The sequence below is a fragment of the Nicotiana tabacum genome, chromosome 9 (assembly GCF_000715075.1).
Source record: "Nicotiana tabacum cultivar K326 chromosome 9, ASM71507v2, whole genome shotgun sequence".
In the NCBI taxonomy this organism is placed as follows: domain Eukaryota; kingdom Viridiplantae; phylum Streptophyta; class Magnoliopsida; order Solanales; family Solanaceae; genus Nicotiana; species Nicotiana tabacum.
The window spans coordinates 7,113,794-7,185,882 of record NC_134088.1 but is presented as its reverse complement, the minus strand read 5'-3'; the positions used below and the strand labels follow the sequence as shown (position 1 = coordinate 7,185,882).

Genomic DNA, 72,089 nt, shown 5'->3' with positions numbered 1-72,089 from the left:
GGGGGCAAAACACCTTCCCGATCGAGTTAACCCTTGTGCTTCGCATACGTCTTCCACAACCTCCTTCCCCTTATGTGTCACCGTCACTTGACTGTAGTTCCACGGCACAACCTTCTCACTTGTCATCGGCAACTGTATGACTGGCTTGATAGCAACTGGTCCCACATGGACCCCTTTTACTACCAACCTTGGTTTGTTTGCTACTCCCTGCAACACTGCGCTGACTGACTCTGGCCTCTTCGCAGTAATAGATGACCCTTTCCCTGCTATCACAAAGGGCTTGTCATATACCTCTCCCGACTGTACCACTGCCTTTCCACTGGTCGACTCTTCATTAGTACTGACGCGAATCATCATTACCGTTTGTGAGGGTGTTTTTGGTTTCCCTCCCTCGTGCACTAATTCGATCATGTGAGCTTCATGGTGCACCGGCAACGGATTTTCATTGATGTTGGGTGCCCCTGGTGCCTGAACCTTGATCCTATTTGTGTCAATAAGATCTTGTATGGCAGTCTTCAACCTCCAACATTTCTCAGTATCATGCCCGAGAGCACCCGAACAGTATTTGTAACTCACTGAATGGTTCAGATTTTCGGGGAGGGGACTTGGAAATTTGGCTTCAACTGGACTTAGTAGGCCTATCTGCTTCAACTTGTGAAACAGAGTAGTATAAGTTTCTCCCAACGGGGTGAATGTTCTTGGCTTCTGCATCCTTTCATTCCTGAAAGCTTGATTTCCGCGGAAGCTCGGTCCTGAAGGATTCCTGTAGGTCCTCGGTGGCGGATACGTGTTTTATGAAGGTGAATGTGTGTTTTGTGGAGGTGGAGATGTATATTGGGGAGCCGGTGCACGCCATTGCGGACGAGCCGGAGGCTAGGTGTAAGTTTGGGCGTGATGGACGGAAAAATGTTGTTCTTGTGGTGGGTAGTAGGGTTGTGGCAGGCTATATGGGTAGTTTGGCCTATGGGGTCGGGGTTGGTTGTAGTGTGGTTTGCCGGACCTAGACCAACTGCTTGCCTCAATCATGGCAATTTCTTCTTTCTTCCTCCTTCCCAGCGCACCTCCCGTGCCGCTCTGAATAGCCTGGGTCGTTGCCTTGAGCGCTGAGTAATTTAGGATTTTGTCAGACCTCAGACCTTCCTCTATCATGACCCCTATCTTTACTACTTCATTGAAGGATTTTCCAACCGTCGTCACCAAGTGACCAAAGTAAGTTGGATCCAGTGTTTGTAAGAAATAGTCCACCATTTCTCCCTTTCTCATGGGAGAATCAACTCTGGCTGCTTGCTCTCTCCAGTGAAAACCGAACTCACAAAAGCTTTCCCCAGGCTTCTTTCCGGTCCTCAGCAATGTGAGACGGTCAGGGACTATCTCGAGATTGTATTGAAGGTGACCCGCGAAAGCTTGCACCAGATCATCCCAAGTGTACCATCTGCTGGAATCTTGCCTGGTATACCATTCCAGTGCCGATCAAGTTAAGCTTTGACCGAAATAAGCTATCAATAGCTCATCTTTGCCGTCTGCCCCTCTCATTTTGCTACAAAAGCCCCGCAAATGTGCCATGGGATCACCGTGCCCTTCATATAAATCAAACTTAGGCATCTTGAACCCAGCCGGGAGTTGGACATCCGGGAAAAGGCATAGATCCTTGTAGGCCACGCTGACCTGGTTGCCCAATCCGTGCAGGTTCCTGAAGGATTACTCCAGGCTTTTGAACTTCCTCATTACCTCATCTTGTTCCGGGACCTTAACCGGCTTTTCAATCTCTGTCGGTACCTCCAAGTGAGGATTGTAAGTATGGGGTTCTGGTGCATGGAATGTGGGCTCAGGGGGATAGTATTGCGTATCGTGAGCCTAAAACAATGGCTCGCTGGTTGATCTTTGCAGGGTGGCTGATGTGGGTCCCACAAAAGTGGGAACGTTTGGTATTGGGAGAGGTTGATGGGGTGGTGGAGTTTGGGAATCATGGGGGCTTCTCTCCTGAAGACAACGGTGATTCGGGAGGCTGGTTGAGGGGCTGGAGTGAAGGTATTCCGGCATGGGCCCCAGCGGTTCAGGGCTCTTTTGTGCTTTGGCTAGAGCTAACTGCATTGCATTCATCTCTAGTCTCATCCTTTCTATCTTTTCCATCGCTTCTTTTAACAACTGGCTCAACGGCCTTTCTTCCTCGGTACTATTTTCTGAAGTAGTCATGCTCGTTGTTACCGGTCCTTTGGATCTGGTTTGGTAAGGGTGTGTTGCCAGAATGCTTTAACAACTAACTGTCTGGATGTGGAAAATAACAAACTTGTTAGCGTTAGAGTTTAACAGATTTGATAATAGCACACTGTGGATGCAATGCTCCTAGGCAATAAACCATTTCTAACATGCTTTGCTTCAAACACATGCGTCATCCCGGCTTGCTTATTTGCCCTTTTAAAGTACTTTGGGAACCCCTGTATTTTATCTTTATATTTTTCTTTTTCTCTTTTTTTTTCTTTTTAATGGCGGTCGAATCTTATGTGGATTGCCTACGTATCACGTCCCCGCATGAATCAGACCGGGCGTAGTTCTGCCACAAAGTAGAGACACACACCAATTCTTTTGGAATCAATTAATTCATCACCAAAATTTGCTATTACAAATTACTTCAAACAAAGAACAACAATAGTACAGATTCCAAAGTTCTTAACCCGACTTGATTAAAAGAAAAGAAAACAACATATGGGAAGACACCAAAGCCAATTAAGCAAGACTCGAACAAAAGATTAAAATTCCAACTTAGGGGCCCGCGAGGCATCATTCGGCCTTTCCGCGGTCCTTGGTGTAAGGTCTCTCTGCAAGCTCTTCAACTCATTCATCATCCGGTGGACGCAGCCCATGATGGAAACAAGGAGGGTTTTCCGAGGTATTTGCTCACATGCTAGGCATCTCATGTAGATGTAGTGCCCAATCTCATCAATCCTTCCTCGAATGATGTCCCTTTCAACGAACAATTGCTCTATTCGCCGGTTTTTTAATCCCAGTGCTTGAGCATTGTCGGCAAGTCAATCCTGGAACATCTCCATTTGTCTTTCCATTCTGGTCATTGTATCGTAACAGCGTCTTCTGTCGGCTTGGGCATCTCGTACTTGTTTGAAGATTCGCTCCTGAAGAGTGGAGTTCGTTTTCCTTAATATCCCGATGCTCATTTCATAATCCCTTATGACTTGTTGCAGACGCTGCCTCCGGGCAATTATACCTTTTGCCCATCTGACTTTTATTCTTGCTATGCAAGCTTCCGATCTCTCTAATTCTTCTCGGCTTTTGCCGACTTGATCCCTCAACTCTGCTATCAACCTTTCGTTGGAGCGATGTTTTTGCCGGTCGCTATTACTCTTACTGACTTGGCGAATGTGGGCTTTTAGTGTCTGGTTTTCTTTGGCTAATTTGTTCTTTTCACCCCACTCGGAGGCGACTTGTATGTTGTTCTCAAATATAAGCCTTTCAACTTGTTGCTTTAGTTTTCCGATTTCAGCCCGATAGCCCTCCTCCCTTTTTAACCAGCCCCACTGTGCATGCGACGATTCCGCAAAGTCTTGGACGTGAGCTCTCTTAGTTGGTCTCTGGTGCTCAAGCTCTCTTCTGTACCACGTGAGGTATTTTGGTGACACTTCTCCCTTGGCCCGATCTTGTACACAAGTATCTACTTTCAGGGTTTGACATTCATTCCAGATTCTCCGAACGACTGCTTCAGGGAACTGCCCACCAGGCCCGATTTCGACTACCTGGCCGCTGAGATCCTCTTCCTTTGGGACTATTTGGTATCGCCCTAACTGTCTCAACACTCTGCATGGCGCGTAGGGCTGGATACTTTGGAGACCCATCAACAACAAATGAGATTCGGTGGCTGACATGTGTATGATTTCATCTATGGGTAGCCACCCAAATGCCCATTCTATCTGGTTTGCTGAAACAGAGTGCAGTAGCGTGACCCATTCGGTGACCCCTTCTAGTAGGCTGAACCCGTCGACCCTGGTGGGAAACTCTTCTATACAAGTCTTTTGTGATGACCCATATTTCAGAAACTGAGGGCGATGACATAGATGCTCTATCATCCACATTTGCAGTAGTATATTACATCCCTCAAAGAAACCTCCTCCGGTTTTGCAAACAGTGAGTGCGCGGAAAATGTCTGCTATTATCATTGGTGCCAGAGTGCTGTTGTCTTGCTTGAGCAAAGTGCTGACGACCCCAGCGATTTGTATGTTAATTTTCCCGTCCTTTCTAGGGAACACCAGAAAACCCAGAAAGGATATCATAAAAGCAATACATCTATGCCTCTCCCATTTCAACCGGCTTTCCCCACTGCAAATCTTACTCTCGGGATTGTTGAATCCTCTAAGATGACCGTACCTATCGTACAGAAATGCCATACTACAAAACCCTTTTGCTAACTCCGGGTTGTGTACCGTTCTGCGGATCTTTACGGTGTCTAAGAACTTGTGTATGGTCACAGTCCTTGGTGCAATGAGATACTGTTCTTTCATAGGGATTTTAGGACATCCAATGTACCCTGCCAGCTCTTCCAGCGTCGGGTGAGCTCAAAGTCCGAGAAGTGAAATACATTGTATGCCGAGTCCTAGAATGAAATTAAAGCCCTGATAATGTTCCCTCACGGATCGATGTCCAGCAATCCAACCAAATTTCCCAAGTATATTTTGACTGTATCTCGCCCTGATTCTTCTAAGTCGTTTCACCACATGTGTAGGCCCAAAGGAACTTTGTTTATAATGGCCTCAGATGAACTCTTACTCGTGCTCATTCTGCACATTTATTAAGGTGATTTTAGACGAAAGCAAAAATCTTTATTTTGACTCCACAACATTTTTCCGTTTTTTTCCTTAATTTGGGGAAAGCAAAACTGACTTTCCCGATACGGCCTTTCATCTCTTCAGGGGTGAAGATTTTAAGGCCGTGGTACTTTAACCGGTCAAAAGGTAAGAAAAATGGCCAAAGGCGGCTGTTTGTGCGAAGCCAAACTTCCGTCGCCCCTTTCGGGAACATTCGGCTATTCCCGCAAAATGGCCTCACCCGCCCCTTTTTTTGAAAGAAGCAATATATGTATATATATACATGTGTATATATATATATATATATATATATATATATATACATATATATATATATATATTTTATTATATATCATTATTGGCAAAAGCGGGGAGTTGGACCCGATAAGGGTTGCCTACGTATCCCACATCCGGTGAGAATCAAACCGACGTAGTTCGGGTAAGAAAATTATCTAAATCACGGATCCCATTCTCTTTCTCAAAAATCAAAATTATTTGGACATTGGTCTTTCCCAAAATTATTATATCATTTTTTCATTTTCCCGTTATCACCCACCGGTCAACATGCAAATTCGAAGCAAATTAAATGCGCTAACAGACAAGATGCCACAAGATGGTCTTTTTGTTCCAGGTTGCTATTCCTAGACGGGCCCAACCCCTGTGTTGAGCCCCCTAAGTCCGATGCAACATGATGCAAATAAGCGTTTTCCTACTAGGGATCCGGCATGAAGTTATGTTTTACTAAGTTTCAAACTGGGCTTTGTTCTAGACCTGGCTTACCCGAGCGGACAACTCGAGTCGAGGAGGGGGCTACGTACCGGGGACCCGCGGGGTCGTCCGACTTTGTAACTTATCCGAGCCTCTTTCTACTTGGGCATGACACTAATAGAATAGGGAGTCTCGACCAGCGAGCTTCTCCCCGGAGGTAAGAAGAGAAGGGTTTCGGCACAATTTATATACAGTTCAGATAATATCAAAGCGGTAAAAGAATCATTTAACACATTAGGTATATATCATGTAGCAGAATCAGATAAAACCAAATATAACAATTTATCTAAGCTCGAATTTCTAACCCTGAACCAGAGATTCTGGGTCAACATCCCCAGCAGAGTCGCCAGAGCTGTCACACCTCCTTTTTCCGCCCCCGCGGGGGCGTAGGGGTTTTTTTCCAGTTAAAGGACAATCGAAACGGGATTTGTTTGTTTATTTCAGAGTTGCCACTTGGGAGATTTTAGGGTGTCCCAAGTCACCAATTTAATCCCGAATCGAGGAAAAGAATGACTCCACATTACAGTCTGCGTACCAGAAATCCGGATAAGGAATTCTGTTAACCCGGGAGAAGGTGTTAGGCATTCCCGAGTTCCGTGGTTCTAGCACGGTCGCTCAACTGTCATATTCGGCTTGATTATCTGATTTTATACAAGTATGAACTTATGTGCAAAATTTAACTTTTAACCGCTTTTATCATTTACTGTTATTTTTATCACGAATTGCAACATCGTGGAAACATATCTCAAACCACGTCACAATCAATGTACCCGTGATTATTGACACATCTCGACTCTGTTGAGATTTGGATTTGGGTCACATAAATGTGCACCCGAGTTTAAGAAAATTAAATTATTAAAGGCGCGCCTAAAGTGACTAGCGTATCATTTACTTTGGGTAGGGCCATGGAATTTTGCTAAACGGTCCATCCCGAAGTCTAAGAAATTTTAAAATCAAATATTTACTGAGGGCCCCGCAATTTTGTATTTTTCATTCGGCGAGGATCATCTCATTCTTATTTTTCTTTAAAAGGAATTTGCAACGTCATGGACACGCATCTCGAACCACGTCACAATAAATGTACTCGTGATTAGAGACGCATTTCGATTCTGTTGAGATTTGGATTTGGGTCACATAAATGTGCACCCGAGTTTAAGAAGGTGAGATTTATTAAAGCGCGTCCTAAAGAGACTAACGTATTGGTATTTTGGGAAAAACCGTGAAATTTGCTAAACGGCCCGTCCCGAAGGCTAAAGAATTAAAGCAATACATTTTGTGAGGGCCCCGCAATCTACGCGTTTTATTTGGCGAGGCTCGTCTCATTTTTATTTTAAAAGGATATCCTAAAATGACTACATTTTCTCTATTAAATCCGTCTCTGGAATAAAACAATCGGGAAGTACTTTTCAATTACCTGCTCGCAAAATGTGATAACCAGCTGATTGGATCGGAAAAGTAGACATGCATATGGCAACCTTGTTCATCGATGGGCAAACGTATGAGGTTCAGTTAATTATTCCATACACGCTTAACACTTAAAGGCGAAAAGACTGAAACTGACCCTATCTAACTTAGGTGATACCACTACATGTTTCAGGCGACATTTATCCAATAACATGACCTACGCGATTTTTATCTTTTTGCGATAATCCAAACTGCCTAGCATGCCTTTGAAATATACATTATCTACTGATGAACCAAGGTGAAACAAACGCGATTACTGCATTATCATTCTTAACCGACCCTATGTGAAACCATTGTTGGCCGAACATCACTACTACACCACCAGTTTCTTCTTGATTAACATACACCGACAAATTACTGGACCAAACTCTTATAGACTGAAACCTGTTCCATTACACAGTTTGGAGGTCAAACTTTACATGTCGGGTATACAGAATGTTCTAAACTGCAAACAGCAAAAAAAAATCACTACACTAAGTTCAGACTGCAATTCTTCTTATACTCTTATTCATGCTCCAAGTTCATCATTACACCAGTGAAGTTAGAATGTGTACCTGGATGTTGGACAATAAGAACGAGAAGAAGAAGAATGATATCAGCAGCAATCAAACAGACACCAGTAATACAGCAGTAGCACAGCAGCAACAAACAGCAATAAGCAAACGAACAACAGTAACACAACAACAACAAACAGATTTAAACCCAACAACAGCTCAGATTATACCACGCAGCTACACCAAATGCAACAGAAAAATCCCAGACTGGAACCCAAACGCCCAACAGCACAAGATGACCAAATTTTGAATTGGCAACAAAAGATGGACCAAACAAACTTTCAGAAAATTTCTGGCAACTCTCAATGCAATAGTAACGGAGGTGAACACTAATTTCAATAATAAAAGCAAAGCAGATTTTTTCTTCTTTCAATTTCTCTCTCGACCCTTAATGATATTCCAACCTTTCTTGTTTTTTTTTTAGGATTATCAGATTTTTCTCTCAAAAAAATGCCCCCCCCCCTCTAGTAAAAAAAATGAGCTCATTTATAGGCCCAAAGGACCTTCACAGGACAGCCTCGTATCCAGACTTCCTCTCCATACCCTTCAACTTCCCATGCCTAAGCATCTTCTTGATACAAGTCATTTGGTTCCCCATGCTTGGCCTATTGTTCTAATCAAGAGTCATAGATTCATTAAAGTATTCATTTTTAACTCCCATGCTCTTATGTTTTGTCCCCACTAATACTAGATTAATAGTATTTTTGACTAACCATTTGACAGCCCATTAATCCTAAACATTTAATCAGTCTTTGTCAAACCAAAATTACCCAACAAACCCCTGATCATTACTTCCTTGCCCCGCCTTTTCATTCTGTTGAATCTGCCAGTTATAACCATGTGAAACCTAGTTCGAACCCCCACAACTAACAAACAATAACCTAAAATTAGTTCACCACAACCATTCAACAAAAGTCAGACAGTAAGAGTTAAGTTGTTGCCATTTAATACTGCAAAACAAATGACAATACGTGTCGAGTCGACTTTGCGAGTTATAACGTATACTAATTAGTCGCTAATCAACTAGAATCAAAACAGGACACCTGAGTGATTCAGGCATTTTCGAAGAGAAAAAGAAGAAAAACAAAATGGAACTTACGAAACTTAATTATTCGACGACGTTACTCAGATCGACTATACAAACTATTATATGAACAATCAATCGACAAACAACATAGACTAAACAGGCCACCAAATTATTTCAATACTCTGGACATTTAACAGGGAGTTCACGAAACTTAACTATTCGACGACATTAGTCGAAGCGAATAGATATCTCATAACATACACTTAACACTGAAAATAGAAAAGAAATCGACCAAATAAAAGGGTCTTTGAAGATGGGGAGGATTGACAGAAAAATAATCAAAAATCCAAAACAAATCTACGGACATACGAATAACACACAAACAGAAGGAAAGAAAAGAAAATTACCCCGGAAGCTTACAGCAAAAACGAACCAGGCCTGAACCGGACTTGACTTCTTTGAGGACGAATGGACTTTAATTGAAGTGTTCCCTGACTGAGAACACCTCGATTAAGGTCTATTAGACCCCAATCTGTTGTTCATTTGGACGGACCCTCATGGATTCGATTTTTAGGGTTCTTGAGCTCAGATTTGGGGTTCGATGAGTTCTACCTAGATTCGACCGGAACCAAAGGCATCTGGGGTATGAGGGAGGCCAGGGGGTGTTGTGGTGTAAGTTTGGAGTCAGTTGGGTCAGATTTGTGTTTGGCTCAAACCTTCGAATGATTATTCGAGACGTTCTAGGAAGATTCGAGCCAAACCATCACCATATCGGGGTTGAGGGTGGTCTTGTGTCTTAAGGGTGTTAGTCTGGTGGTCATCGGCGTTGTTGTCGCTGGGTTTACATGAAAGGGGAGCTACGGCGGTTGCTAGGGTTTAGGGTGTTTGGGATTGTCTTTGGGAGATGATGAAACCGGGGGGGTGTTTGGATAGGGGGCGGGGTGACATGGTTGGGTTTATATATGACTTAGGGGTTTAGATCCTGGCCGTTGGATCAAGTGAGATCTATGGCCAGGATCTATTCACTAAAGAGGGACGACGTCGTTTGGGTGTGATGGTGGGTGAGACCGGATAGGGGAATGGACCGGGTCAGGTTAACGGATCTGGGGGGTGTGATCCTGGCCGTTGGATTGATCTAATCCAACGGCTCTAATAAAAAGGAGCGAAACGACGCCGTTTGAGGCGTCAGGGGGCTTGACCAAATTGGACCAGGCATGGGGCTGTTTTGGGCCTGAATTTGGGTCCACCTGGGGTGGCCCAATCCCTATTTTCCTTTGTTTCAAACATCTTCTTTCTTTTCTTTTAATTATCAACACTTAAACAAAAACCCTAAATAATTTATACAATCAAAATTACACATATATTACTTAATACCTATAATTAAAACTAAAATCACAAAATACACAGAAACACACATGCATTTTTCGTGAATTTCTTTTAACCAAATTATGGTTAATTAATTCCTAGATGTACCATTAATTCCAAAGTGCCTGCCACGCGTATTTTTGTATTTTCAACTATAACAAGGTGAGCATTTACGGACAGAACAATTATCAAAATGTCACGCGAATTCTCAAAATCGTACACAGACGGATTTTGTTTTATTTTTTGATTTCTTTTGGAGTAATTCCCGTGGAGCAAAATCACGTGCTCACAGTTATCAAACATTTTTTTATAATGTCTGAAGAGCTAAAAATAAGGGTTTCATTAAATTGGGAGGGGGAGGGGGAGGTTGTAATGGAGAATAACTCTATGAGATATAGTTCACCTCCACAGTGTCATGTTAAATTATCGCTTACAATGGAGTACGATAAATTGGTATCGTTGTTACGTAAAAAAATAAGTGTGAGAAAACGTTCGGTGAACCTTAAAGTAACTGGTATATTTCCGTATTCTGTGACTCCGCAGGGGTTTGCTTATTATTCTGAGTTTAACATCGAAGATGATGAAACTCTTAGAGATTTTTTGCGGATTCCGGATGAATACAGGGAATTTATTGTAATAAAATTGTTGGAAATGTACGTCAAGGTTGAAGACGTTCCCAATAATGAGAGTGTGCATAGTAGGGATAACCCTCAGTCATCGTGTGGTTGTTCTGGAGCAGTTTTTGCCGGACAGATTCCTGATGAAAGAGCTTGCCTTGATTTAAACTTGTCACCACCGGAGAATGAGCAGCCACAAAATAATTTTTCGACTTTATATAATCCACAAGACAACCGGTAAACTTCAATTTTCTACGCTTTAACGATGTTTATTTTAAGTCTTTTGAATTGGATTTGTATTAACACTCATATTTTTTTCATAGGGGTACCGTCCGGATATGAATTTTACAAGTTATGACCCCACTCCTAGTTGGAATATGCGTAGTTCTGGCGTGTTGGACCACGGTGGTCCATTAGGGTCATCACCAACAAGAAAATGTCCATCATGGAACTTCAACACAGTACGACTTGTAAGTAAAGTGATATAGTTATATGTAAATTATTTATCTAGTTGAGTAGCTTATCAATTTGTTCTTTTTGTGCAGTGAAAACGAGCAACTTGATGTTCCTAACCTCACACAGTTGCCCATAGACGACGTATTGACTCGTGATTTGGCAGATGCGCATAGTCAGGAAGATGATAGTGATTGTGACAACAATGCCGATGAGTCTGGAGATGACACACCCTTCCCTAATGAGGATGATGACGAGGAGGAAGTGGATGCCGAACCTGAGCTGATGAAGGAGCATGCTCCTCCACCTCCTGTTAGACCAAGAGTGTACGAGTCTCACGTGCCGTTTCATGAGCGGAATATTCCCTACCTTGATAATTTGCCAAGTATGCTGGACGTGGATGCCCTCACAAGGGATGATGACAAAATTCGGCCAGCAATGTGGGATGAGTCTAGACCAGCGGTGCTGGCAAAGGGCATGTATTTCCCTGATAAAGCTCGCCTAATCAGGGCTGTAAAAATCTACAGCGTAAGAGAGTGTCGTGGGATGACGGTAAGGGAGTCAACTACGGAGGTGTACAAGGATGTATGTCGTAGAGACTTTATGGGTTGTCACTGGATGTTGCGTGCCAGCAAGAAGAAATCAGGGTTGTGGAAAGTGTGTAAATATATTAGCACCCACAGATGTGAAATGGACACATTCAATGAGAATCACTTCAACATGGATGTAGACTTGATTTCTCTTGTCTTGATTCCATATTTGGAAGTGTCCATTAGGTTCAAGATTAAAGAGTGTATTATAGCCGTCCACCAGGAGTATGGTTGTACTATAACCAAAAGAAAGGCATATCTCGGGCGCAAACGTACCTTTGAACTTATTTATGGTGACTGGGATAAGTCTTTTTAATCTCTGCCCAGGTGCATGGCCGCACTACAACACTTTAACCCCGGGACTGTTGTTAAATGAAGGCGTGAATGGAGTCCGGACAGACCGGAATATATTTTCAACTATGTGCTCTGGTCATTTAAACCAACAATTGATGGTTTTGTGCATGGTCGTCTTGTAATTTCCATAGACGGTACTAATGTCTATGGAAAGTATGATATTAAGCTTTTGATTGCAGTTGCAGTAGACGCCAACGGACAAATATTTCCACTAGCTTTTGCCATTTGTGCCAACGAAAGCGAAGAGACGTGGACGTTTTTTTGAACCACTTGAAGCAGCACGTTGTCAAACAACTTTATTTGTCTAATATCTGATCGACATGGTGGTATTTTAAGTTCTGTAAGGCATTTGCCTGAATGGCAGGAATCCTATGCATACCACTGTTATTGTGTGAGGCACCTGAAGGCCAATTTCAAGAAGAAATATCACGACAAGGCCTTGCATGATTTAATGTGAATGACTGCAACTGAGCACCAGCAGTGCAAATTCACGAGGCTCATGGAAGTTATTCGGCAGCTAGATCCACGAGCCTATACTTGGTTGATGGGACATGAGCTTCACATGTGGACATTGTATGCTGATGGCGGCAGACGATGGGGAGCCTTGACTACAAATGTGTCGGAGTCATTCAACGGCTTGTTGAAGTCTGCCAGTGGATTGCTTGTCACTGCCATGGCCCGGATGACATTCAAACAGATTGCAGAGAGGTTTGTTGAAAGGCATCGAGTTGCATCGGTATTAATAGACAGGGGCGTTCAATTTATGCCAATACTGATGAGAAGATTTGAGAAGTACAAGAGGCGAGCACATTGGCATTTATTTTTACAGTACGATCACGACCGGGGTATTTTTGAAGTTAAGACCACGATCCGCGGACACTGCGGGAATAATCTACAGACGGTGAATGAAGCCAGCAGGTTGTGTTCATGTGGGAAATGGACCATCTACCACATGCCCTGCACACATGCCTTGAAGTGCTTTCAACAAGTTGGTTTAGGGGCGACCAACTATATTGATAGGCAATACAGTGTTGCTGCATACTTAGACACGTATAGTGGGCAGTTACAGCCATTGGGTGTTGAGCATTATTGGCCGCCGGAACCTTTTGAAATGGTGTGTAACAAGGACTATTTGCGCAAGCTGCAAGTGCAAAAGAGAACGCGTATACGGAACCAAATGGATGTTAGTGACACCGTTTATGCGTGTAAATGTGGCATATACTCGCAAACAGGGCATGACCGTCGTAAATGTCCTTCAGGTGGTGTGCGTGGCGGTGGTAATCCAGCTCCTGGTGCAAGTTCATCAAAATGTACCCAACTATCAAAGATACACCTAGTCTTTTCTTTTCGTATTGTTTTTTGTAATGCGTGTCTGTACAGGTGAAAAGTGTGCGTCTCCGGTCGCCACCACTCTATCAGCGCCGTGATGAGAGACCAGTCGAGCTGCAACCGCCCAATCTCAAAAATCCTAAGGAAGCCCGTAGCACGCAGGCGATGGACTACGCGGGGATGGAAATCTCTATGCCTCAAAAAGTCCCGCAAGTCGTCCGGTCTCCTGGCGCGGAGACTCTAATCTAATAGATGTCCTTCCCATACGTAGGCGGACCTATGGTCGCCCTGTAACACTAATATCTGATCTGAGGCTGGTCCAGGATGCACAGGTGGCAAGTCCATGTCGTCTACTGTAGTTTAAACAATATTAATTGTGTGTTTGTGTTACAATAATTAATATTTAATTATTTAATAGGACAAAGTATATCACTGTGGGTTCCAGGCTCGATATTTGGGGTCCAGTATCACCAAGCTATCCTGAATAATGTGTGTCAATTTTAATATTTTTAGAATTTTGTTTGTGTTATAATAATTAAATAATTAATTATTTAATTGGACAGAGTATATAACTATGGGTTCCAGACTTGATATTTGAGGCCCAGTAGCACTAAGCTAATCTTAATTATTGTGTGTGTCAATTTCAAATTTTTTAGAATTTTGTTAGTTTAATAAATTAAATAATTAATTATTTAATTGGACAAAGTAAATATCTATGGGTTTCATGCTCGATATTTGAGGCCCAATAGCACCAAGCTATCCTTAATTATTATGTGTGTCAATTTTCAAATTTTTTAGAATTTTGTTAGTTTAATAAATTAAATAATCAATTATTTAATTGGACAAAGTAAATATCTATGGGTTCCAGATTCGATATTTGAGGCCCAGTAGCACCAAGTTATCCTGAATTCTTATGTGTGTCAATTTTAATATTTTTAAAATTTTGTTAGTTTTATAAATTAAATAATTAATTTTTAATTGGACATGGTATATAACTATGAGTTCCACGCTCGATATTTAATTTGACAACATATATTAATTTGTTAGTTCTGTAAGTTTGTTTTATAAATTAAATAATTAATTTTGTAAAGTGTAATTAGATAGAGTTTATAGTTAGTAGATACTTAAACTACAGAGACTCTACGCTAAAAGACTCTATATTTTACTACGCTAAAAGGCTCTATATTTTACTACGCAAAAAGGCCACTATTCTTTAAGCAAATAAATAATGTAAACTAAATAAAAACAACAAACATATGAACATAACATTCACGAAATTATATATAAAATAGTAAAAGATATTTGTGAACAATTTTATTAACAATAAAAATTATTTCTCAACTTTTAACTATTTTTTTAAAACACTAATAATTTAATCCGGGTAAAAATAACATACAAATTTAATCGCAAACATAACACAAATCAACGTGGAAACACATTCAAGAAAACAAATATGCATATGCTCTACGAGTTTCGACATAAACTATATCGGAATACCTCGATTTATGTTTTTTGAAATGTCGGAAATTTGAAATTTTGAGCCCGAAAGAAGGAATCCACAACAATCGAAGGCTTGGGTTGTATGCGGGACCTACGCTCTTCACTTTTTGTGTGACATGTGGACCCAAGGAATTTTTTTTTAATCGGAGGAGGGGGTGTTTAAAATAGAACCAGTGGTTCTGTCGTGGGGAAGAAGACGTGCTTATATTTTTTTATAGGAAAACGCAGTATAATACTACGTTTTCCTAAACGTAGTACTATACTATATTTTCCTATAAAAAATAAATAAATTAGTAAATAAAACGTAGTATTGTACTGCATTTTACTTTAACGACTAACTTTCCGTTAAACTAAAACGTAGTATTATATTGCGTTTTAGTTAGAAATATAACTTTTTTTTAATTGTATAATGATATTTTGAGTCCAAAATACCATTATTTAAGTTTCGACCCCTGTCTGTACAGCGGTCACAAAGCCGTCCTCCTTGATTGGATGGTTCTCATACACCCTTAATCAAAAGTCTAGCAGAAGTTGTTACACCACGTTGGGAGCAGAAACTAACAATAGAAGTTGTTACACCACGTGGGAGCAGAAACTAACAATATATGCATTGAGAAAGATAAAAGATTAGAGCGCAGTTCCGCTATAATAGAAGCTCTGGACCTCCAAACTGCAGCATGTACAGCAATTTAAATCTTTTTAAATCTTAAGGTTTCTCCTTCCTACCAAAACACAAATTGTTTCAACGATATTTGGTGGTTGGAGCTAACAGCATATAAAATTCGTGCATACAACATCTTCGCTAACAAAACTTCCATCTATAAAGGTTTGAGTAAATAAGAGGATTAACTGACTAATTAACAAATAAGACATCCTTTTCAATGTTTTGGTACAAGAATCATATTGTCAACTAAAACATGCCGTAAATTGAGGATTGAATTGCCCTAAAATCCTCTTAAAATGTCTCCATACAGAAAAGACTAAAAAGAACAAATAGATTCGAGGAAACATGTGTTGGGTAGGTTACAGGAAGCAACTTTATACTATCACAGAAAAGACTAAAAAGAACAAATAGATTCGAGGAAACATGTGTTGGGTAGGTTACAGGAAGCAACTTTATACTATCAAAACCTGGAAGCAACAAACAATTTGGTCCGCAGTGTAATATATGCTCTCTCAAGGAACTGCAATACGACACTTCTAGTCAATCTTCACTGATGAGTAGATGAGCCTCGTGAACCAGAAGCACGCATAGAACCCAATTGTGCCAGTCAAGACAAAGAAAGCATATGATGCGATCAACATGTAGCCGAAGTACAGCATACCAGATACGGGCTTTGTGATCTCAAGCTTTGTGAAGAAATAGAATGCTGCATACAGGAATAGGTAGAGAGCCGATGACCCTGAAGTGAGGTATGATCTCCACCACCAAAGGTAGTCCTCGCTGCATAGCTGGAAATAGCAGAGCACAATGGTGATCTCGGCACAGGTGATGATAAGGATGACGAGCACAATGAAGAGGAAACCAAATATGTAATAGAACTGCTGCAACCAGATTGACGTGAGGATGAAGAATAGCTCGATGAATACAGCTCCAAATGGAAGTATGCCACCAATAAGGATAGAGAAAACTGGATTCATGTACCAGGCTTGCTCTGGTATCTGTCGAGGGATCTTATTTGTCTTCACAGGATCCTCAATAGCTGGCTTCTTAAAACCTACATAACTACCAACAAAAACAAGTGGCACTGCGATGCCAAACCACAAGAATACTAGTGCAAACATGGTTCCAAATGGCACTGCTCCAGATGATTTCTCTCCCCAAATTAGAGCATTCAACACGAAGAAGAGAACAAAAACAATGCCGGGGAACATGAGTGCTGTCTTAAGAGTAATTTTCTTCCACTCAGTTCCTTTGTACATCTTGTAAAGGCGGGCTGAAGCATACCCAGCAAACACACCCATGAATGCCCAGAGAAGCAACATTGCTGTCATCAATCCTCCCCGATTTGAAGGGGATAAGAATCCGAGGACAGCGAATGTCATTGTAACTACAGTCATTCCAAAGAACTGAACTCCAGTCCCAACATAAACACACAACAGATCAGAGTTAATTGGAGGCCTAAAAACATCCCCATGTACCAATTTCCATCCTGTTTCTTCTTGAGCCTCTTCTTGGGTCTCTAACTGATTGTACTTGGAGATGTCACGGTAGAGGGTTCGCAACATAATCATTGCTACCATGCCCGAGAGGAAAAGAACAATCATCAACGAGTTAACAATTGAAAACCAGTGGATCTGATCATCGGCCATTAAAAGATATGTATCCCATCTTGATGCCCACTTGATATCACTTTCCTGAGAGTTGGATACAATAATTACAGATTCATCACAACCGGCTCACTTGCATGTGTATTTTTTTATGTTGTAAAAAACCTTTTTTTATTGTTCTAAAGATATTCAACATTAAATAATAGGTGATGATAATGGCAAAAAGTAGGAAATAGAGTGCAAGAACAAAAAAATAGTATCACCATTCGCTAGTTAAGCTATTAAAAGACACGGGAGGTAATTTTGGGCATAGTCAGGCTAGTAGCAATAGGCACTTAATCCGTAGTAGGTGTTTCCGTAGTAGAGTCAAACACCGCCACTTAAAAAGATATAACATTATCTCCATGGTTAGATGTGTTTTACCTCAAATTCAACATCATATGTGAAGATGATTTCCTTCTTATCTTCAACCTCTTGGGGAGAATCAGAACTTGTAACAGTACGCTTGGCATGAGGATCACAAGTGGTCAATCGGTTTTTGCCATTCCATTCCCCATCGTATTCGTGTTTCACACTGAAAAAAAGCACAATTCTCAATTCAACATTCATTACAAAGAAACAATTAATTGAAGTCAAAACATATGAACTACACATTATTACCTGAATGGTCTCACTTCAAAACCTACAACTCTCGCAGCATCAGTTTGTGGATCCTTGTGAAACTTGACAGTGAATGTCAGATGATTATGGATAAAATGTTTCTCCTCCTTGCTCTGAAGAAACGAGAAAATGTAGGAGATAAGTTCACAATGCCTCCATATTTTCAAACCGAAACCACCAAAGCAAAAATTGAAATAATCTGATACATACTCCAGCATATTGTCCCTTTAGACCAACATGAAAACCATGCTGATAGACTGTAGTGTCCAGGTCAGGCCTTTTTATGGGCATAACAAGAGGAAGATTATCCAAAATCCTGTTAAAACGTCACATTGCATGTTAGACGCAATACTATACAACCAGAAAAGAGGAAACAAATTTAATATACAGAGATTTCACAGGACAATTCTCACATGTTGACCCGATATTCATCTTCAATCTTCTCCTTTAACTCTTTTGCAGTTTTTGCATTAAGAACAGCACGGCATACAACATTGCACATCTGTGGTTCTCTCATATGGAACTGCATAACAGATTGGTCCAGTCAATCAACTCTCCCTTATTCAAAGCATAAGATAAGGACTATCAACCCAGCGCACACCTCCACCCCCACCCCACCCCAAAAAAAAAGAAGAAAAAGGAACAAAAAGGAAAAAGAAACATATCTAAGAAAAGAAACTAACCTCATAAGGGGAATTCTCAATACGATCACCACGAAGAACTTCACCAAGATTCTCTGCACTGTCAACAATTTGTTCCGGTTTGCAGTAAGGAAGGGAATAATAGGAATAAGGAAGCTGTGTTTTTGTAGAGGTCAACTTGTTCACTTTCACCATCAGAGGGTCACCCTGCCCCAAAAGAAGAGAAAGGTTAAAAATCATCTTACCAGAAGTCGATACAGACAAAAAAACATTTTTGGCCAGATTGAACAAGAAAATTTAGCGGGCTGAGGAGCTTCTCAAATGTTGATAGAATCACTGTCTCACTTCAGGAAACTTGTATAAAACTTCTTTGGACAATCACAACATATATTTCATACAAATATAGCATCATACAGCATTCTGTCTTCCAAAATGTCTCTCTGACATTGCTCCTACCAACAATACGAACTATAAAAAAACTTCCTTTTTTCATAATATCAATCTATCAGAGGCATATTTTGCACTTTTCTTGAAGATTTGTCTTTGATAATTTGCGGACCACTTGACATATTCCAACAACAAAGCATACTAACTAGACATCTGCACCCACAACTAACACCCTCAACAAAGGCAACTTCTTATACACCTCAGTTCCAAGCTAGCTGAGATCAGCTATATGAATCCACAGAATACATTTAGCTCAATTTGAACCCACTTTTTTCCAATATTCAACTGACACTCTATGATTATGAAATTTGTGTTATCTTTTATTCAGTTGAATATTCAAGTATTTCCTAATCCTCTATGGATACAGCAAAAGTTGATATCTTTATATCAATCAAAGGCTAGAAGTAAAACAAATAAACACATTGAAAAGAAAATAGTGGCAAACTGGCAATCAGCCGAAAGCAAGACAGAGACAAAATACATGAAGCACCAATCGCACTGTATTAAAACCATAGGTCCATATGCAGACATACACAATCAAATGTATCTAGTCAAAATGCAACTGAATGTCCTTTGTCCATGAACTCTTGATTTCAACAAATGTTGGACGCTGGGATCAAGAATTTGTATACTATTTTCCAGAACTGAATGTTGATCACACTCACTTAAACCATAACTACAATCTTATGTCCGGAGCTTATGTGTTCCTCTCGTCTAAAGGGAAGTTAGATTCAACCAACTACAAACCCATTAAATCTAACAGAGGAAACAGTAGAATGTACAGTCCCTAAACGACCAAAACCAATAAAATCCATTTGATTCTTTTATAGATCTAACAGAAAATTTAATATATTTATCATCAAAATCGCTAATGTATACCAGATCCAACACAGAAGCCGCCAATTATCAAAATCAAAACCTCAAACACCAAATAGCACATCTACTACAATAGCTATTCATCCAAAACCCATCTCAATTAATAACCTACTCCTATCAGAAGTATCCGATTTACAAATAACCGCTATACATGTGTGCATTGAATAGCACAAAAATTAGCATCGAGATTCAACAATGAAAATCATTCTGTCTATCGTGCTAGCTCTAACCTCGAATTTTCACTACAGAATCATGTAATTACAACAAATCGCATACACAAAAACACACGCGCACACACAATTGGAGAGAACAGAGCTGAAAATTCACCTTCTGGAAATCCTGAGGAGCAACACCAGGGAGGTAAAAACAGTGAGCTTCGTAGGAGAAGAGACATATCAGCACCAAAACCGAGATCCATCGGTGAATCAACTGAGGTCTCGCGACCTCCATAGCTTTCTTTCACCGAGATCTAGATCCACACACACACACAGTGAATCCGAAAGCGTAGAGTACAAACTCCGCCTCTTTCTCTCTCTAGAAGCTTCTCTCTCTATATCCACACACACACAGAGTTGTTTGGAGCTTTGGGGAAATATATTAACACCACACGAGAAGAACGAGACACGAAGCTAATGGTGAAGACTGGGAAATGTGATTTGATTAAGGAATTACTGGTGATGGAATGTTCACCGTTGGATTGGACGCGTTTGTCGTGTGATCAACGGTTCAGATTGGATCTGAATGACTGCCGTCATCTATGGTAAAAAATATGACTGGGAATTTAATGAAGTAAATGGATTATTGTAAGTAGATCGTTAGATTTACTGTGGTAAATCCGAGTATGAGTTGCATTTACTGCCCCCCACCCCCCCACCCCCACCACCGCAAAACTTATAGCTCTATCTTTTACTTGGTTAGCAGTTTAGGTATCCTATTTTCCTAAATTATACACTTTTGCCCCTTTCTTAAGCAAATAGTACTCCCTTAATCCGTATGTTCATATTATCTGTGTTTTTTTTAAACATCACTTTCATCTTTTCTTGAGCCGAGAGTCTATCGAAAATAGTTTTTCTACTTTCTCAGAGTAAAGGTAGGGTCAACGTAGACACTATTTTCGCAAATCTCACTTGTGGGATTTCACTGAATTTATTATTGTTGTTGTTATACATCACATATCAAAGACATTTAATACTCCTTCTTGTATGTATCGAGTAATTTTTCTCACCAATATTTAGACAGAGAGAGAAATCAACTAATCCTTTAGTCCCATTTTAACTGTCACTTTAGCCCTTTTCACGCCCATTAAAAAAAATACATGACATAATTTACTAAATTATTATCTCTCGTAAATGTTTTTTTAAGATTTGAGCTATTATTAAAAAGAACTATAGCATGTATAATATTAAGGGTATAGTTGAAAACAACTAGCAACTTATTCTTGAGTTCCTTAAGTGATAAATTATTTTGGGATAATTTTTTTGAACTAAAGCGATATTAAAATGGGACAGATGGAGTTTTTTTAGCAAACATATTTCTCAAAGCTAGTTTTTTTAGCTTTTTAAGACTATTATATCTTAGGTCGCAATTCAAGTCCCATTAATAAATAATTACTACTCGTATTTGTTGCTCAAATCGTTTAAGTTATAGTGAATTCATGTCCCATTAATCAAAATGTTATGTCATGTAATAAAAATATTTGTATTAATATAAGTAGAAGTAGAGTGATGCTAACAATAGGATTAATATGATTCCTCAACCGATTAAAGTTAATGATATTATATGTGTTTTTATTTTCAGACACTACGAATGCTAATGTATTAACATCAATAGTCAAAGTTTAAAAAGTAAAAAAAAATAAAAAATAATACATTTTCTTTCAAAATGTAAGGAGACAAGGATCTTTGAGGAAACGAGGTGCCCATGCATTGAAACTTCAGAATAATATTAACCTATTTATGAGATTGGGAAAACACATGCAATGCATGTTAAATAAAGTGACTGAATCGGTGTTTGTTATTGGTTTTCTTTCTTTTTCCTTTTATTTCATTAAATAAAAATGACATTAAAAAAGAAAAGTTGATGATGCTTTACTTACCTCAGCTATGCTAACGCAACACTCGGAAATAGCTTATCTCCTAAAATTCGTCTCCTCACGGCTCAAATCTAACCAAAATTAATTTAATATCATCAAACAATGCAAGGAAAAATAATTACAATAGATAAAGCTTTGATCTTCACAAAATTCCCCAAAAGTCAACTTCGAGCCTGTCCGGTCAAAATTCGGGTCCAAGGGTAGATTCCGACTAGGGGTGGGTATCGGTCTGTTCGGTTCAGTTATGAATATTATCAGTTTTGCCTATCGGTTATCGGTTTACAAATATCATAACCCGATAATCAAACCGATAAGATATTAGTTATCGATTATCAATTATCGGTCATTATTGGTTCGATTATCGGTTTACCCGATAAGATAAAACAGTTGTATAAAATTATTTCACAATGTATAAAACTGTTTTGCTAAAACAGTTTTATAAGATTTTAAGAACTGTTTTGCTAAAACTCTTTTGAGAACTGTTCTATTTCACAAGAATTTAACTTCACTGCAACATCCAATAAAATAAAACACTAACCAAAGTTTCTATCTTTCATTCTTCAACCCAAAATCAAGCAACGTATAGGGTCTTTGAACATTGATATCTACTTTTTTACTCTAGTACATAATTATGTATATAGATTAAAAAGTTTATTAGTTATGAAATACAAATTTTATAACAACTGACACAAGATAACTTTGTAACAGCTCAACAATTAAAGCACACAACAAATCTCACTTCAGTTTTCAAACAAACTAAGAAAAATCCAGAGCAAGAATGCTTTCTAACAAACTAAGAAAAAGATGAAGATGAAGCAACTAAAAACTTACACGAAGAATCAAGATGAAGCTAAAGAATGCGGCTGAGAAATACGACTGAAGAGTGAAGTAAAGATGCGACTGAAGAATCTGATGGATCTAAAAAATGAAGTAAAGATGCGACTGAAGAGTGAAAGAAAGAAGTTGAGAAATGGATTGACGACGGCCTGAGTCTTGACGAGCTGACCGGGTGAGGGCGTGATGCGACTGACGTCGGCCTGAGTCTTGACGGGGGCTGACTGGGTAAGGGCGTGATGCGACTGACATCGGCCTGAGTCTTGACGGGGGCTGACTGGTGAGGGCGTAAGGCGGAGAAACTGAGAAAGAATAGGGAAATCAAAGAGTGAGTCAGTGAACTATGAATTATGAAACCCTAGTATGTATATACTTAAGGGTAAACTAGTAAATTAGTTAATCCTTATTGGGTTATCGGTTTTTCCCAATAACAGAATTGCCAAACCGAACCCGAACCGATAACCCAATAAAATCTTTTTTAACTCGTTACCGAATCGTTAACCCAATAATCCAATACCGATAACCCAATAAATAATTAACGGTTCGGGTTATCGGTTTTACTCAATATATGCCCACCCCTAATTCCGACTACCCGTAACCCCACGAGCCCATATATATGATTAGTTTTTAAATTCGAGTCTAATCGACTCTCAAAACTCAAATTCTCATTTTCAAAAACTTAGGCAAAATTAAAAATTAAAAGGAAGGCTTAGCTGTGTATTTAAACAATATCTAAGTAAATTATTCAAGTCTAGTTTTGTTTGGTACGATAAAATTTATTTTTTAAAAAATATTTTTGCATTTATGAAAAATATTTTTCTTAAAATATCTTCTGATATTCAGTTGATTAAGTAAAAAAAATTATTTTTTGAGAAGACATTTATCAAAGATTGATAATCAAAATATTAGCAAATTAGATAGTGCTTTGATGAAATTAATTTAACTATTAAAGATTGCTAGGTGTGTAATTGTTAGTTGGAATAATTTTAGAAACTTAAATTTTTGATTTCAAAAAAAAAATAAGTTCCATCCAGAAGTGAGGAAATAATTTTTTTATATTTTAGTGAAAATTATTTTTCTTTCTGACAAAATATTATAAAAATAATTATATTTTTCAAAAATAGTATACGTCATACCTAACCGTTTTTCATGAGAGTGACTTTGACTTGGACTTAAAAATATTAATTTTTGACACAAAGCAAATTGAATTACTAAGCAATGGACAAAACTCCAGCTGTGAGAGCTTTACTTAGCAGGAAATAATTAATGTAATGAGTGATGGCTTAGATTGGGACTGCCTACTTGTATTATATGACCAACAAAATCTCATTAGTACATTAATTAATCAATGCAAGTGTGTCGAATTAAATAAACTTACAACGACACAAATGGTATATACCATTAAAGGAATTTATTTCGAAATTATCTACGAAACTAAGAATTCTCTCAAAAGTAATCATATACAAGAAATCATGATAATATAGATATCCATATTATCCGCCGGATAACCCGTTTTTTATCCGTCTCAAATACGGATTAGGTCGGATAATTTATCCATTTTTTAAATTACCCGTTTTTGACCCGCTTATCCGACCTAACCCGCTTGTTTGCCACCCCTACCCTCAGTTTTGCTTTTTTTTTTTTTGATTTAAAAGATAAGCTATATTATATTAAACATTGCGTACAGAGGCGGGATGCATACCTTGCATCCTATTACAAGCATATGCACCTTCATTGGGTGCTATAATATTTTGTCCAACTATTTTACTACTACGCATAGGTCTATTACTATTAACATCCATATTTACAATATTGTAATCACTAGAGTTAGGTCTATCATTATCCAAAACAGGTCCCTGCACTACACTCTTTTCCCTCTCAAAAAGTGACCTTGCTAAAACTGGGCTGTCATAAAAAATATGTACCATTGATTGTAAGTCAAAATTGCAGCCCTCCTTTGCTAGCTTGTCCGCAACTCCATTCTGCTCTCCGTACGCATGCATTACTATAGGTTTACCCAACCTGTCCAGGAGGTACCTGCAATCAGAAATTAAATTATTAGGTATGTCTTTAGTGGAAGTGAGTAATCTTAGTAAATCCTTTGAGTCCACTTCTACTTCTAGTGGTAGTAGATTACGATCAAGAGCTAATTGGAGTCCTTGCATTAAAGCATATGTTTCTGTTGTAGTTGGTGACTCCGCTGTAATTGATGCTGCAAATCCTATTACTCATTCCGCATTTGCATTTCGTATTAAACCACCAATACCAGACTTATTATTATTATGGGCACGTCAGTATTTAGTTTATAGAAAGGAAATTTAGGAGGTTTCCATTTAAGATTTTGTTGTCTCTTTCTCCTAATAGTATGCTTGTTAGCAATAAGATATGTAAATTCAGCAGTTTGTTGAGTAGTTAACTTTGTAGAAGCTATTGATGTACTATGTTTATAACAATTATTATTATGGGCTAACCAAATATTCCATAAACTCAAAGACAAGTATGTGGTTGGATTTATCTTGTATGGAACATAAAAGGTTTTGAAAGTTATAAGCTTATGAATCCAATTAGAATCATTCGAATCTTGTGACAAGTAAATGATATAATCAATTATACCCAAAGTCTGCCAATATATTTTAGCACTAATGCATTCTAGAAACAGATGCTTAGTGTTTTCATCTTTCTCATGGCAATATTGACATGTAGTATCTTGAATGATGTTGCAATGTTTGAGATATTCCATAGTGGGTAGTCTTTCTTTAAAAAGCAACCATATGAATCCTTTGATTTTGGGTTGAACAGGTAGCCTCCAAATCCAGTCGTAATTTATATAATTTGTTATAGTAATATTATGTTGTGCATCTAATATATTATACATGGACTTAGTACTGAAAATACCTGTAGGAGTTAAACCCCAAAAAATTCTGTCAACTTTGTTACCATATTTTGAAATATAAACCGATTGAATTAGATGTCTAATGGTATTGGGTAGGTCAAAAGGAATTTAATTCCAATCCCATCTCTCATTATCAGTAAAGGATGAGATAGTCACGTTTTGATACTCCAAAGGTAAAGGTCCATAGATGTTGATCTAATAGTTGTACCGGGTGCAATCTATGGATCCTCCCATAGCCTAATGTGTGTGCCTCTTCCTATATTCCATTTTATGCCTAACTGGCATAGGTTCCAACCAGTGATGATGTTAGACCAAATATTGGAATTCTTTTTAGCATGAGAAGTATGTAGATATTTGGACAGTAACACCTTAGCCCACATAGTGTTTGGTGAATTAAATAATCTCCATGCTAAATTTGCTAATAAAGCATTGTACTTATATCTTAACTTTTGTATTCCTAATCCACCAGTATATTTTGGCTTCGTAATATCATCCCATTTAACAAGATTCAATTTCTTTTTCTCCAAAGTAGAACCTCATAGGAAATTTCGTTGATACTGATCTAGCTTATGGAGAATATTAGAAGGAATATGTATATATTGCATTATATGATTAGGAAGTTGATTTAATGTAGATTTTATTAAAGTGGCTCTTCCTACAAGTGTTAAGAATTTAGACTTCCAGCCTGCTAATTTATTCTTGAAATTATCAAGCAAGAATTGGAAATCAGCATTTCTAGGCTTTGCTTGGAACACGAGGAATCCTAAATATTTTCCGAAAGAGGTTCCTTCTTTCATACTAAATGAGTTTATTGTAAAAACCTTATCATTAGTACTACAATTCTTAGAGAAAATAACTTAGATTTATCAAAGTTAATCTTTTGCCCTGAGCATTCTAAGAAGTTATTGAACACATCAATAATTGCATGGGAACTTTTAGTAGTTATTTTAGAAAATAATATTATATTGTCTACGAAGAAAGATGTGATAGTAATGGACCCTTATTAGAAATCCGGATAGGTTGTCAATTTAAGTAGTCCACTGATTGTGATATATTTCTAGATAATAATTCCATACACATAATGAATAAATAGTGTGACAAAGGATCTCCTTGACAAATCCCTCTCGAAGGTGTAAAATATTGGGTACTCGAACCGTTGATTAAAATAGAGACTGATGTAGTTGTCACACAGGACATAATTAAAGATATCATTGGTTGAGGAATATTAAAGTAAACTAAAGCATGTCTTATAAAGGACCATTCTAATCTATCAAATGCTTTTTCTAAATCAAGCTTTAATAACATGGCAGGAGATTTCCCTTTCATTCTAGCAAGATAATTTAAGGCTTCTTGTACTATTATGGCATTATCACAAGCTCTTTTACCTTGTTGGAAGCTTGTTTGTGTTGGTCCTATAATATTTCCTATAATTGGTTTAAGCCTATTAACTATTATTTTAGTAATTAATTTATAGACCGTATTACAAAGGCTGATAGGCCTAAATTGTTGGCTTCGTGTAGAATGCTTTACCTTAGGTATAAGGCAAAAAAGAGTCTTATTAAGATCTACTGGGATAGTTTTAGAACTAAACAAATTTTGACAGAAAGAGGTGACTTTAGCACCTACCTCCCTCCAGTATTTTTGGTAAAAGATTGGATATAATCCATCCGATCCTGGAGATTTGTATGGTTTAAAACTATTCAAAGCTGTTAAAATATCTTCTTGCTGAAGTGGTAATTCCATCATAAGTAAATCATTTGAAGAAATATGACAATTATAAGAAATCCTTGTTATATCTTTTGAGATTAGATGATCAGTATGAAATAAATTAGTGTAGTAATTTAGTATTAGATTACGAATTTCAGTACTAGAGTCTACCCAATTCCCAACATTATCTTGTAAAGCAGTTATTTTATATGTCTATGAAGGGTAGATAGATGATAAAATCTAGTGTTAGCACCCCCTTCCTTCAACCAATTTATTCTAGATTTTAACTGCCAGAATTCCTCTTCTGAACGAAGAATGTGACTGTATTCCAAAGTTAATTGTGTTTCTAAATTATGCAAGAAAACACTAGTAGGATAATGTACTGAAGACTGTAAGCCTGCTAATCTAGCTAGTAATTTTCTTTTTCGTTCAAAAATGTTACCAAAGATATTGAAATTCCAACGTGTAGCTATTCTCTTAAAATTTTCAGTAGTAGCTAATAAAGGTACATCATTCATCCATGTTGCATGAACCAGTTTTTGAAATTGAGGATGAGATGTCCACATAGTCTCAAATCTAAAAATTCTATTATAAAGAGGTTGAGGAGGTTCCAAATTAATAAGCAAAGGGTAATGATCAGAGTGAGTACGAGGTAAATGTATAACTGTGGAGTTTGGAAATAAATTTAGCCAATCATAATTAGCCAAAAAACGATCAAGCATTTCTAATATGACACGTCCATTTCTTTGTTTATTAGTCCAGGTAAACCTACTGCCCTGGGAACCTAAATCAATAAGGCTACATCTATACATAAAATTAGCAAATTTATCTAACCTATTGTTATTAATTGGTAGACCCAAACTTTTCCTTAGCTTCTAAAATTTCATTAAAATCTCCCCTATTAGCCAAGGCATACCATTATTAACATGCAGGTTAATTAAACTATTCCAAAGCATATCACGTAATTGATAGAGTCTACTAGCGTAAATAGCAGATAAAATCCAAGTAGGTTTTGTAGGACTAACCTGGACAAGGCAATGTATTTCCTGTTCCCCAACTCTCTTTTCAGTTACATTGATGAGAATAGCATTCCAAAGAACCACTAATCCTCCTATGAGCCCATTTGCAGGAGATTGAGCCATGTTACTAAAGTTAAATTCTTCACGTAGCCTTTCATGGTCATGCATATGGGTTTCAAGTAAAATAGCAAGAGTAGGTCTATGGTTATCTAATAAAGACCTAAAATGTCTCCTAAACTCTGGATTGTGAAAACCCCTACAATTCCAAACTAGAAAATTCATGTAAGAATTAGGGTTCCTGGTTGGGACAATGGATTCTTAGTCACTAGAGGATCCAGACTCAGTGGAAGTTGAAGAAGTGTTGGTATGATCACCATAGTATACTTTCCTACGTCGGGATTGGTGGTTGGTCGAAAATTGAGGCTGCATGTAACCATTTTCGGTGGACACTTTAGAATAAACTTTTTTCGAACTGTTCTTTGAGGTTGTAAAACTGAATCCCTTTTAACCACCAAAATTCTGTTCTTGTCTCCCTCATCTCCGCAAGAATTGTTATCAATTCCTCTCTTGTCTCTCTGTCTAGTTCTTGTGGAGATGGAGGGGGAGAGTGGACTGGGCTGTTTGGTTGAGTAAGACTCTCTAAAGGACTGAGTGGACTGGAATAAGGGGAGAGTGGATTGAATATGTCCAGAGGCTGAAATCACGGGGCAAAAATCTGGCCCATGTGATGTGGTGGATAGAAGGGTAAGAGGCTTACAGTTTGCTCCCACGCTGGACTCATTTGTGCCATTTGGTGTGACCATGGCTGTTGGGTTGAACTTGAAGCCTGTTGGTCTATCGGAAGAGGAGTCTGAGTTGCATACCATTGGTTCAGATTGAAAGCCTCCATTCCCAACCTCATTCCTTCCGTCACTATTTCCGCTAAGTGAGTCGGATTTTGTATCAACAACACCACCTCTTGGTTGTTGAGTTGTAGGGTGAATATCAGTGCATAATCCTGCAACCCCATTTCTAGCCAAGATTGGAGAGGGAGATCAATTGTCATCAGCTGAGATGTGTAAACCAGAGGTGATGAGCTCTGAGGCAACTGAGGACCAGCCATTGTGAGATGAGGTAGATGGAAGAATTGACTCCTAGTTCGTATACTCCAAGTCATACCTATAAACGTTGGCCTCTGCATTATCTAAGGATGTTTGGTGTTTCTGTGATGCAGAAGTTATACCAGTAAAATGGTTTGGAGTTTGAGTTGAGTGAGGATACGTATTTGAATTTAGAGTAGATAGGATTGAAGAATGATCATGATGATCTTCACATGGTAAATCATCATATTGTTTGCCTTGGTTTTGGGGAAGTTTAGGTTGAGAAGGAACAAAATTTACTGTAGCATGCAAAGTTGATATTGTGCTATTAATTGCCTAGTCCGATGTGTCTATCTTAGGAAGAGTCCCTTCTGAGTTGTCTATGTTTAATAGGTTTTGTAAAGGCTTGGTTACATGGCATGTCTTGATTATGTGGCATGCACTCTTGGAAAGACGTGTGAGAATTAACTAAAGATGGTAATTGAGGAACTATAGAGTTAGGGTTAGGAATAAAGGGATTGCTTGATATGGTTGGCCACTTTTCATGCTTATAGAAATGGGTTTTGTATATTTGTTGTGTAGAAAGATACCCATTGTCCAAGTTATCAACTATTGGGCCTTTATGAGAAAGATTTTGGGGGAGTCTAACGGCCCAACATTAGAGAGCATATGAAATTGAATGTATAATTTCATATTGGGCTTATTCAGATTCCCTTGCCCTTGTAAAGTGACCCGGCCCAAAACAGGTAATGTAGGGTTAGCAGACTTACCTGGTAATGGCAGCACCGACTCTACCACTTCTGTAGCCGCCCTTACCGCTGCCTGTTCTCTTCCCAGTTGTGGTTGTTTGGGTGGTTGTAACTTCTTCTTGGCAAAAACCACCGTTTTCCACTCATTATCCTTCGAGAGAGTAGCAGTAGGTGTGTTAATCTTGTCCTGTTGTTTATTGAATTGGTTTTTCTCCATATGTAGACTAATTATCTCAGGACAATTAAGAACTGGATGACCAAATTTGCCACAGTGCGTACAAAGTAAAGGTGTCCTATGAATATGTGTGTTTTTAAAGGTTTCTCCAACGGTACTTCAATACATATACGGGCATACCTACCTCGTGTAGTAGTTGAGGTACAAGTATCAATCTTTAGTAGTCTTCCTAACTTTGATCCAATCCGACTGAGTATTTCTAAATCATAAAACTCGGCAGGTAACTCAGGCATGCGTACCCATATAGCTGAGTGTGTAAGTTGAGTGGACGATGCTTTAAACTTTGGCTCCTATCCTTGTACAGTTAGGAAATGACTGAGAATAAACCAAGGACCTCCATGCAAAGCTTTGATCATATTTTCCTCTTTTTGGAACTTAATGAGGAAAAAATCAGAACCCAAATCAATTGGAGGAAGTACCTCTGTAGGTTTCCATAAATTCATCAGCTTATCATACATGATTTGGTGTGTAATCCTTTTACCAAAAAGCTTCACTATAACAGAGTACTTCCAAGGTTCATATATACGAGACTTATCAGTTGAGGAAATTGGTATAAAAGAGTCATCGTCAGTGGTAGTATGAAGTAATTCATCTGTTAGATCTAGAGTGTTTAAGGAGTGTATTAGGTTGGTTGAGGAACAAGGCAAAAGATATTTCTCGCTTAGTAGTGTTTGTAGAAAAGAAGGTATTTGTGTTTGCAGGGTTACGTCGTCAATTTGCATGGATCCTAAATTTGGTGGTTCTGAAACTTGATTACACTAGTCTGTTTGTTTAAGGGAATCAGCCATGATATGTGGTGTTTATGAGGAAGTTTTAAGAAAACAGTAGATATGTTCTATAATGGTAACGGTTGTAAGCAATGTTTTTGCATGGTAGAGAGTTTTTTAACGTTCTCACTATTTTGTTCTTTGATGGCATAAGGTTGCCCCTCAGTTTTGCTATTTAGTCTAAAAGTAGAACTCTAATTCACACTTGGTGCCAAAAGAAAAAGGAATTCTGTCTTAGTTATTGACAAAATGACCCAAATAAGGTTGAAATCCTGTCTTAGTTGAGGAACTGGGGAACAAAGGCGGGGAGAAGAAGTTATTCCAACTCGCTAAGGTGAGAGAGAGGATGGCTCGGGATCTGGACCAGGTGAGGTGCATAAAGGATGAGGACGGCAAAGTTTTGGTGGGGGATGACCAGATTAAGAAGAGATGGCAGACCTACTTTCATAAACTTCTAATGAAGAAGGGGATCAGGATAGTGTACTAGGTGAATTGAGGAATGGAGACAACCACCAGGAATTAAGTTATTGTAGGGACATTGAGGTCGATGAGGTCATGGAAGCTTTGCATAAGATGAGGAGGGGCAGAGCTACCGGGCCAGACGAAATTTTGGTTGAACTTTGGAGGTGTGTGGGTAGAACAGGGTTGGAATGGCTTACTCGGTTGTTGAATGTTATACTCAAGACTAATAGGATGCCTGAAGAGTGGAGGTGGAGTACAATGGTTCCGTTGTATAAGAACAAAGGCGATATCCAGAGCTGTAACAACTATAGGGGTATCAAATTACTGAGTCATACCATGAAAGTCTGGGAGAGAGTGGTAGAGATGAGAGTGCGAAGGACGGTGTCTATTTCAGACAACCAGTTTGGGTTCATGCCGGGGCGATCTACCACAGAAGCTATCCACCTTATTAGGAGGATGGTGGAACAATACAGGGATAAGAAGAAGGACCTTCACATGGTGTTTATCGATCTAGAGAAAGCGTATGACAGGGTTCCTAGGGAGGTCTTATGGAGCTGCTTAGAGGTTAAAGGGGTCCCGGTAGCCTACATTAGGGTGATTAAAGACTCGGGTTAGGACAGTAGGAGGTGACTCTGACCATTTTCCGGTTGTTACAGGGTTGCACCAAGGGTCTGCGTTCAGCCCTTTCCTATTTGCCCTGGTGATGGATGCCATAACGCATCATATTCAAGGGGAGGTGCCATGGTGCATGCTATTTGCTGATGACATAGTCCTAATTGACGAGACAAGACGCGGCGTCAACGAGAGGCTAGAGGTTTGGAGACATGCCCTTGAGTCCAAAGGTTTCAGGTTGAGCAGGACGAAGACGGAATACCTCGAGTGTAAATTTGGGGCTGAGCCGACGGAAGCGGGAATGAAAGTGAGGCTTGACTCTCAAGTCATCCCTAAGAGGGGTAGTTTCAAGTACCTTGGGTCAGTTATTCAGGGGACTGGGGAGATCGACGAGGATGTCACACACCGTATAAGTGTGGGGTGGATGAAGTGGAGGTTAGCGACGGGAGTCCTGTGTGCCAAGAAAGTGCCAACGTTACTAAAAGGTAAGTTTTATAGAGCAGTGGTTAGGCCTGCCATGTTGTATGGGACCGAGTGTTGGCCGGTTAAGAACTCACACATCCAGAAGATGAAAGTAGCAGAGATGAGGATGTTGAGGTGGATGTGCGGGCATACAAGGATGGATAAGATTAGGAATGAAGATATTCGAGAGAAGGTGGGCGTGGCCCCCATGGAGGACAAGATGCGGGAAGTAAGACTCAGATGGTTCGGGCACATTCAGAGGAGGAGCACTGATGCACCGGTGAGGAGGTGTGAGCGACTGGCTGTAGTGGGCACGCGGAGAGGTAGAGGGAGACCTAAGAAGTATTGGGGAGAGGTGATCAGACAGGACATGGCGCGACTTAGGATTACTGAGGACATGGCCCTTGATAGGGAATTATGGAGGTCGAGCATTAAGGTTGTAGGATAAGGGGAAGTTGTAGATATTCCTACAACGCACTAGAGTAAGACTAGCCAGTTAGGAGTTAATTTTAGGATGCTACTGATGCAAGGATTTATCTATTGGATATTAGCATACCTTCCATCTTTCCCGTATTTCCTATAATTCTTACATTGCTGTTATTTTGTTATTTTATGTATTTTATGTTATTTTGTGTTATTTAAGTATGAGTTTATTAATTGTACTAATGTTTCGTCTCTTTTTGCTGTCTTGAGCCGAGGGTCTCCGGGAAACAGCCTCCCTGCCCCTCGGGGTAGGGGTAAGGTCTGCGTATATATTATCCTCCCCAGACCCCACCTGTAAAATTATACTGGGTTGTTGTTGTTGTTGTGTAAGGTTGACTATTGTTAATTTGGCAACCAGAAACTTTTAGCTTTTGTTAACTTCACTGAAATAAAAACATAACGAAGTATGTATACTATTGAAAGGAAAAAAACGTGACTAAGTATATTCTAATTACTAGTGAATTTGATCACGCTTCGCGCGGTCATAAAAAATATTTTTTGGAAGGTAAAATTAGTAAATTTCATTGATAAATGAAAAAAGAAATATACAAATTTTTTTAGTCGTTGATAAGTAAAATAAAAGTAAAAAGAAATTAATTCATTCATTTACACCATAAATGAGTAAGAAAGTAAAACTAATATGATAATAAAAATAAAAGCTTTACTAAAAAGGAAAATAAAAGGAGAAGATTATCGTATTCTTGTTTATACTCAATTGAATCTTCCCAATTGAAGTTTTGGAAAGCTTTACCTTGGAAGCGATGCACGGTATTTGACACCATATAATATCTTTGTTACATGGCTTTTGTTATATGTTCATCTATGTCATTTTCGAGCTAACAAATGCATACTTTGGAGTTTTACCCTGTCTTTTGACCGGATATGAATAATACTGGCTCTTAATAATTTACATTCTTTTGATATGTCCTTAAATTTTAAATACCCATCAGAGTGCTTAACTGCAACGTCACATGTATAGAAAAATATTATCAAATATTACCACTCATAAGTCCAAAGTGAAGAAATTTAAGAAAAAGAATGACAATTTAATTGCAATCTTTTGCTTGCACATAAACACATATGGACAACAGTGAATTTTGAGACTCAAAATTTTCTTTTTATTCTATTAATAAGGAATATGAAAAGTTGACATTGTAATACGTTGATTTAAGTTTTTTATTACAAGGAATGGGAAAGATTTGAGTAGAAATAGTTCTGAATTTTTATTATTTCATTTATTTTAGTTTTTATTCTTGTTGATGCATGAATTGTAGAACTATTTTGTAGATTCAAATCATAGTATTATCTGAAAAATATCCATGTGTTAAAGTAATACATATAGAAAGCAAAGGATGCAATGGAACTTCAGAGATTTGAGAGGCCTAAAGTATTTTCTGAGAAGTACAAGGAAACATCAAGGAAGCAGAAGCAAAAAAAAAATGAAAAAAACGAACTCCCTTATGTCAGTTCCAAAGTTCTCTTTGAACAATTATGAAATTCTGAACTTTAAAATAAAAGTATTTCAGGGATCTAAAACATGTTGAGTATTTAGTTGTCCAAAAAATAAAATTAAAGGATAGAATTCTAATATATCTTAGCGTAGATCTTTTTTGCTCCAATGACTTTGACATAGAGATGACCCAAACCATAGTAAGCAGAACAAATTTGTTGCAAGAGAAGTCATTTCAATGCCTTGTTAAAGTGCATTCTGACACCACCTCCTCTTGCATGTATATATTTCTCCTAAAATTTTGTTACTCTCCAAAATATAACTCCTTAGACATGGGAAAGAAAACGTTTTTTTCCTTTACAAATGTTTAATACACATTAAATGACAATATTAAGGATGCCATAAATATGATATGTTTAATATTCTACAGATTTTTTAGTCACCAAATAATGGATAAAAGCCAAAAAAAAATGAGAAAAAAGATAGAGGACTTTCTTGAGCTATAAGAGGTGCCACATCACCTTTTTAATTCATAGCTTTATATATATATATATATATATATATATATATATATATATATATATATATATATACTAAATTTGTCTAATTGTTGATTAAGACTTATCTGATCAGTGTAGGTTGTTGGAAATTCATATACAAAAAATAAAAAGAGAAGTTGGTATACCACCACAACAACAATAATAATAATATAAATACCGTAATTCTACAAGTGAGATCCGGAGAGGGAAGTGTGTATGCAGACCTTACTCCCAAGGGTGTATGTAGAGTTCAACTAACGGGCTCAATTGAACCCATAGCTTTCGATGCGGAGTAAGAATTTATAAGTAAAAATTCATTAAAATTGCAAAAATAATATATATGAACCCATAACTTTAAAAATATAATGAGTTTAATGCTAAAAATCTTAAAGGTTGAACCCATAAGGTTTAAATCCCGGATCCGCCTATACTTACTCCTACCTTTTACGGGTAGAGATATTATTTCCGATAGACGCTCGACTAAGGAAAGCAAAATAATAAGAGAAGAAGACATGTAAAGAGAAGTAGCAACAACAAAATAATAAGAAAATCGAAGCAGAAGAAACATCAAATAGTAATAAAAATCTAAGCAAAAGGAAATAATAGTACTACTAATACGAAAAGGCAATACGCTCGACTACCTACTACCCTTCAACTCTAATTATCAACTTCCACACCTTTCTGTCCAACATCATGTCCTCGATAAGTTGAAGATGCGCCATATTCTACCTAATCACCTAATCCCAAACTTCTTAGACCTACCTCTACTCCTCGTTGTGCATTCTTATTTTTTGTTCTTTCCATATAGTATACTGCAACGACCTAGTGCAATCCCACAAGTGGGGTCTGGGGAGGGTGAGATGTACGCCGCCTTACCCCTACCCTAGACGGGTATAGATGTTATTTTCGATAGACCCTTAGCTAAAGAAAAGATAAAATAAGCACTGGTATCAAGCAATGACAGTACTAGATATTTAGAAAACTGGGGCTAAGATACCAAGATACAAGATGAAAGAAGCACGGATAACAAATAATACAATACAAGATGTGTAGTAATAGCCATCTAAGGATAAAACAACACTATATTAACACTAATACTACGGAAACAAGAAGACAAAGGGAAACACTCGACTGCCTACTAACTTTCTAACCCTAATCCTCAACCTCCGCACCCTTTTATTGAGAGTCATGTTCTAGGTTAGCTCAAGATGCGTCATGTCCCACCTAATCACCTCTCCCCAAGATTGGGGCATCTGTGTTTCTCCTTTTAACATGTCCGAACCATCGAAGCTTCGCCTCTCGCATTTTATCTTCCACATGGGCTATTCCCACTTTGTCCCTAATAATTTCGTTTCTAATTTCTATCTAACTTAGTATGCCCACACATCCATCTCAACATCCTCATTTCATCAATTTTTATCTTCTAGACATGGGAGTTCTTGACTGGCCAATACTTTGCCCCATATAACATAGTCGGTCTAACCACTATTTTGTAGAACTTGCCTTTAAGTCTCAATGGCACATTCTTATCGCATAAGACACCGGAAGCGACCCTCCACTTTATCCCCAACACTCCGATACGATATCTGACATCCTCATCAATCTTCCCATCACTCTGAATCACAGACCCCAAATACTTAAAACTCTTTCTCTTAGGAATAACTTAAGCATCAAGCCTCACATCCACATTCGCTTTCGGGGTAACTCTGCTGAACGTGCACTCTAAGCATTTTGTCTTGATCCTGCTCAACTAGAAACCTTTAGACTCAAAGGTATGCCTCCAGATCTCCAACATCTCGTTAACACCACCTCGCGTCTCATCAATCAGAATTATATCATCTACAAACAACACACACCAAGGCCCTCTCCTTGGATGTGTCGCGTCAATGCATCCATCGCCAAGAAAAATAAAAACGGGCTAAGCGCTGATCCCTGATGCAACTTCATATCAACTGGAAAGTACTCCGAATTTCCTCCGCCATCCTTACCTGTGTCTTAACTCCCTCATGCATGTCTTGACCGCTCTTATATAGGCTACAAACACTCCCTTAGTATACTGCAATTTATGATTATAGTTCGATCCATTTTAGATAAAGGTGACATCATCCTAAACATTGAGATGTAGGGTATGTTTGGTACGAAGGAAAATATTTTTCATAGAAAATATTTTTCTAGAAAATATTTTTATGGAAAATAAGTGAGTTTACCACTTATTTTCCCTTGTTTGGTTGGTGAATAGAAAATTTTTTCCGAAAAATATTTCTAGTGTTTGGTTAGAGAGTAAAAAATATTATTTTAGAAAAATATTTTTTTATGTTACTCTCTTCAACCCCATTCCCCCAAGTCCCCATGTTTCCTTGCTCCCCTCTCTCCCTTAAATACCCAACATTTTTACGACTTTATTTTCTTCAAGAATTTAATTATTTTTATAAAAATTAACACAAACCCAAAGGAACTAATGTTGCTTTACTTTTTTACGCAAAAATAACGTTAAAATTTGTGCTCCATAGCTAAAAAGAAAATATTCTTTTTTTTTGTTGAAAAAAGTACTCTTTCTACAACATGAAAATATTTGTTGAAATAAAAAAAGATATTTTTTTTACATCATGAAAAGAAAATACTTTTTTTGTTGAAATGAAAGAAAATATTTTTTCTATGAAAAGAAAGTACTTTTTTTGTCGAAATGAAAAAAAAAACTTTTTATATCATGTAAACAAATATTTATTTGTTGAAATGCAAAAAAAAATCTATGTATAACATGAAAAGAAAGTAATATTAATAATTTTTTTATTTAGGATGAGAGTGGGTGGGTAGGCGTGGGGGTGGGGCGGGGTTGGGGGTGGGGTTGGGTTAGCGAGGGAGGGAATAGGGCGGGGAAAGTTGAGAAGGAGTTTTGGAAAATGTTTTCTCTTCTCTTGATAAAGAAAATATTTTCCTCCACTTTGAGGAAAATGAGTTCATAAGGAAAATATTTTCCAAAACATTTAATCCAACCAAACATGAAAAAACCGTAAAACACTTCATACCAAACACACCGGTAATCTCTAGATATTTTCACAAAAACATTGGATGATTACACTTCATAAAATAATTAATTCCCGAAATTTGATGGAAAACAATAATCCTAAATTTGATTTCAACTATATGATAGCTATTTTGTTTAGAAAAGGACAACCTAACATCATTTCGTAATATGTACCTATTAGTAAAATATTTTCTTGATAAAAGAAAATATTGCGTGCAAATCAATCCACATTCAAATATTCTACGTGAAGCTTTTTGTTTATTGAAGCAAGAAACCATAGACAACTAATTTTAATGCAAAACTTAAGTGAAGAGTAGACTGTTGAAAAGTCCTCATCACTTACTTTGCAGATCCAATCATAATATTTAATTGCAATTTAGAAATCATGGTGTTTACTTAAAGTCTTAAAACGGTCAATTAAAAAATAGGTTTAAAAAAAACTTAAAAAGTAAGTTATTGTCTTAGGATTTTTTGTGCAGAACTTAAAATCATAGTTCATTTTTTATCAAGTTTGAAGTGGTTAACCAAACCCAAAAAGATTACAAAAGAGGATTCAAGTTCAAATACAGTCAAATCTCTCTATAACAGTCTCGTTTGTTCCAAATATTTTTGAACGTTATAGCGAATTGCTGTTGTAGAAAATATATATTATAAAAGAACATGAAATTTGGTTCCGAAAAAACTTAGCTTTCATAGTGAAGTGTTGTTATATAAAAATGTAGTTATACAGAGGTCTGACTATACTGTTGCTCTTTTAGGCAGGTAGTTGTGTAACAATCTTATCTCTTATCTAGTTAAGACTTGAATAATTTGTAAGAAGATTTTTTCCTTTTTTTTTTTGTAATAACCAAGAAATCACCAAAATTCATGATTTAAAATTTTGTGATAAAATAGCATTTTTTCCTACTTTTTTCACTTAAATATCAAGCTCTTTTCTATGCCAAAAGTCGAACTCGTGACTCAGGCCTACACCACGTGTAGTTAAGCGCAAGTTACACATTTAGCTAGTCGGGCAAAAATAATAATATTTGTTAGGAAAATATACAAAAATACATGCCGATTATGTATAAATATGTTTAATATATAAATTTTTTTTTTTTAATTATTATTTTTAAAAGCGACTATACAGTGTAATTTTCCCTATAGTTTATCTGAAATAATTTATAACGGTAAAGTTTGGCCAAGCTATAATCTATGTTATACAGAATATAAATAACTTGCAGTAGAACTACTTAATTCAAGTATAATTTGGAGCAGATATAGGTAAAAATTAATTTTTCTTCTACTAATGTTTCGTAGTCTATAAACTTACATGTGTTGAAAATGTCCAACAATAAGGGATAAGGGGGTTTAAGTTATATGTCCTAACAGTATAAAAAATATATACAATCAAGTTACTTAAAAAGTAATTACACGCAAATTTCTATTATATACATTAATTGGTATCATATGTTAAACAATACTGTTACTACCGGTTGTTTCGTTTGCTTCGGTTCTATTATTTTTCTAGCTACTGTTATTTGTCATTACAATTGTGATCTCGCTTTTCTTAGTCGAGGGTATACAAGAAACAACCTCTTGACCTTCACAAGATAGGAATAAGACTCTGTACATACTACATACTACCTTCCCCAGACCCCACTTGTGGAAAACATTGAGTATGTTGTTGTTATGTTAAATAATATTGATACTGTAAAAAATCTGTCTTAATTAAGTCACAGAATCTACATATTTTACTGCATGAAACAAGTTACATCAGTCCACTGAACAGCTAGAAATTCAGTTAACATATTCCAACAGGAATTCAAAAACGAAGAAAATCACCCATCATCCATTAACTTAAAAGAAAGATTACAAATACATTATTCAACTTTGGGGCGGGCCGATGCACAAAGCATCCCGCATTCACGCAGGGTCCGCGGAAGGAGTACTTCCAAGGGGCGTGATACAGACAGCCTACCCTAATGCAAGTATTAGTGGCTTCTTCCATGGCTCGAACCCGTGACTTATAGATCACCGAAACAACTTTACTGATGCTCGGGGCTCCCCTTCAAATAAATCATTCTAACTTATCTCAGAGAACTGAACAGCAGGAGCTTTAAACAACTCTGATACAGTAAGGGAATGAATGACCCTATCTTCCAATTTGGTATCCCTTAGATCCCTATATAATCAAAGATAAACCAGCAACTAAACGAAAAAATCAATCAATAAATAACAATGCACAAAAGTGAAATGGAGAAAACTTTAGTAAGGAATAGTTTAGCTTCCGTTTTCAGGGGATGCTTCGATCAGCCTCACTGACCGAGGAAGCATGAACTCAGTGAATATAGGATAATGGGACGAAGGATAAAAGCCATCGATGTTGTCGTTCACCACCTCAAACGAGACGGGTATTAGAGATCTGCCTCTGAAAAGGATCCAGTCCACATGCAGATCCTGAGTTTGACGATCCCAGCACAGACAAAGTGCTCGGAATACTAACTTGAGGAACTCAAGAGGTCCCTGCTTCGTACCTGATAGAATCAAATGGTGATTTTCATAGGTCTCTCATGTATCGGAAATTAATATAGCAGTGGGAGGATAACAAAACCTTTGAATCCATGATACGTCCGTATAAGGGATACATTTTTCCTCACACGAGCATTGGGCCAAGCGTCTCTCATATCACCAACAACTCCATGCTCTCTGAGAAGTAGAACATGTCAGCTATTGATATATTTCTCCTTAATGTTCCATACCGTATTACAGTCCTAGCATTGTTAGCTCATATAAAGAACCAAGCAAGTAGGATCGTGATATCATTTCATACTATAGCTTTCCTGCTAGTTTATTTACTTTATTCTTCCGATACGCTAATAATCCATGGTCATAAAAATGAAAAAGTGAAGCTTTACACTGGATCTGTTACTTAAAAAAGAAAAAAATTATAAATAAAAAATAGTTGCCATTGCTCATATAAGAGGGAAAGCAACATTGATCTATAATGTCTTCCCCGATATATTCACATGACAGAGTATGATGAGGCTTAAAACTACATAATTTCCAGAATAATAAGAGATATATTGACAAGTCCTTGACCATTGTGCAGTAGTAAATAATTTCCTGAATTCTTTCCTAAATTAATCATGTTCAGAAGAGCAACCAATTTCACACGATAGTTCCAAATTAATATTTCAATAAATATATTCCATTTACTTTATCAGAAGAGACAACATTAAGCATTTGCATATTATGTTTGATAGATTAACCTAGCATTGCAAAAAATCCTACAAGTTCGTTAGTTAACCGTTGTCAAATTAAAACTTTTAGCAATATTTCCCTTGTTTGGGTAATTAAAATTTTAGGCGGGATTACGTGGTTTATAGGAAAACCGACCAGTTAAGTGGTCACTGCAAGCTCAAGGTCGTGAATAACTTGATACCAGTAATCAAGGTACTGTAATGATGATATAGAAGTATATAGTAGACATTAAATGGCAACGGCATTATTACCTAGATCTCCCAAGAAGAAAACGGCCCGTAGTGGATTCCTTTTGGGTGTTAAATCCTCCACAGTACACGACCGGTAAGCTAGGGGGTAAGGATGCAATATGCTGCCAGGTAAGCAAAGCACCTCGCCTTCGAGCACAAGGACTGAACTCATCCATTGTTGTATTAACAATCTGAAATGAAAAACCTGGTGGCTCAACTCCTTTAAGCTGGAATTGCCCACGTTGCAGTGAACAAAGCACTCAATATCCCATGCAGTCAAAGAACAAGTAACATGACAAGTAAAATTAAAAAGATCAAAAGGATATTGCCCACGTTGCAGTGCACGGTACTGTAGAACCCCAAGACATGCTTCCGGGCACCGAAGGTGATTCAGACAACCAAAATGTTCCCCCTTCTAAAAGCTCGACCTTCAATCAAAATCAGATGAACTAAGATAACATGTATAAAACAGTCCGCTTAACCCTTACATCGATTTACAGAAGGAAGAATGATTCTTTAAAGGGGAAAACCTTGTCCTTGTCATAAAAAATGGTACAGTGTTGATCAGAAGTGTCTTCCGCTCCTTTCCTTGAAATTCCAAACTGCTCATACCCTAGTTTGATAAAAGATAACACGATTAGCAAATAAGAGACCAACTATTGGCACCTTCACTAACACTCCAAAAGAAAAAAGAAAATCACAAATGCAGCTCCATAATGTACTTATCAATTAAATAAAACCAAGAATAAATTACACCTTTGTTATTCCTAAGACAACAGAATAATTCCCTTAGATTGAATATGAATAACGTATTGTAAAATGCATCATCCTATTTTCCGTGAATAAAGTAAGCAAGGTAAGATTACACATGATATTCAGTAATCATAGAAGAAGGATCGAAGGTACTTGAAAGTCTTCTTTATATGACCAGCAAAACCGTAGTTTCAACTTCAAAACCCACCTCTCTACTTTTCTCCACCTAAATACTAAACTTGCAACAGCCAAATTTCAAATTTGTGATGTTCGTGTATCACACATCCCCTGCTATACTACATTTTGCGGTTAAACAAAAGCCTTGGGGACAGAAGGTATTTGAAAGTCTTAAAGTTACTCTAGCCGCTATAGCTCATATCTATCAATTATTATACAGAAACATCACTTTAGGAGGCAATGAAGATAGTGCTTGAAGAAGATCCTTCATCTATTCCACATAAACAACATGACCATAAACATCAACTGGGAAAAAATTATGTAGCTTTAACTCCTGTTTTTCTTCTAACTTTATTGTTTTTCTCTCAATTTGCACAATAACATGTACGGACCACCTTGTTTCAATCCCTTTTCTCTCTCCCTACATTCCTCCTCATACTTTTAAGTCATAGATAGGCATGCTAGAGCCTAGAACTCGGGAAATAGGAGATACACGATCCTAATGCTTATTAGTCAATATCATTACCAGCCTCTCTTTGCCTGCTACTCTCTCCTGTCCAGAATTTGCAAACGCCGGGCCACCTAAAACCAACATCTTAACTAAGTTGACAGCCTTTGATTTTTCAAGTCTCAAAAACTGGATTTTTTTGGATAAATATCAACTAACACACCTCGACTGCAACTCAGAGGCTGAACTCATTTCTTTGGAATCTTCAGATAAAGAAACATACTGCCGGCTCAACATCTTCCAAGTGATATATACATTTAATGGCTTCCAGAAACAAAAATTCCTATCATTCATTAATCCCATAACTATCTCGGCTTATTTTTGTTTCAATTTTTTTTGAGAAGACTCCCCTTTCCTATCCACTAATGTACAACCAGAAGCAGTCTTTTGCTGGAAGGAGTTGTACATAGAATGCCCTACAAGCAAATTTCTTTTCTGCTTTCTGGCCACCTCATAAAATTGTGGATCACACTCTAAATTGTGAAAGGACTTTGAGAAAACAAAAAGGCAGTTCAAAGAGTTGGTTTAGTAATGAGAAAATACTACAAGGAGGATCTAAAGGAGATTTGAGCCGTATTTACTCAGAGAAGAAAGGGGCACATTTCTATAAATAATATTCATTATTATGGATATGTGATAGTATTAGTTCCATTGGTGTCAAAGTGAAGGTGCCAAACAAAATGAGGATGTAAAAGATAAACGAAAAGGACAGTGACCATGCTATCTTTCATAAGAAGTCAGCACGACAGCAAATAGTCTTAGCTCATCCGCACAGATCAAAAGGTGAGGAGATATACTTACCCTTGCTCCATGAACGTAATACGAGAATAAACAGAGGCCTGAATCTATTCAACAACACGTCTTTCCCAGAAAAAATCATTCTTAGACTTGTCAATAGGAAAAATTGTGAAACCAGTAAAATTTTACAAACTGAAGTTGAGGTGATATACTGCTGTAAGGCCTAAGTTTCGCAGGATGGAAGCGGGATGATTATCTGAAAAACTAGTTTACCAAGACATAGGATGCGCATATACCACTCTGCAGTTCATCCGATGTTAGTTTTTTCCAAAACACCATCTTCAGAAAAATGAGACGAATAATCGTCAGAAGAAGACGAGAGTCAAGTCAAAGAATATCCTATCGTGAGACAGCAAGAGCAGCTTTCTAAACACCATCATTGTTCTCTTTACCCAATCCCACACCACATTGAATACTACATCCTCATTTAATGTATGTGCTTGTAATGAAGAAAACAAGAATAGTATGAAATTTATGAGTTGCCAACCAGGCTTTCTTACCGACCTACTTATTTTTTAAGCTAGACTTCTAATTATCCAATACAAGCTCTTTCTTGATTAAGAAATGCTCAATCTCTTAGTCTCCGTATCATGTTTGAACAATAACAACTAAAGTCTGGTCTATATACGGATGCACATTCTTTACATGACATAAGCTCGAAGCAACAACCAGAGGAAAAGCCAGGATTTGAAGCTTATGAGTTCGAGATTCTAGTTGTTTTCAAATTACTGGATTCTAAATTAATAATTTGTACATGTTAAGTAGATTTTCTCAAAACAAATATGGGGTTTGGATCAAAGCTACTAGGTTCAGCCGAACCCGTAACACAAAGGCTAGCTCTGCCCTACAATGACACCTTGTCAAACTGACATCTGTCTCACACAACTATTTTGAACAATATTGCACAAACAAAAACAACCAGAAAAGCTACATTAGCTGCAACATTACCCCGAGTGTCATAGTTTTTGATTCTAAGGAGCAGAAGCATGTAGACACTTTGAAATAATTCTTCATAAAAGCAAAATAACAAATTCTTCACCTCAAAAGTGCAGTGATGATGAAGCTAGCTATATTCTAGCTACAATCAAACCTCTTTATAACAGCCTCGCTTCTTCTGAATATTTTTGAATGTTATAACAAAGTGCTGATATAGAAAACATATATTATAACATAATATGAAAATTGATTCCGAAAAAGATTGGCTTTTATAGTGAGTGTTGTTATATAGGTATGATGTCATAGAGAGCTAAAAATAAAAGATTTATCAAAAGTTACCTTGCAAGCACTGCTGAAGATAGTCCAACTGTGACTTCACACCTAAAGACAAACACAAGCAAAATATTACTAGTAAATAAACATTGATTAAACAAAAGACAATCCATTTTTCATAATACTTCCTTATATCTACACCAAAAGGAGAAAAATTGCAAAAAAAACACAAACCCCATAAACCAAAACACAAAATCAAAGCAACCCCAAATCACACATTTAAGCAAAAAACACAAAACCAATCAAGATCCACTTAAAAATTGAGGAAAAAGCAGTATTCAAACCTTGTTGGGTACAGAGAATCATAGGAGAATAACTAGTGATAACACTTATACACAAATCTTTCCTCTTTTCCCATGAATTCGGACTGTCTTCTGGCTGATCTTCAAGAAGATTAAAGGTCATTACACTTAAAGAAACACTCATTTTTCTTATAAAATCAGAACTTTTTTGTATATTCAAACACCCTTTATCTACATGGTCATGAATTAAATCTTCAAATACAAATTCAAGAACACAACAACAAAGTTAAAGATTGCTTCTTTTTTTTCTTCTCTCAAAGTTGTAAATTTTGAAGTGTGTAAGAAATGTAGCGTATTTTTTCTGAATAATGTACAGTTTGGAGTCAGAGCTGCGTGTAAAAAGAGAGCAGCAGAATCAATCAAAGACGTGTCTGAAACCCAAAAGAAAACAGTGGCCATTTTCAACGCTCGCACGTGCGATGTCAAAAGTGTGAAAACAGTGGCGGTTTTTTCTTTTAATTTAAAAAGTAAATTTTTCCGATTTCATTCCGGGAATTTAGAGCCCGTTTGGGCATAATTTATTTTTTTTTCCTTTTTTTCCAAAATATTTTTTTTTTGCGAAATCAACTTTGTTCATAAAATTTTCAATTTTAACTTGAAGATATATTTTGGAAATTTTTCAAAAATTTTAAAAACTCCAAAAAAATATTTTTCAAAATTTTCACTCAAATTACTCACAAAACTTTAAAAACAACTCAAACTAAAATTTATGTTCAAACACAACTTTAAATTTCAAACCATTTTCACTTTTTTTCCACCATTTTTCGGAATGTTATGATTCTTATGTCCAAACGCCTACTTAGTAGGTGTTTGAAGTATTTTGTTGAAATTGAATGTAAAGAAAAGTCGAAATTGAAAAAAATAAAAATGGAATCTGTCAATCAATATTTTAATACTTTATCAGTATTTTAATTTTTTTCCACATTTGGTGACATCTGCATTAGGGGCCGATTAAATTTGAATTCATGCTGAATACCACGTTAAGGGCTAAAACACTCCCTAACAAAATGGAATTTGTCATTAGTATTTTAAATGATAAAGTTCAATTTTTACCACTGAATTTGACACGGGCTACATTAATAATTCCGAGTGACTTTTTCATACTTGAAAATAATATGATACGTGCATAGATGTTCTTCTCCTACGGCTATGGATTTTTTTTCGAGGTTATTTTCATTAGAATATTTTAAAATGTGATAAAAAATTCAAATTTTACCAGCAAAATTGTGGTGGACAGGCAAGGATCACAAAATTTTTAATTAAAAATATCGGGTTCGATCCCTGAAATGAAATCGTCAATAGTAAGAAGCACTTTATCCAAAGTGAGATTGTCTCGACGAATTCGAATTAGTCAGACTCCAAAAGGGGTTTAAAGCACCAAGTGAGAATGCAAAGAGGATGTCAGTGGTCTTGGTGCAACAAAAGAGAGGGTACTTATAGAATATACAGTAATATTGATTGGGCATTGGGAAACTCTTACTGGTTCATGCAGTATGGCTATATAGAGGTAGTATATGAGAACTATGGGGTCTCTGATCATTTACCCATAGTATTATGTACTGAGATTATTAGAAACCACTTACCAAAGCCATTTAGGCTTCTTAATGTGCTTTTGCAAGAAGAGGAATTCAACAAGCTAGTGCAAGAGGCGTGAGATCAAAATATAACTGGATACACTATGTATTTAGATGGCAAAAGTTACAGAGACTGGGAAGCAGGGCAAAAGGAATGAATAGAGTCTATAATTCAGTAGACAAAAAGGTTGAAATGCTAAAAAATCAGCTGCAGGAAATTCAGAAGGGGATAGATAATGATCTATTCAACAATACCTTGATTTTGGAGGAGAAAGAACTATTGGTGCAAGTAGAAAAGTGGCAAGGTATACAAGAGAAAGTCTACATGCAGAAGTTTAGGGCAGTGTGGATTGCACATGAGAGTCAAACACAAAGTTTTTTCATGGATATTTGAAGGCAAGGCAAGCTAGAAACAGAATCTCTACTATCTGTAATGAGCTTGGACAAAAACTGACTGATCCTTTATTAGTTGAGCAAGAGTTCACATCTTTCTTTGAAGGTCTTCTAGGAACAAGGGCTTCTGAATTGCCCTGCCTTGATGTAAACATAGTTAGGAATGGTCCTTGCTTGAATAGAGAGCAACAATTGAACATGATCAAGAGTGTATCTGATACTGAGATCCTACAAGGGCTTAAAGAATTACCAAGTGACAAAGCACCTGACATTGATGGATTTCCAGTATAATTCTTCGAGAAATATTGGAATATAGTTTGAAAAGAGGCGATAAAGGCAGTCAAGGAGTTCTTTGAATTAGGAAAGCTGTCGAAGAGTGTATGCAGTGCAACTATTACATTAGTGCCAAAAATGGCTAGTCCTTCTTTTGTCAAAGAATTCCGGCCTATAGCATGTTGTACCACTATCTATAAACTCATTGCCAGAATTCTCATTTCAAGACTAAAAATAGTGGTGGACTTCATTGTTGGACCAACTCAGTCAGCATTCATAGAAGGAAGAAGTATTCTAGATAATGTTATCCTTGCTCATAAATTGGTGAAAGGGTATAGCAAAAAAGGGATTTCACCTAGATGCATTATCAAAGTGGATATAAGAAAGGTCTATGATTATGTTAAATGGTCATTCTTACAAATGGTACTGTTGGAGTATGGAATACCTACTAAGATAGTGCAGTGGTTTATGGAATGTGTAACTAATGCAAACTATTCTATACTGATTAATGGTGGCCTCACAAAAAGATCAAGCAAAGAAGGGATTGAGACAAGGGGATCCTATGTCCCCATACTTATTTGTCCTAGTGATGAAGTATTTGAGTATAACTTTAAAGACTCTCAAGGACATTCCTGATTTCAATTTCCATCCAAGATGTGCCAAAATGAATCTCACTCATATCTGTTTTGCAGATGATATGATCATGTATTGCAGGGCTGACAAGATCTCTATTCAACTACTACTAGACAAGTTCAACTATTTCTCAAAGGTGACAGGGCTCATGGCTAATTTAGATAAAAGCTCTATCTATGTAGCTGGAGTTACCCAGGGGTTTAAAGAAATGATAGGATCTGACTATCAATTCAAGCTGAAATCCTTGCCATTCAAGTATTTGGGAGTCCCTTTATCCTCAAGGAAGCTATCTATTCAGCAATATATGTCATTAGTGGAGAAGATTACAAACAAAATAAAGTGCTGGACATCAAAACTCCTATCATGCAGTGGCAGATTATAACTGATAAGAAGTGTTTTATTTGAAATACAGACCTACTGGGGCAGGTATTTTTGATACCTAAGAAGATTATATAACTAGTAAACTCTGTCTGTAGAATTTTTCTATGGACAGGAAGCTATAGTCTTTCAAAGAGAGCTTTGATTTCCTAGGACATAATATGCATGTATGTATCAGCTGGAGGTTTAAATGTTATAAACTTTGAATGGTAGAACAAAGCAGCACTATGTAAGCTAATGTAGGCAGTACATTCAAAGAAGGATGCTCTCTGGATCAGATGGATACACTCAGTGTATATAAAGAAGAAGGATTTCAATATTATGCAGACTCCTAACCAAGCTTGTTGGCTGGTAAGGAAGGTATTTGATATTAGATACTGGTACAAAAATATTGAATCCTTTGCAAATATTAACAAGTTTTGCAGAAGAGGAAAATTCAGTATTCAGAAGATGTACACTCTATCAAGACCTCAGTATCCAAAGGTTGGGTGGAAAGCCTTACTATTGGGTACAAGTATCCCTAGACACAACTTTATACTATGGCTAGCTCTAAATCACAGACTTAATACTGTGGATAGATTAGCCGCATGGGGCATACAGGTCGACTTTGGATGTGTTATATGTAAGATGGGAAAAATGAAACTATGGCTCACTTGTACTTTGAATGCCAATACTCAAGGAGCATATGGGACATTTCTGCTTAACTGGATAGGAGAGAATCATCAGATTGGTTCATGGGAAGAGGAAGTTAAATGGCTGAGTGCAAGAACAAAAAACAGTCGAGCTTATGGTAGTATTTTAGCATTTCTGTTTGCAGCACTAATATACCATACTTGGATAGAAAGGAACATGCGAAGATTCCAGGGAAAGGAGATTGATACGAAGAGGAAGATATGAGACATTTTCCTTCAATTACACATCAAAGGACAGCAAAAGGCAAAATGGAAGAAGTACTTAGAAAGAGTGAATAGTTTCCCTCTGTGGAGTCTAGTCTAGTAGAGGAACTATTAAGTTTGTAAATATTTTTTTTATAGTTATTTTGATGTTATTTTGAGTCTAACTCTTTAGTCCAAAAGAGTTACAGGTACTGTAAATATCATTACTGGTTAAATAAAATTTGATATTTGACCCAAAAAAAAAAAGAGAAAAATTCCAAAGAGATATATTTTTCTTTGGCGTCATATTGAGTTCTTTTTATTTTAATTTTTTATTTAGGATTTCTTATTAAGCATGTCGTGTTGTTAGCTAGACCAATTTCTACTTAATTATTGTATTTGTTTAACCCAATTTTTGATGTCAAGAAGAAATTTTGATTTGATTATCAAATTTGAGGAAGTTAATTAGGACGTTTTATAGGAGAAAAAATGTTTGAAACATATCACATTAGTGTGAAGAAAATAGAAGAAGTATTAGTGACGCCAAGTTGAATGGTCAAGTCATTAATAGAAAATTAGAATAAAGGGTAAAACAGATAAAACTATAATTATCGCAGGAGATAAAAACGTTGAAACATATCACATCAATGTGAAAAATCGGGAAAAAATAAAATTTTTTTTTTGGTGTATATGCTTACTCGTACACTTAGAAATTTATTCATCATACTCAATTTATTAGGCCGAACTAAATAGTTTTGGTCCAAACTCTATAATAATTACTGTTTTTAAAAATTTATTGAATATATAATAATTATCAATTTAGAATCCAGTAACTTTGAAGGAATAGATCCCGAACCTATTAGCTTCAAATTCTGACTCCGCCTAATTTTATTTTCTCATGAACAATTTACCTTTAGTTATGTTTACTGTACATGATTTCATTGAGTAATTTCTTTTTACTATCATTATTTAGTAGTTACTTCTATTCATTTGTTACTTTACTATTCTTTGAGCATTCACTTTGCTTCGTTACCTATCTTGGAATATTTACTTTGCCTCTAATATGAGCAATTTTGGTTAGAAATCCGTTATTAAATTCTGAAAAATAAATCAGTTACAAATTTATTCAAATTCGTTGCTAATATACTAACGGATTTGAGTCGTTGATAAAATTCGTTGGCAATTTGTTTTTTTTTTTTAATTTTCTATAGTGAAGTATCTTTTTCCTTGTTCTTTTTTTTTAATAAAAAAATACGTGTTGCTGATTATGTGTATTTTCCTTTAATTTACCTCTTTGGTTAATTAATGCTTGTTAATAATCAGATAAAAATAAAAAGACAGAAATTTATATGCATTTAAAGTTAGTTCATCATTTTTAGGGGGCAATTCCTAGAAAAAATTGTCGAGAAAAATAGATGAGATTGAGATTATTAGTTATTTTCATCATCCTCTTCCCTATAAATATGAACATATTATGCTGTTGAGTTTTTATCACGTATGAAGACTAGTCTATCAAAGGTTTTAATGGATAAATCTCCCATTTTCCGTTTTACAATTCTCCTAATATTTTCCAGCTTCTTTCTTATTTCATCACATAGTAAGTAAATATTATTTGCTATTTCTCCAATTAGTTGGTACTCCCTCCGAACAACTTTAATTGATTTTTTTGGCCTTTTTTTGTGGTCCACAATATTTGATTTTATCAGATATCAAGAAAGAATTAATTTTTTTTTTCTAAAGTTGATCTTGGAATAAAGAGCCTAGGAGTATTTGTTATATTTCTAATGAACAAATTAAGGTTAATATGGTCAATTTTAGTGGTAATTAATAGTAAAAGATGGATTCTTTAATATGTGTGAAAACAACCAAAAAATTAATTAAAGAGGACCAGATGGAGTATTATTTTCTTGAGAAAAGTACATAAACAACCATTCTTATGGGTACTATTTATGAATTGATCGGTACTTATTTATCCTGAAAATTTGAACTAATGTAATGACCCAACTGGTCGTTTTGAGCAATTGCGTCCGGTTCGGCAGTTTGAGGTCACGAGTGTCACACCTCCTTTTTCCGCCCCCGCGAGGGGTGAAGGAGTTTTTCCAATTAAAGGACAATCGAAACGGGATTTGTTTATTTATTTCAGTGTCGCCACTTGGGAGATTTAGGGTGTCCCAAGTCACCGGTTTAATCCCGAATCGAGGAAAAGAATGACTCTGTATTACAGTCCGCGAACCAGAAATCCGGATAAGGAATTCTGTTAACCCGGGAGAAGGTGTTAGATATTCCCGAGTTCCGTGGTTCTAGCACGGTCGCTCAACTGTCATATTCGGCTTGTTTATCTGATTTTATACAATTATGAGCTCATGTGCAAGTTTTAACTTTTAACCGCTTTCGTCATTATTATTATATTTTTTTTCAAGAATTGCAACATCATGGAAATACATCTCCAACCACGTCACATCAATGCACCCGTGGTTGTTGGCACATTTCAACTCTGTTGAGATTTGGATTTGGGTCACATAAATGTGCACCCGAGTTTTAAGAAAATTAAATTATTAAAAGGCGCACCTAAAGCGACTAGCGTATCATTTACTTTGGGTAGGGCCGTGAAATTTTGCTAAACGGTCCATCCCGAAGTCTAAGCAATTTTAAAGCAAATATTTACCGAGGGCCCCACAATTTTGTATTTTTATTCGGCGAGGCTCATCTCATTCTTATTTTTGAAGGAATTTGCAACGTCATGGACATGCATCTCGGACCACGTCACAATCAATGTACCCGTGATTAGAGACACATTTCGACTCAGTTGAGATTTGGATTTGGGTCACATAAATGTGCACCCGAGTTTAAGAAAGTAATTTAATTAAATCGCGCCTAAAGAATCTAACGCGTTATTATCTTTGGGGAGGGCAGTGAAATTCACTAAACGGTCCATCCTAAATTCTAAGTATTTATTATGACCAATTATTGAGGGCCTCGCAATTTGCATTTTTATTTGGCGAGGCTCGTCTCATTATTTTTTTTAAAAAAAAGATAATCTTAGAATGATTACATTTTCTATTTTTTGTTTTCTCTAAAATAACTGAAGAAAAGGTCCTAGTTTATTTACATACTTTCGAGTTATTATAGTTAAGTTTCGAAAGTGAGTCGTTTAAAGAGTTTACATGGGCAACGCATAGAATGTTCTACATACAGACAGTAAAAGAAAGAAAAGACTACATTAAACTACAACTTCAAATCTTTCTCATTTTTGCATTCATGCTTCGAGTAGATTACAAGATGAACCAGTGTATCAGTTTGTGTACCTGGTATTTGGAAAGCAAGGAAAGAAGATGAAGATCAGTAGAAGCAGCAGTAGTGTAAATACACAGCAACAGTAGGTTCAGCAACACAACAAAATCAGTGACGACCAGTAGAATAACCCAGTAACAGATTGAAAAATCAGCAATACCAAAATGCAATCGCAGTCAAAGCAGAAGAGAGACGGATACAAGATGTAGTAGTTTACTGATTTTTGAATAACACTCAAAGAAAGGCAAACGGAAATTATTCAAGTAAAAGTTCAAATTGTCTTTCTCTTTTGCTCTCAAATTCTGGTTTCTCAAAATTCAGTCAACTCTCTCAACCTTTTTCTTCTTCTAAAAGTCTCTTCCTTTTTTCTCTCTAAGTCCCCCTAAAAATGTTCTCTCCAAATCGTCTCTTTCTCTAAGTCCAAGTGACTCTTATTTATAGCAAGACTCTTGTCTTGAACCACTAACCCGAAATATTCTTTTAATTGCATGTCTTGCCCCCCACTACTTAATGTTTTTCTTATTTAATTCATTTGTTCCTCATGCCTACATGTTTTGTCCCCCACTATATTAAACTAAAGAATTATTCCCAACCCATTATGTCTCGTCCCCCATGCTTAACTTAAATAATTACATTATTTCCCCCCACTACATTATGTCTTGTCCCCCACTATATTAAACAATTATATCATCTCCCCACTAATTTATGTCTTGTCCCCCACAATGTACTATTTTAATATTGATAATGCCTAGTGGACAGAGCACTTAGATAAAATAATTGTTCCAATGTTCAATTCCAAAAATACCCCTCCGACCTTACTGAAATTACCATTTTACCCCTGAACGTACTACAATTTACCAATCTACCTCATCAGCTATAACCAATTCACCTAATCAATTCCAACTAAAATACAGCAAATATGACCCATTTCTAAATAGATTCAAACAACAAATCTCATGAACACAGATTGAATCATACAACATCAAATTAATGGGAATAAGTTAACCATATTGGGAACCAATCCTGGTTAACTTAGACAAAAATGAATGAGCAAGGAGACAACAATATTAACAACAAAGACACATGATTCAAACTAAATCAAAAAATTAAAAATCAAAACATAAACTCGCATTAAATCACTGGATTAAAAACGAACTTCAAACAAAAATGAACATGAATTAAATCTATATTAAACAACAAACATGACGGATTCAAATGATTTAAACTAACACTCTTCTATACTAAATCCTTTTAAAATTAATAAAACAGACTAAAGACATAATTAATTGAACTTCAACTTAAATCTAAAAACATTAAAATTACTAACAAGAAAAATGAAACAAACTGAAGAAAAATAAGAAAAACGATAAACACGAATTGGTTAAAACAACTAACCGGATCGGAACCACGAACAACGATTGACCAACGACGAACTCGAATGGACCTCACCCCTGACAGAACTTTTGGGCGATTTTTGAACGTTTTCAGTTGGGTTTCAGCGTGTGTGTGTTTGTGTGTGTTTTCTGGTCAGTTATGGTGATGAGGGAGGGTCGTTTGGACGTTGCAGGTGGTCGTTTGGATACGAGGGTGGCGACTGGGTGGTCACCTGGTATGGCGTTGCTGGTTCGCCGCTGGGCATGAAGAGATGGCAGTGGAACAACAGCAACCATTACTGCTGGACATGGGGGCTCGACGAGGCAGCTGGAGGTGAAGCAGAAGACGCAGCAACCAACAGTCATGGTCATTCGACGGACGTAGCAGGAGCAACAATGGTGAAGCAGCCATGGACGGAAAAAAATGAAGTGAAACCCCACGTCCATGGCTGGAGCTCGGAGAAGATGAAACAGCAGGGAGCTAGCCATGGCAGCCATGGCGACGGGTTGACGACGAAGACGCAACAGCAGCCATGGGTGTCGAGCTCAAGCTCAAGCTTGACAAAGAAGATGAAGGCAGAAGCAGCAGTCCGGGTTGCGAGGTGTGAGTGTGTGTTGCTGATGGGGAGGGGGAGGTCATGTGAGGGAGAAGGGCAGCAGCCATTGCTGCTTGCTTGGGGAAGGTGATGGAGAAGAAGAGGGAAAAAGAGAGGGGGGCAGATGGTTTATTTTTAGGGTTTGGGTTTTTTTGTTTTTGTTTTGTTTTTGGGAAAAAATGAAAAATGAAGAGGGGTTAGGTCATTTGGGGTTATGGAGCGGACTGGGTCGACCCGTGTTGAGATGGACCGGGCCATGGGGAAGGTTGGGTATTTTTTGGGCCTGTGGTTTGAATTTGAAGAAGAGCCCAATTCCGATTTTCTTTATATTTTTGCTTTCTTTTCTTCTTTTATTTTTCTTAAACTGAAACTAAATTCTAAAATCCTTAAATTATCATATAGAACTAAATTAATTTATAAAAGCGCAAATTAACTCCCAATAATAATTAACACACAATTAAGTAATAATTAAGCATAAAATTGCACAATTGGACGTTAAATGCTAAAAATGCAAACGATGCATATTTTTGTAATTTTCATTCTGGTAAAACAAACTTAGTTACTCCTAATTGTAGAATTAAATATTAAATGCAAATACGACATATTTTTATATTTTTATCATTTTAACAAATAAACATGCACAGACAAATACAAATAATTATCCTAAAATGTCACAAAAATTCTCAAAAATTGCACATAAAGGAAAATCGTTTTATTTTGAATTTTTTGGGAGTAATTCTTTCATAGGGCAAAAATTACGTGCTTACAACGAGTAGCTTCATATTATGTGTATCGACTTGCGTGCGCAGTCCGGGCGTGAGACCGGAAAGCTTTTATGTGAAAATATGAAAAATATAGTAATTTCTAGAGTTAAAATTTGATTTTTAGTTGACTTTGATCAATATTTTTGGTAGACAGACCCGGATTTGTATTCCGACAATCTCGGGAGGTCCGTGGTAAAATATGGGACTTGGACGTATGCCCAGAATTAAATTCCGAGGTCCCTAGCCTTAGAAAATAATTTTTGAAGAAAATTATTGTGCTGGTTTTAAAGGAAATAAATAAATAAATTAATGTTTGAACTTGTTGGTATTGTGCCCGTATGGTTCCGAAGCCTGGTACAATTTTGTTATGATATTTGAGTCCTATTTGTGAAATTTGGTGAGAATCGGAATTGATTTGACGTGATTTGGACGTCCGGTTGAAAAGTTAGAAAATCATGAGTTTTGAGGTTTAATTCATAGTTTTTGATGTTATTTTGATAATTTGATCACATGAGTAAGTCCGTATGATGTTTTTAGACTTGTGTGCATGTTTGGTTTGGAGCCTCAAGGGTTGAGTGAGTTTTGAATAGGTTTAGGCTATATTGCGCTTGTTTTTGGATGCTTCATCGTCGTTTCTTCACGCAAAAATGATATCATATTGAGCAAATGAGATCCAAATTCAGTTTTGTTTAAACTATTAGATCCGTATCAAAATTACGGAGCCATAGGAAAAAGAATCATCGAATTTGGACATCGTATGAGGAAGTTATGCTCATTTTTGTGTCGGAAAAATTGTTGGTTTCTGGTGTGTTCGCAAATGCGAACTTTTTATCGCAAATGCGACTTCTGCCAGCCCTGCTTTGTTCGCAATTTATAAGGGTTTGCAAGATCTGAAGCCTGTTAAGTGAGGTTTTTGACGGGATTTTCACCCATGTTTCAATTTCTCAAACCCTAAACCTCCATAGGCGATTTTTTAAAGACTCAAACTTCTCCAAATCATTAGGTAATTGTCTCTAATCAATTTCCAACTATATTTTGTGATTATATCTTAGATTTAACATCAAATTCATGAGAATCTAAAGGAAAATTTAAGGAAAATTGTGAAATCTTTTAAAAATGTAAAATGATGATTTGAATGACCATGGTATCGGAATTAGATAATTTTTGTATGAGTGATCTCGTAGCAGAATGGGTGTTCGATTTTTGTAAATTTTGTCGGGTTCCGAGTTGCAGGCCCGGGAGTTGACTTTTGTTGACTTTTTACAAATTGTATAAGAATCATAGTTTTGTCAATTAAAATTATTTTCTCTTACATTGTTTGATGTATTCAAGTCATTTTTGGCTAGATTGAGCCGAGCGTTAATGAATTGGTTAAGGAAAAGCTGAATTGACCGGATTGAGGTAAGTATCTTGCCTAACCTTGTGTGGAGGACTTCCCCTTAGGATTTGAGTCTTCTATGCTAATTGTAGTCCGTGCATGCAAGGTGACGAGTGTGTACTCGGACTTATTTGTGGGAAATTTGCCTCTAGGGTTCTTAGGTCCTAATGTTCATTATGTGGAAAGTATCCCGTCATGATTGAGTTTCCTAATTGCTTAAATTGCCTCTATATGTTCCATATGATGTTGTTAGCTTTCCTCTAATTCTTACGTGTTACTTGACCCTTAATTTCTTTAATTGAAGTGATTGCCTTCCTTATTGTTTTGATACATATTGATTGTGAGTTTCTCTATGACTTCGTGTAAATATGTTACATGTCCAATTTTTGTGGTTACCGGTGTAGTTATCACGTACTTATTATGTCTTGTTATTTTGTTGAGGTTATCGTGCTTTTTGATTTTTCCGTGATCCTTATTATGTACTATTCCTGCTTAAATTGACGATTATTCATGTTGAACAAGACTTATGACATTCTCTTGGAAATTGTCTATTGTTGAGTGTTGACTCGAGTTGAGATCTATATTACAAAGCTAACTATTGAAACAAGATTGGTTATTATTGATTCCCTTGCCGGGAGGTTATTGTTTCTATTGTTGATTCCATTGCTGAGATGTTATTGTTTCTATTGTTGATTCCCTTGCCGGGATGTTATTGTTTCTATTGTTGATTCTCTTGCCGGGATGTTATTATTTCTATTGATGTCCTTGCCGTGATGTTATTGTTTCTATTGTTTGGGTGAGGAAGAGTGTAAAGCACGAAGGGTGATGTCGTGCATGATATTGTGAGGAAGAGTGTAAAGCACAAAGGGTGATGTCTTGCATGATATTGTGAGTAAGTGTTAATGCACGAAGGGTGATGCCGTGCCGATATTGTGAGTGTAAAAGCACGAAGGGTGATGTCGTGCTACATTATTGAGAGTAAAAGTACGAAGGGTGATGCCGTACCACATTATTGAGAGTAAAAATACGAAAGGTGATGTCGTGCAATGATTATGAGAGAGTTAAAGCACGAAGGGTGATGCCGTGCACATTTCTATTTATGCATATGGTGAGGAAGAGTGATAAAGCACGAAGGGTGATGCCGTGCACTTTCTGTTTGTTGTGTTTATTTGTGGTTATCAATTCAAGTGTTTTAACTGTTCAGATTCCTTTACTGTTGTGATCCTTGTGATGGAACCCCATAGTGTTTTCAATACTTCGCCATATATATATATATAAACACTCCATAGATATTTCAATACTTCAAATTTCAATAATTGTTTCATTTTTAATTCAATTAGTTACTCAATTAAATTTCCTTAAACCGTTTGAGCTTGTATTTTGCTTAAAAAGAGGAATTTATACTAAGTTAATTTCTTAAATCCCATGTTAAAGGTAATACTTCATTCGATGTGGTATTTTAATTGAAAATGGTACGTTCTTTATTCAAATGATTTCTAACAATAATTTCATCTTTTCTTGCGGAGTTCCTAATTAGCTTAGAAGATGTACTCTACTTTATGTTATGTTAATGAGACTCCTTGAACATCTTAATTGCATTGGTTATGGACCCTATGTACTGAGTAATATGAGAACGTTGTTGTGAAAAGAGAGATAGAAATATGCGGGCACAATGTGCCGGGTGTGCTAAAAGTTTGGTAATTGAGGTTATGATATGAGACATCGAGTTTGAGATGGCTGGAATTGTGCATAAAAAACGATATGATTTATTAAGCTGGCATCACCTTCCTTGTTTGAGTACATTTTTACTTGTCTGTGTTCCAACTATGTTGATGTTAATTTATTTGGTTATCTTTTATTTCCATCCGTGTGTCACGACCCTAACCCCGAACCCGGTCGTGATGGCGCTTCTCGTGAAGACAAAGCCAGCCAATTGACCCAAATTCTCATTTTAAAACAATTGAATGGCATAAAATAGTTTAAACTTGGTTTAATAGCGCCAAATAGCGGAAATATAGATAACAAAAGCGGAATCCAACCCGACACAACCGTAACTGGGGTGTCACAAGTCACGAGCATCTATAGACCAAAATACAAGTCTGCTAAATCCAATACTAATACAAAGATTTGATAGATATAGAAATGACAAGATAATAGAGACACGGGGCTGCAGACACCAACAACTACCTCGTAGTCTCCGAATACCGCCTGGAACTGGAGGAGTCAGCACTCAGGAGCGGAACCAACGACGCCTGAATCTGCACACATGGTGCAAGGAGTAATGTGAGTACTCCGACCTAGTGAGTAATAGATATAAATAATGACTGAAAGTAAGAAATCACGATAAAACACAAGGCAGTCTATAATGAAGCAGTAAATCACTTAAAATCAGTGAAGCCAGTAAAAAATCAAGTAAAATCCTCTTTTAACCAGTAAAATAGGTAAATGACAAATAGTTAAGATAAAGTAAGCAAATGAAAGTTCGCCCCTCGGGCATAGTGTCAACAAAACCGCCCTTCGGGATCAATCTCAGTTCACAATGGGTACCCATGCTCACTGGGGTTGTACAGACTCCGGAAGGGCCCCCTTATGGCCCAAGCGCAATATCAAGTCATCTCGTGGAATTAAATCTAGGCCCTCGGCCTCATATGAATCAAGCCACCTCGTGGCGTATATATGTATATCAGGCCCTCGACCTCATATCAGCATCAATGTATCCTCACAAACTAGGCCCTCGGCCTTACTCAGTCGAAAAATCATCACAAGCCCCTCGAGCAATAGTAAAACAGTATTTCTCAGCCCAAAATATCATTTAAATATCATTTAAGTCTCAAAACTGAGTAACAATGACTGAGTAGTGAAATAGTGGAAAATAATGGAACTGAGTTTAAGTAATAAGTCAAAATAGTGATGAAAATCCCCGAAGGGTTCAAATAGTTTCTTTGTAAATAAAAGGATGAAAAACGAATATGGAACGAAGAGAAAGTTAAAAAATTTATTTTAGGAATAGTATTTTGTGAATTAAAAAATATTATTAAGGATAAATTAGTAAAAGCCTTGGTCAAATTAAAAGTGCTTGTAGGCTGAAAATCCATAAATTGGGGGTGACCAACTTATGACTTGTGGCTGATTTTAACTTATGAACACTTAACTTATAAGTACTTTAGATACTTACGCGTAGATAAGCGAAAAGGTACTTATAAGCCGATTTGATCGGCTTATAAGTTTAGCCAAACACCCTCTATCAAGTTGCCAATTTTAGGAGCACCTCTTAAATGGCACCATATAGCTAATTTTAAGGGCACCATTAAAATATATTCAGTTTTTAAAAATTATATAACTTTTAACTAAGATTTGACAAATGTCACACTATTCCTCCTCCTCTTTCTCGTTCTTATTTCGATCTTCGGCTCTGAAATTTTAAAATGTCATAACCTAATCTCATACCCGAAAATTTGAAGTTTAAATTGCAAATTTGAAGAGACAGTTAAATTTTTAAATTTCGACATGCTTTAAATACTTAAAAGTGGTTATTAGTGCACTTCGCCCTATTTCACGAGCTTCAGATCGGGCAAACTACCCCCACCAAGAACTACGCATATAAAAATCACCTAAAAATTGTTGTCTCTAATAGGATTTTAACATAATTTTTCATATGACTCACTTCGCTAATTAGTAGACCACATTCTTGAGCACGGATAAATGTCAATGTATGCATTACTAGTAGTAACATCCTGCAGTAAAATATTTGCCGTGTTAAAAAGTATTTTATAAGAAATATTTAAGAGTTTTATCTAGATAAATAAGGTAACCGATCAGAATATTGTTAAAAACTATCAAGCTATATTTTTCTACTGATTTGTTACAATTTCATATTCTTAAACAAGTATTGAGACAAGAAATTATATTTTTATATACTTTTTTTCTGGTTACTATATACTTATCATACTTGAAATTATAACATATTAGAACCTCTAATCATAATAAAATCATCCAACTGAACCATGTTGAAATCCAAAACATGAGACGGGTCCCCAATATACTTCCGAAGCATAGAAACATGAAATACCAGATGCGCACTCGACAAGCTGGGTGGCAAAACAAGCTCATAAGCCACCTCCTCAATCCTCCGAAGCACCTCAAAAGGCCCAATGAACCGAGGACTCAATTTCTTTTTCTTCCCAAATCTCATAACACCCTTTATGGGTGAGATCTTTACCTTCACCTTCTCCAAAGCATCCTGTACCAAATTAGTCCCCAATAGCCTAGCCTCACCGGGCTCGAACCAACCAACTAGAGATCTACACCGCCTCCCATACAAAGCTTCATATGGAGCCATCTGAATACTCGACTGGTAGTTGTTGTTATAAGCAAACTCTGCAAGCGGTAGAAACTCATCCCATGATCCTCCGAAATCAATGACACAAGCACGCAACATGTCCTCCAATATCTGAATAGTACGCTCGGATTGCCCGTCCGTCTGAGGATGAAAAGCTGTGCTCAACTCTACCTGAGTACCCAACTCTCGCTGCACTGCCCTCCAAAAATGCAAAGTAAACTGAGTACCTCTATCTGAAATGATGGAGACTGGGACACCATGCAAACGAGCAATCTCTCGGATATAGATCCCTACCAACCGCTCTAAAGAATAGGTAGTACACACAGGAATAAAATGCGCGGACTTGGTCAGCCGATCCACAATCACCCAAATAGCATCGAACTTCTTCAAAGTCCATGGAAGTCCAACAACAAAGTCCATAGTGATCATCTCCCACTTCCACTCAGGAATATCCATCTGCTGAAGCGAGCCACCCGGTCTCTGATGCTCATATTTCACCTGCTGACAATTGAGACACCGAGCTACAAATCCCACAATATCTTTCTTCATTCTTCTCCACCAATAGTGCTGCCTCAAATCCTGATACATCTTCACGGCACCCAGATGAATGGAATACCGTGAGCTATGGGCCTCCTCCAGAATCAACTCCCGAAGCCCATCCACATTGGACACACAAATCCAGCCCTCCATCCTCAATACCCCATCATCACCAATGGTCACATCCCTGGCATCATCATGCTGAACCCTGTCCTTAAGGACAAGTAAATGCAGATCCTCATACTGGCGCTCTCTTATGCGATCATATAAAGAAGACCGAGAAACCACACAAGCTAACACCCGACTGGGCTCCGAAATATCTAATCTCACAAACCGATTGGCCAAGGCCTGAACATCAACTACAAGAGGTCTCTCCCCAACTGGAATATATGTCAAACTCCCCGTACTCACTGCCTTCCGGCTCAAAGCATCGGCCACCACATTGGCCTTTCCCGGATGGTACAATATAGTGATATCGTAATCCTTAAGCAACTCCAACCATCTCCGCTGCCTCAAATTAAGATCCTTTTGCTTAAACAAATGTTGAAGACTGCGATGATCAGTGAACACCTCACAAGATACGCCATACAGGTAATGCCTCCAAATCTTCATTGCATGAACTATGACAGCCAACTCCAAATCATGAACGAGGTAGTTCTTCTCATGGGGCTTCAACTGACGAGAAGCATAAGCAATAACTCTACCCTCTTGCATCAACACACAACCAATCCCAACTCTCGAAGCATCACAATACATGGTATATGAACCTGAAGCTGATGGCAAAACCAACACTGGAATTGTGGTCAAAGCTGTCTTGAGCTTCTGAAAGCTCTCCTCACACTCGTCTGACCATAAAAATGGAACACCCTTTTGAGTCAACTTGGTCAAGGGCGATGCGATAGATGAGAATCCCTGAAAAAACCAGCGATAATAACCTGCCAAACCAAGAAAGCTACAAATCTTTGTTGCTGAGGACGGTCTAGGCCAACTCTGAACTGCCTCTATCTTCTTCGGATCAACATGAATACCCTTGCTAAACACCACGTGCCCCAAGAAAGCCACTGAACCGAGATAAAACTCACACTTGAAGAATTTTGCATAAAGCTCCTTCTCCCTCAATCTCTGCAATACAACTCTCAAGTGCTCCGCGTGCTCCTCCTGACTACGCGAGTACACCAGAATATCATCAATGAATACTATGAAAAATGAATCGAGATAAGGCCGAAACACGTTGTTCATCAAATGCATGAATACTGCTGGGGCATTGGTCAGCCCAAAAGACATTACCAAGAACTCATAATGACCATATCGGGTCCTAAAAGCCATCTTAAGAATATCCAACTCCCTGATCTTCAACTGGTGATAACCCGAATGAAGATCAATCTTGGAGAACACCCTCGCTCCCTGAAGCTGGTCAAATAAATCATCAATGCGGGGCAAAGGATATTTGTTCTTAATTTTTACCTTGTTCAATTGCCTATAATCAATGCACATTCTCATTGTGCCATCTTTCTTCTTCACAAACAGAACCGGCGCACCCCAAGGTGACACACTAGGCCGAATGAACCCCTTATCTAGGAGCTCCTGAAGTTGCTCCTTCAATTCCTTCAACTCCGCTGGTGCCATACGATACGACGGAGTAGAAATAGACTGAGTGCCCGACACCAGGTCAATACCAAAGTCAATATCCCTGTCCAGTGGCATGCCCGATAGGTCTGCAGGAAACACATCGGGAAAATCCCTCACAACTGGGACAAAATCAATACTGGGAGTCTCAGCTCCGACATCCCTCACAAACGCTAGATATGAAAGGCAACCCTTCCCAACCATACGCTGGGCCTTCAAGAAAGAGATCACTTTACTAGGAATATAATTAGTCACACCACGCCACTCGATCCGCGGCACACCCGGCATAGCCAATGTGACTGTCTTAGCATGACAGTCCAGAATAGCACGACATGGAGATAACCAATCCATGCCTAAAATGACATCAAAATCCACCATGATCAATAGCAATAGATCCACTCGGGTCTCCAGACCCCCAATAGTCACCACACATGATCGGTACACACGATCTACAACAACAGTATTGCCCACCGGGGTAGATACATGAACCGGTAAAACAATAAACTCACGGGGCGTACCCAAATAATGAGCAAAATATGATGACACATATGAAAAGGTTGAATCGGGATCAAATAATATAGAGGCATCTCTATGGAAGACTGAAACAATATCTGTGAAAACAGCATCTGAAGCAATGGCATCGGGTCTACTCGGGAGTGCATAGAAACGGTCCTGACTGCCCCCTGATCGACCTCCCCCTCTAGGGTGACCAATGGTTGACTGACCTCCACCCCTAGCTAGTTGAGCGGGTGGTGGTGAAGAAACTGGTGCTGAAGCTGAAGACTGACCCCTCTGCTGGGACGAACTAGCAATACGACGAGGACACTGCCTCCATATGTGGCCTATCTCGCCACACTCATAAAAGCTCCCAGGTGCTGGAGAAGGGGAGTGAAGGGAACCCCTCGCACCGGAGTGACTAGCTGATACGCTCGGCATAGAAGAACCCTGAACCGATGGAGCACGAGATGCACTTTGAGCTGGAAGGGCGCTGAGTGATGACTGGCCCTGCTGAGATCCATGATAACCATGACCTGAAGATACCCCACGATAACCTGGGTGGGCGGACTGAACATGCCTGAATGAATGGCATCTACCATGCTGAATTGGCCCCTCGAAGGAGCACCACTATAACTGCCCGATCCTCGAGGCCTCTTGGCCTCCTTCTCCTCTCGCTCCTGGCGGCGAACAGTCTCAATCTCATGGGCGATATCAACAACCTCCTCAAAGGTAGCACCCATCACTCTCTCTCTGGTCATAAGGATACGGAGATGATAAGTAAGGCCATCAACAAATCTCCTGATCCTCTCTCGATCCGTCGGAACCATCCAGATGGCATGATGAGCCAACTCAAAAAACTTCGACTCATACTGTGCCACCCCCTGTCGCAACCACTCGAACTGTCTACGCAGTTCCTCTCTGCGGGACTGCGGCATATAATTCTCCAGGAAGAGAACGGAGAACTGCTGCCAAGTAAGGGGCGCTACTCCAACAGGCCTACGCCTGTCATACGCCTCCCACCAAGTGAAGACAGCCCCTGAAAATTGAAAGGTGGTAAATGCCACACCACTAGTCTCAAGAATCCCTGCTGTACGAAGCATCCGCTGGCATTTATCCAAGAAACCCTGGGCATCCTCGCCCTCTGCTCAGCTGAATGTCGGAGGCTGGAGTCTACCAAACCTCTCAAGTCGACACTGCTTATCATTTGGCATAACTGGCACAACAAACTCCTGAGCTGGTGCAACCGGCTGGGCTGGAGGTGCCCCCGGCGTCTGAAGTCCCTGCACTACCTGCTTAGGTGTGCGAGCAGCGGGGGTCTGATTGCCTCCCCCGGCCTGTGAAGTAGCTGCGGCTGTAGTGGATGAAATCGCCTGAGCCAGGCTAGTGCAAACTGATAAGATCTGTGCCAAGGCCTCCTGAAGACCCGGGATCACGATGGGTATAGCTGGTGCCTGAATTGGTGCTACTGGAGCCTGATCCTGAACTGGGGCAGCTGGTGGATCAACAGGTGCTGCCCTCGCTGCTCTGCCTCTTCCACGACCGCGTCCTCGGCCTCTTGTGGTCTCAGCTGGTGGCACTAGGGGTCGTCCACCCCGTCCAGTAGCTCGTGTCCTCACCATTTGTGAGAGAATGGAATAACAAAGTTTAGTACTCAGATCAACAAGTACGCACGACAAGAATTTCAAGAATATGAAGTTTTTTTCCTAAGGGTTTTGCAGCCTCTCGAGGATAAATATAGACGTCTCCGTACCAATCCGCGAGACTCTACTAAACCTGCTCATGACTCGTGAGACCTATGTAACCTAGGCTCTGATACCAACTTGTCACGACCCTAACCCCGAACCCGGTCGTGATGGCGCCTTTCATGAAGACAAGGCCAACCAATTGACCCAAATTCTCATTTTAAAACAGTTCAATGGCATAAAATAGTTTAAACTTGGTTCAATAGCACCAAATAGCGGAAATGTAGATAACAAAAGCGGAATCCAACCCAACACAGCCCTAACCGGGGTGTCACAAGTCACGAGCATCTATAGACCAAGATACAAGTCTGCTAAATCCAATACTAATACAAAGATTTGATAGATATAGAAATGTTAAGATAATAGAGACACGGGGCTGCGGACGCCAACAACTACCTCGTAGTCTCCGAATAACACCTGGAACTGGAGGAGTCAACACTCAGGAGAGGAACCAGCGATGCCTGAATCTGCACACATGGTGCAAGGAGTAATGTGAGTACTCCGACCTAGTGAGTAATAGATATAAATAATGACTGAAAGTAATGAATCACGATAAAACCCAAGGCAGTCTATAATGAAGCAGTAAATCACTTAAAATCAGCGAAGCCAGTAAAAACTCAAGTAAAATCCTCTTTTAACCAGTAAAATAGGTAAATGACAAATAGTTAAGATAAAGTAAGCAAATGAAAGTTTGCCCCTCGGGCATAGTGTCAATAAAACTGCCCCTCGGGCAATAGCTCAGAACAGTACTAGCCCCTCGGGCTCAATCTTAGATCATAATGGGTACCCGCGCTCATTGGGGGTGTACAAAATCAGGCCATCTCGTGGCATCAAATATAGGCCCTCAGCCTCATATCAATCAAGCCACCATGTGTTGTATATATGTATCTCAGGCCCTCGGCCTTACTCAGTCCGAAAATCATCACAAACCCCTCGGGTAATAGTAAAACAGTATTTCTTAGCCCAAAACATCATTTAAATATCATTTAAGTCTCAAAACTGAGTAAAAATCCCTAAATAGTGAAATAGTGGAAAATAACAGAACTGAGTTTAAGTAATAAGTCAAAATAGTGAGAAAATAGTGATAAAAATCCCCGAAGGGTTCAAATAGTTGGAAATCAGCCCAAATATGGCAATCAACCCAAATCATAATGATAGAAAATATGTTTCAGTCAAATACGCGGTAAAATCATCAATCGGGATGGACCAAGTCACAATCCGCAATAGTGCATGACCCCATGCTCGTCATCAAGCGTGTGTCTTACCTCAATATAGCACTACGATGTGCAATCCGGGGTTTCAAACCCTCAGGACATCATTTACAATCAATACTCACCTCGAACCGGCTAACTCTCTAGCTCGCGACGCCCTTGCCCCTCGAATCGGCTTCCACGCGCGTCGAATCTAACCAAAATCAGAACGAACACGTCATAATATGCTAAGGAAACAAAGCCCAAGCGAAAACAATCGAAAAATACCAAAAATCTCGAAAATAGCAAAACTCGAGCCCCTGGCCCACGTCTCGAAACTCAGAAATTTTCACATCATTAGATTCCTCGTCTCCCCACGAGTTCATATATATCAAAAACATTAAAATTGGAGTCCAAATGACCCCTCAAATTTCCATTTAAAGCCCTCTTAAACTCAAGCCCTAAACCTCAATTTTTAGTCCTTTAATTCCTTAAATTTCAGTCCCAATCCATGAAATATTACCATAGAAGTGTGGTTTAGGTCCAAAATCTTTACTTCAATGAGGTTCTCTTGAAATTTCCCTTCAAAATCGCCCAAAAGCTCTCAATCCGAAGTTAAAATGATTAAACCCTTCAAAAATCACGAAGAAAGAATATATATACATTCTGCCCAGGGGTTTTCGCATCTGCGACCCCTCCACCGCTTCTGCGGTATCGTATTTGCGGTCACAAGTCCGCTTCTGCGGAACTCACTTAACCAGCCCAAATTCGCTCCTACGATCGCCCTTCTGCATCTGCGATTCCTCAGATGCGACCCAAAACTCTGCTTCTGCGGTTCCTGACCCTCAGCCCAAATTTTGCATTTGCGGCCTTCTCCCTCACATGTGCGGCACCGCACCTGCGGTCCCTAAGCCGAAGGTGCGAAAACATCAGAAGCAACAATTTTTCTGAAATCTCTTAAGTCCCAATTCTTTCCGTTAACCATCCGAAATCACCCCGAGGCTCCCGGGACCTCAATCAAAAGCACAAACATGACCCAATACCTTATTCAAACTTGTTTCAATCATCAAAACACCTCAAACAACATCAAATTACCCAAAACTCATCGAATTCAAGCCTAAGTTTCTAAAATCTTCCGAAACACGCTTTTGATCAAAAACCCAACCAAACTACGTCCGAATGACCTGAAATTTTGCACACACATCCCAAATGACACAACGAAGCTATTAAAACTCTCGGAATTCCATTCCGACCCTTATATCAAAATCTCACCTATCAACCGAAAATTGCCAAAATATCAACTTCGCCAATTCAAGCCTAATTCTACTCCGAACCTCCAAAACCAATTCCGATCACGCTCCTAAGCCATAAATCACCTCCCGAAGCTAAATGAACCATCAGAACTCATATCCGAGCTCTCTAACACATAAGTCAACATCCGGTTGACTTTTCCAACTTCCTTCTTAAAAGAGACTAAGTGTCTCATTTCTTACCAAATCCTCTCCGAACTCAAACTAATCAACCCGATCACATAAAACACGGATAATGAAGCATAAATAAGTAGAAATGGAGAAACAGAGCGGTAACTCATGAGACGGCTGGCCGGGTTGTCACACCGTGTTTCTCTTTATTGTTTCTACTGATTATAGTTTGTTCTTTCCCTGTTGTTATTTTTACTTTGTCATTTTTAGGTTGATAGTTTATTATCAAATCCTATTCAATTTATTTGACCAGTAGGTGTCTAGACAGTTCCTCGTCACTATCCCATCGAGGTTAGTCTTAATACTTACTGGGCACCGCCGTGGTGTGCTCATACTACACTTTTGTATATTTTTGTGTACAGATCTAGGTATTCGATCGGTAGTAGCTACGCGAGTCATTGCGGTGGAGACTCAAGGTAAACCTGCTGCAGCGTTCGTAGGCCTCAAAGTCACCTTCATTTGTACTTATTTCCATTTGTTCCTTTGTTTCGGAACAATGATGTATTTATTTTGTATAACTATTTTTAGAAAGATTTATGACTTGTACCACCGGTTTTGGGAGTTGTAATTTGTTAAGAATTATTTAATTTAAAGTTAGCAAATGTAAATGTCATCTTAGTTAATATTAAGCTTACCTAGTTTAGAGACTAGGTGCCATCATGACTCCTTCGGAGAGATTTTGGGCCGTGACAACTAAAAATAAAAAATTCTAGACAATTCAAGACATTTCTGTTCCAAAAAACTAAAATTCAAAATACACTGGTTAATTCTTAAATAACAGGCTTTTAAAGTTGCTATCTGGTGTCATTTATATCATTTTCTTATATATCAACCCCCCCACGGGTTGTATCAGTTGACATTGATCGTGCTCAACTATGCCTTATAAAAAGGACTAAGTGGTCGTTGCAAATATAATTCGGTTTACAAGTCCGGAGTCGAATCCCACAGAGAACTAAGGCTCAGCTACAGTTGTTCAATATCGCTAAGAAACACAAGTCCAAATAATTTCCTAATTATAAAGATTATAAGATTTATTTTTTCATCTAATTAACTAACAAATACTAGAAAGCAGTAAAACTATCAATTAACAAGGATAAGGATTGGAGACAATATTAAGGAGGTCTAGAGTTATGATTTCCCCTATTGTCGGAATCCTTTCTGCTACGTTTTCTATAAATTTGCCTAAGTCTTCTCTACCGATCATGAGCACTCTGACTGTTGTAACTCTCTCCCGCCCAACTATGCCTTATAAAAAGGACTAAGCGGTCATTGCAAATATAATCCGATTTACAAGTCCGAAGTCGAATCCCATAGAGAACTAAGGTTTAGCTACAGTTGTTCAATATCGCTAAGAAACACAAGTCCAAACAATTTCCTAATTATAAAGATTATAATATATATTTTTATCTAATTAACTAAAAAATACTAGAAAGCAGTAAAACTATCAATTAACAAGCATAAGGATTGGAGACAAGATTAAAGAGGTCTAGAGTTATGATTTCCCCTATTATCGGAATCCTTTTCGCTACGTTTTTTTTTATAAATTTGCCTAAGTCTTCTCTACCGATCATGAGCATTCTGACTGTCGTAACTCTCTCCTGAGTAATTACCATAATTTACTAGATATATTCTCCCGAATTACGCTATCTGACATTAAGTACGGCTCACTCGGATCGCACCAAGGTTTCGTTATCCCTAATCCCACATTTAAACCCTCGGTATTGATCCCTCATATACGTTAGGAGTGATGCTGTTCAACAACTACCTAAATATGCACTCTCTCCGGAGTAATACACACTAAATAGGCACAATCGATTGATAACTCTTCAACCAACCACAATAATAACGTAGTTGAACAAGTAGAGAAAATACTACGGAAAATCTATATTAACGTAACAAGAAATCATCCTTCAATAGGTTCCATCAAAACCATAGATAACAAATTAGCTATTCATAATAGTATGCATAACTACAATAATAGAATTCATAACCAATAATGGAAAATAGGAAGAAGGAAGTGAAAAACTCGTAGAAGAATTCTCTGCCTTTCTCCTAGTGTGTTCTTGCCTTCTTAGATATAATCCACTCTCCTTAGCCTCCTTAGGTCTAAATTATATCCAAACTCGATCCCCCGTCGGTCTCCCGCTGTCCAATCTCGATCCCTCTCAAACTCCCCTCAAAAGTGGCGTTTTAGGTCTATTTATATGTGTAGAAAAAGACCTAAATGTGTGGGCCAGTCAAACCAGGAGACGAAATAAGCCTTCAAAACTCGAACTGGACCTGGCCCCAGGCCTGGCCTCGCCAGCCTAAAGCCAACTCAAGCCTGGCCTTTGCCTGGCCTTGCCAGCCTAAAGCCAGCTTCAAGCCTGGCGTCGCCAGGGTCTCTCAACTGTTTTCGAGCACGCTTTCAACGTTTAAGTATCCCTTTTGATCTATTTTCATCTTCAATTCACCTACACATAAAATAGACTCCATTACGCACTATTAAAATGTAATTTATCATTAAAGCATAAAAAAATACTAAGGCAAATAATGTATGAAACTATGAAATTATAGCCACACATTATACATAAATCTAAATTGGTTTTATGCAGAAATGGGAAGAGTGGAAGCTGCTCCTAGTTGCGAAAGGTTAAGTGCAAAATTTAAATGGCAATGCTTAGCTACTTGCAATTGTGACGAGACATGCTAATGGAGGTGTATGTGCTTGGAGTAGGTTTTGTTTGCATGTGTATCTTTGATTGCTAAGTGAGGTATTCAGATCTGTCGTCACATATAAAATAACAGACAGTATAAATTTAATCACAATATATTTTCATGCAAAATAAAAGTTGATATATAAGTGAAAATATATATTAGCTGTAAAACCAGAAAAAATAGGAAGAGATTCCCACTCAAAGCAACCTCTTGTAAGTTGTAACCAAACTTACCATGTCACAAATGAATATTCTATTCGTTCCATTTCAAATGAATATCCTATTATTGTCTTATTCTTTATTATTGAGAGTTTCTTTTTCTTATTTGGGGTCCAGTAATCGTATCAAGGTATGCTTGGATTTAAATTTGCACAAGAAAAATCTCACATTGAGATAGAGCGTTCCCTAATAAAGTAGGCAACTCCATATCAGACATCTTTAGAAATTCTTTTAATATTTTGAATAATTAACTACTGTGACTTATACTACTTTTATATAGTTTGTAAAAGTATAGATTTAATTTAAAAAATTGAAGAATTTATGTCTGAATTCACCTGACAAATTAAGTAAATTAACCTCCTCCGCAGAGTCTAGCTACATAAAACGAAACAAAAGTTAATACATATTATTAACAATCTCCAAAAATAGAATACAAATTAAAGTATATAATTTCCTTAAGATTGTTAATAATTTTTATTAACCATAATATTATGAAACAATAAATTTCCTTTAACAGAAACAAAAACAGAAAAACAGAAGTAAAGCAGAAACTGGAAATAATAAAATAAAACAGAATCTGAAAATATATTTTAGAATGAAACGAGTCCACTGAATGCACAGTGTGTCCTTAAGGAAATTATTGTTGGGTTTTGTTATTAATAACAAAAGAGGTGTGGATGAAAAATGGCGGGAAAAGAAATGGAGGAAAGTGAAATTTTGAATTAGTTCACTTTACTAATGCACTTTGTCCCTCATTGGAAGAATGAAATAAAATCTTTGTGTAAATATATAGAAGCTCATCTTCTAGCTCTTAAAGA

The 72,089-nt window shown here is 37.8% G+C and overlaps 2 protein-coding genes across 2 annotated transcripts; both read right to left on the bottom strand.

Annotated features, from left to right (window-relative positions):
* Positions 1–15,659: 15,659 nt before the first annotated feature.
* LOC107790799 (transmembrane 9 superfamily member 9) lies at positions 15,660–20,369 on the bottom strand. The gene is made up of 7 exons (XM_016612767.2): positions 20,055–20,369; positions 18,447–18,611; positions 18,177–18,286; positions 17,974–18,079; positions 17,764–17,876; positions 17,527–17,677; positions 15,660–17,190 (listed from the first exon to the last, which is right to left on the bottom strand). Exons 1-7 carry the CDS (start codon positions 20,175–20,177, stop codon positions 16,033–16,035), a joined length of 1,926 nt encoding a protein of 641 aa, XP_016468253.1. The 5' UTR covers positions 20,178–20,369; the 3' UTR covers positions 15,660–16,032.
* A 19,476-nt stretch (positions 20,370–39,845) lies between these two features.
* On the bottom strand, positions 39,846–45,766 carry LOC107790798 (uncharacterized). The gene is made up of 7 exons (XM_075221417.1): positions 45,398–45,766; positions 45,120–45,161; positions 42,139–42,221; positions 41,936–42,036; positions 41,630–41,845; positions 40,729–40,823; positions 39,846–40,651 (listed from the first exon to the last, which is right to left on the bottom strand). Exons 1-7 carry the CDS (start codon positions 45,537–45,539, stop codon positions 40,398–40,400), a joined length of 933 nt encoding a protein of 310 aa, XP_075077518.1. The 5' UTR covers positions 45,540–45,766; the 3' UTR covers positions 39,846–40,397.
* Positions 45,767–72,089: the final 26,323 nt, after the last annotated feature.

Coding starts and splice junctions, on each gene's coding strand:
- LOC107790799 (XM_016612767.2), bottom strand. CDS start 20,177: ATGGAGGTCGCGAGACCTCAGTTGATTCACCGATGGATCTCGGTTTTG. Junction 18,080..18,176: donor GATGAATATCGGGTCAACAT/GTGAGAATTGTC, acceptor ACGTTTTAACAG/GATTTTGGATAATCTTCCTC. Junction 17,877..17,973: donor TAAAGGGACAATATGCTGGA/GTATGTATCAGA, acceptor TCGTTTCTTCAG/AGCAAGGAGGAGAAACATTT.
- LOC107790798 (XM_075221417.1), bottom strand. CDS start 45,539: ATGAGTGTTTCTTTAAGTGTAATGACCTTTAATCTTCTTGAAGATCAG. Junction 42,037..42,138: donor TTTTTTATGACAAGGACAAG/GTTTTCCCCTTT, acceptor TTTTGATTGAAG/GTCGAGCTTTTAGAAGGGGG. Junction 40,824..41,629: donor TTTCTTCTTGGGAGATCTAG/GTAATAATGCCG, acceptor TCTACTTCTCAG/AGAGCATGGAGTTGTTGGTG.